The sequence below is a fragment of the Pteronotus mesoamericanus genome, unplaced genomic scaffold (genome assembly GCF_021234165.1).
Source record: "Pteronotus mesoamericanus isolate MK-2021 breed Mesoamerican mustached bat unplaced genomic scaffold, CSHL_Meso_final contig_169, whole genome shotgun sequence".
Classification (NCBI taxonomy): domain Eukaryota; kingdom Metazoa; phylum Chordata; class Mammalia; order Chiroptera; family Mormoopidae; genus Pteronotus; species Pteronotus mesoamericanus.
Genome location: NW_026555068.1, coordinates 14,748,171 through 14,820,259, shown reverse-complemented (window position 1 = coordinate 14,820,259; position 72,089 = coordinate 14,748,171). Strand labels below are relative to the sequence as shown.

The 72,089-nt window shown below is 42.1% G+C and overlaps 1 protein-coding gene across 2 annotated transcripts; it reads left to right on the top strand.

Annotated features, from left to right (window-relative positions):
• The first annotated feature begins 30,489 nt into the window (after nucleotides 1-30,489).
• On the top strand, nucleotides 30,490-56,185 carry LONRF1 (LON peptidase N-terminal domain and ring finger 1). 2 transcript variants are annotated; one of them, XM_054566089.1, is made up of 12 exons: nucleotides 30,490-31,285; nucleotides 39,717-39,835; nucleotides 40,749-40,871; nucleotides 42,818-42,967; nucleotides 43,493-43,733; nucleotides 43,829-43,925; nucleotides 45,276-45,390; nucleotides 48,406-48,527; nucleotides 50,822-50,980; nucleotides 51,094-51,256; nucleotides 52,661-52,813; nucleotides 54,964-56,185. In XM_054566089.1, exons 1-12 carry the CDS (start codon nucleotides 30,568-30,570, stop codon nucleotides 55,120-55,122), a joined length of 2,319 nt encoding a protein of 772 aa, XP_054422064.1. In that variant the 5' UTR covers nucleotides 30,490-30,567; the 3' UTR covers nucleotides 55,123-56,185. The 2 variants fall into 2 exon arrangements, with proteins under 2 accessions (XP_054422064.1, XP_054422065.1); XM_054566090.1 differs by lacking the exon at nucleotides 54,964-56,185 and adding an exon at nucleotides 52,927-52,970.
• The last annotated feature ends 15,904 nt before the right edge of the window (nucleotides 56,186-72,089 follow it).

Here is a 72,089-nt window from a genome sequence, read left to right as displayed (position 1 = left end):
CATTATTTTTGTCTTTCTCCAACAAAATACATTCTTTTTCTATATAAGGACATAAGTAACTACAGATACTCCTAAGAGCAAGAATTGAAAAGAAGATTCCTAAGCGTGCATAGGGCCTTGCTGATTTTAAATTGCTTTCATGGCCTGGTTGCCCTTTCGTGGGGCAGAACTTAGTTGGAACTTGTAAGTTCTCAGGTGTAGCAAATGGGCTCCCGGTCTAGGGGTGAGCACATCAGAGCTGGCTCCCCGAGGCCCTGGAAGTCTGGGTGTCAGAGGTTTCCAGAAAAGTCTTGAGCTCCCAGGAGTTTATAAAAATATAAATGTTGAGAAAAATATAAATACTGAGGCTTGCTTTTATCCCTTCCACATTAATAGCATTTTTATTATTTTGTTTTCTACCTACCACATGCTGTTTAAAAACAATGTTGATTTTCCATTTAGTTTTTGAAAATGATATTTTTTAAAGACCCAGCCTAAACTAGAGGTGGTTTAATTGCTGATAAACATGTTCTTGTAAGATTCTTAAATTATAACTGATGAATATAGGTACATATACATTAAACTTTTATATAAAACCATACTATGTATGAAACATTATGGTGATTGCTTTCAAGTAAATACTCTCCTCATGGATGAAATGGTTACGGGCAACAGATCCTCAGGCTGTCCTCCTTGAAACCCTTCACACAATTAGTTATTTCTGTCATTGGTGAGGAATGGACATGCTCACAGCACTTAAAGCTTAGGGGTTTGTGGGTTTTGTGGCCTTCTGTTTTTAGTGGCCGTAGCAAGATTACCCCAGAACCTTGCACTATCCCTCTCCCTTCATACCTGTGATTTTCTCACATGCTTACCCGAAGATTAAAAACAGAATGATGTCCACCTCAGGGTACATTCAGGCGAGGTAAAGCTTCTGTGATGAATGAGGCCCCAAACCTCCAGTCCCCTCCTCTCCCTGTCAGGATGGCAGTCTCTTTGCGGCTTCCCAGCTACAGCTCTTTTAATGCGAGTTTGATCTTAGCCTTCCCCTTCTGGTCCTCAGGTCATTAATATTTTATGCCCTTTTCCCAATCTCAGGCCCACCAGCCCTATTTTCTCTTTATCTGAGGTGTAAAATAAGCCAAACTATTTTTCCTTTTATAAATACTTAAAAAATATTTTGAAGAGCAAACAGTATCTTTAATACATAGCACAGATATTTTCTCAGTATATGTTTCCATACATATCACCCTGCCACATAATTTATTTGCACTCTAGGACTGAGGAAGCCAGTTTAAAAGTCTCTGTTTAAAAATCCCTGTTCATTTTTTCCCCCTGTAAACCCTATTCTTCATTGCTAGAGTGAAATGACAGCTCCCATGTCATGAAATGCATTTGTTTTGATAGTAGACATTTGGATCACATCTGTTTACAATCCTTCGTTAGGGTGAGAAGAGGGTGACGTACAAACCACACGACCCGTGTAACCGCAGTGGAGAATAGCTCTTCCCTGCATGCACGAACACGACCCAGGCATGCTGCCTTGCACGTCTACTAGGTTGTACCTCTCCACATCCGGACAAATGATTATTTTTACTTATTTACGACAGCCTATCTCCAAAAAGCATTTGAGGCAGCTTGCAAAATTAATAGCCATTGGCAAAGCAGATTTCAGGGCCAATGTCGGGTTTCTGCTGCAAGAAAGTTTCATCACATTAAGCTTAACAGTCACTGACGCCAGGAGTCAGCTAAGCATTGCACGGGAAGACTCGTCCTGCGCATCCTGCGCTTTCTGTGCCCTGGAAATACCGATACACTTCAAAAACTGCCTAACATAGATCGCGTCACCCCAGACCACTTGCAATTAGGGAAACGTTGTTGACAGCTTCAACAAAACAGGGACATTCACTTAACAAAATATACAGAGCTTGTCTTTTAATAAGAGCAGCTCCTTATTTACATAGGAAATATTTTAATTTGGTCCAGCTACAAAATTTTCCTATTAAAAAAAGTGACATTTGCTGTGTTTTCTTGCCAACCTGAAGAATTACCATGCCAGGAAGAATTTTTTTTTCTTGAACATGCACACAAATATGCAAAGATTCCCACAAATAGGACCTAGAGTGTTGGGATAATATTTTATTTCCCAATTTGGAATCTTTTATTGCAGGGATCTTGAGTTGCTTGGAATTTTTCTCTGTTTTGCTTTGTCTCGGATTTTTCGAAAGAGCATATTGTAAAATATATCCCAAATCTGGGCATTTCAGTCCAGTCCCCATTGTTTCTTGCTTGCACTCTTGCCAGAGCCTCCCAATTGGTCTCCTTTCTTCCATTCTCGTTAAACTAAGGTCCGTCCTCTACAAGGCAGCCCATGTAACCTCTGAGGATGGAAAGCGCATGATAGACTCCTCTCCTCAAACCCTTCAAAGGCTTCCCACCTCCCTCGGGGACGTGACGTTATTACGACCCATGACCTCCCACTCTTACCTGCTGCTCTGAACCCGTGTCCCGCCCCTTCCCTCTGCTCACTCTGCTCCTACTTCTTTGGTCTCTCCGCGGTACTTCCAACATACTGAGCCCACTCCTATCTCGGGTTCCTTGGACTTTTTTCTTTTTGGAACATTCTTACCCTGGTTATCATTATAGCGCCTGCTTCAAAACCTTCAGGACTCGACTCAAACAGCACCTTACCAGAGAGAACCTTCTCTAACTGGTCACATTGTAGGAAATAGCCCACCCGTTCTCTCTGTCAACCTTCATCCTTGACTTATTCTTCTCCTAATACCTTATTTGATATGATTTGATATGATACTATATGATATGATATATATTCATTTGTTTACTGTTTCCCCAGTGAGAATGTAAGCCCCCAAAAAGCAGGCCTGTTTCTAACCTTTCATAGTTCCAGCCTTTAGGGCATTGTCTGGAAAAATGCTCCCTGTTGATGAACTATTACTACCCACAAGCTGAGATATGACTTTCATGTGATTTTGACTGAAATTTTAAATGAGTGCAATTGAGTGCAATAGTATCGATAAACTTACACAGATCAAAAGTTCTGACTGGCAGCTATTTATGTGAGTGCATCTTTTTTTTTTTTTAATTATCCCCAAGGAGTCATTTTAGACATATTTTTTCCTAATAACCTGCCATGAAATTTAATACCATGGACACATTGCATATGTTTTATATACTGTATATATCTCTTTCTTTGTGTGTGTGTGTGTGTGTGTGTGTGTGTATATATATATATATGTTATATAAAAACAGTAAGATCTTGCACCCACTCCACAAGAATCAATATTTGCCCTCTTTGAGATGGCACAATCAGTATCTACATTGAGTAAAATTGGATAACCTAATTTATTACTCAGTATATGGCAGTTAGTCTAGCGAATAAAATCTTCCTAAATATGGAGTCCATAGGAGAAAGATAATGATCCTATTTGATTTTTTAAAAAAGTTGAGAACCTCGTAATTACTGTTAAGTCTCACTGTCACTTTGCTGGGCTATGTCTTCTACATACTAATTGTATATCTTCCATTCACTTAACAAAGCACAAAAAAATACAGAGAACATACTGCACATGGAGCCCCTGCCTTTATTTTCCTGGCTAGCCCGCTGGCTGTATTGCTTTTGACTAAACGTCTGCTCTGTGCGCAACAGGAGAGCCTAGGGGCTTTTGGGGACAGGTTCAGGGGATTAGCCAGGGACAAGCTGCCAGCTGCCCATTGTCTCAGAGGAGGTCTCAGGGGAGAGTTTCCGCTGAGGACTCATCATTTCTCCAGGTGTGCCCTTTCGGGCCTTTGGCCATTGCAATTGATTCTGGTGTCACCCACCTGGTTTTGCTGGTTGTTTTGGCCTGGAGCTGAAACACAACTGAGGACTAGATGTTCTTTCCAGGGAGGAGAGGCCAGGGGAGGAAAGGTCACCCTGGGGCGAGGCCCCTGTTTCCCCACTGCTAGGATCTGGGGCCTTTTGCCCTGGCGACCCCATGCACCGGACTGTAAATTGCTCAGCCATTGTGTTCAACCATCTGTCTCACTTTCCCTAGTCCTGTTTTTACTATCCTGTATTATTGGGAGATGACACACCAGGAATGAGCCCTTCCCGATAATCGATCCGTGATGTTTTCCAAAAAAGATTGTAATCAAAAAGGGGGAGATGCAGAAAATATAACATTAACAGAATCAGAGTTGCCATCCTGGAAGAACTGCCGTGTACATTTTATGCCTCAAAGCTTCGGAACGTTAAAACAAAATAACCTTCAGATTGGGCCTAAAGCAACAGTGAATCCCAAAGAACTGTTTCTAAGGAAAAACACACAGCAGATATTATAAAAATTAAAAACACTGTTGTCACCGTGTTAGGTGATCTGCACCAATAAAAGTGCCTCCCTTCTATTGGTGTAATTCTTTCCCTCTCCTGTCTCATAAAATGCCCCTTGACTTTGTCCCTTATTCAGAACACTATTTGGGTTTCTGGCCTAATCAGCACCCTCCAAATAGCTTTTCCTTTTCACTGCAAATAAGTGCTTGTTGCTTCTCTTTTTGTTTTTTTATTTTGTTTGTTTTTTATTTTTTTAAATATTTATGTTATCGGTTTAAACTGTCTATAGCCTCTAAGATACAGCAAAATCTTTTACAAATGATTAGATGTTAAATTTCCTTCTAAGGTCGACTCTCAGAGATGTGCCTATTTGATTATATAAACAAGGAGTTGGAAGTGTTTTCTTCTAAGACAAGAAACTACCCAAGGGATGACTTGTATCTGGGAGGAGTCATTTATGTGTAATTCCTATGAGATACTTCCACAGGTATGAGACTATTAATTGACTTGAAACACTTACTGTCAGACAAAATCCCGGGGGTGGTGTGTGTGTGTTCACGATGTTCATAGTATTCTGCTTGGAGTTTTGAGGCTTGGAGAAGAAGACTTATTATACCCATCCTTTAAGAAAACCACTTTCAATGTAATAAAAAAAGAGTCAAAGAAAATTAAAAGTCATACAGCAGATATGTACAGATAATCATTTATTTAAAGAGTGGACATAAATACTAATTAAAATAAGTGTTGTAGTAAGAGAGACTAAAGAAATCTGGTATAACCATGGGCAGGTTTAGTGGAAGACAGTGTGGTCATTTTTTTTTTAAGATTTTATTAATTTATAGAAAGAAGAAGGGTGGGAGAAAGAGAGGAAGAGACATATCAATATGTGAGAGAAACATCGATTGGTTGCCTCTCGCATGCCCCCAACCAGGGACCTGGCCCGGTTATTCCTGGACCAGGAATCGAACTGGCAACCTTTCTGTTTGTGGGATAACACCCAACCCACTGAGCCACAGGTTAGAAGACAGTGTCTTCAAACACAGTGATTTAATGTCAATATAAACACTTTTCTGCACTAACCCAATTAGCAAATCTGCGCTATTTTACAAGTGAATCTTTCAGACCTAACGTTAAGCTCTATAAATGCCATTATAAGTCATTATGCCTAAAATACTTCATAACAATGAATTTTACAAAAAAAGCTTTTCAGAAGGTGACTATGTACTCATCTAGGTCAGTTGTTTAACCTTTGGAGGATTTTATAATATAATTCCTTAAATAAAAGAACCTAACTAATAAATGAAAATTAAAGACAGGCTGCAATCAACCCAAAAGAAGTAATGAAAGTAAATGAAGTGACTGCACATCTCCAGGAAAAGTGTTTTCAAGGTAAGCAGTTTCTTCTGTGCTAGATACCATCGGAAGGCAGCCTGTCCTGAAGTGCTGAGCTCCGCAGTACTTCTCTGTTCCCATCAGTTAGCGTAACATCCTTTGGCTACGGCTCTGGGTATTGATGTTATGTAAACATGCTTATGTAAGGAAAAGAGAAACACACAATCAATGCAGTGCTGGCTGCTGATCAACACCTTTCAGAGCACGCATGTTTTGGATTGTGCGTTATATACAACACAAAAGACTCCTTAGGTTTGTGTGATCGGTTGCAAGCTATTTGGAAAGTGGCATCAAAATACGCAGCGTGGCTGTGCATTCTTTTCATCTTCTTTAGCTGGACTGTCTCTTCCAACCAAATGGGTCTATCTGTATCCTGATGAGTCTCTAAGGGTATATGTTTAAGGGACACCTGGTTGATTTTGTTTTCTCTAAAAAAAAAAAAAAATTTGTCCATGTTTGTTTAAAAGCCAAGACCTATTTCTTTATTAGCATTGCACTTGGAGTTGATTGTCCTAAGTAGCCCGCTCCTCTAGTCCCTTCTCCCTAAAATACCCAGACAGATTCTGATCGCTGTTAAGGACTTGACTTTTGATTTGAATTTAGGTTCCATCTCTTATTAGTTGCACAACCTTGAATAAGTTACTTAATGCATTTACTTACTATTAAAATGTGTATAATAGTACCTATCTCAAAAATGTATTAAGCAAATTAAATGACATAATGTTCTGGTGTGTGGCACATAGCAGCTAATAAATGGTAGCTAGTTTGCCAATTGAACACCCAGTTGCGTTTAATGATGTGCAAACACGGCTTTATGGTCTTGAAGGAAGCACTCTGAAGAGACTGTGACACTGGCCAGCAAAGGCAGCCACCAACCACCGTGCTGCCTTCTGGGGGTCAAAGGTCTCTTCCTTGTTGCGAGCTGGGCGTCACATCCCAGATCACCCTTTACATAATATAATCTTTAGGCAGCCTGCCTGGGCCATCATTGCCTGCCACCTGGGATAGAAGGAGGAAATCATTCTTGGGGGAACATTGTGCATGGTCCCTGCGACCCTCTGACACGGGCGGTTGGTGACATGGCCTGTCTCTTCGCTTCTTTCCCACTCACACCTTTCTCCCGGAGCTGTAATGCCAGAGGTCCTGCGTGAACCTTGGGAGCTTAACTCTCATTTTTGGTCCAGTAACAATAGGTGTTGATGGCACTCGTAATCCTCATGTAAATGCAGTTGCGGAAGGCCTTCTTCCTTGTATTTACCTGTTTGCTTTCAGAGAAATGGTGACTCCCTCCTTTGCCCATTGTTGACTAATCTCTGGGCTGTGGCCAGGATTGCCAGTGGCCATTGCAGACACTGTGCAACTGGCCAGCCACCTATATTTCTGTCACCAGTCTATCCCAAGGACAGGCTATGATAAATAGAAAATATCCAAGGAGATCGTGTTTTCTGACTGTCTTGGTATGGGTGAAAAAATACTTGATTTCTAGTGTGTTCCAAAATCACACAAGTTCATTTTATTTAAACATATAGAATTTTTATTTTAACAATACAGTCTATTTCAGTGGATGGTTAAAAACACATTTTAACCACCTCCTATTCATCCCATTCATGAGGGAAAGATTCCTGCCCTAGAGTTATGGGGATGGCACTTGACACCCGACACCGGACAGACAGCAGTTTGTCTTGTACACTCACAGCCCAGGGGCGGACGCTGCGCCTCATGCAGGGCTGCGTGGGAAGAGAGTGAGCAGACAGAGGCTGAGGGAGGCAGATTTTGTAGCCTTAGGAGAGTGAAGTGAGGTTCAGTCCTGGAGGATGAGATTGGCTTGTGTGAATGATCCCCTGGATAGCAGGGGACTGAAAGTCACCCCTTCAGGAAGAGAGGAACTTCCTTGATAAGGAGGACTGTACGGCTGAGGGAGGAGAGGCCAGGGGAGGAAAGGTCACCCTGGGGCGCGGTCCCTGTATCCCCAGTTTTGCCCCCTGCGAGGCACTCAGGGCCAACGTGCAGAGTGAGGACAAAGGGAGACTGCCTTTCAGATATTCAGAGCCATCCCGGTTCCATTGCCTGTCAGGGCGGCCCAGGACGCCTGGGCCTTAAGGTGAGGCCTCCAGCAGGCACGTCGCTATTGTCAAACTCTCGTTCTCTTGGTGTGTAAAACCAGAGCAAATGAATTTTCCAAAGGTGGCTGTCATTTGCTAAAAGACGTTTTTTTTTTTTTTTTTTTTTTTGGCCCTACAAACTACACAAGGCTGGAACATGGTAGTACAAGGAAGGGCAAAAGTAGCTTTGTTACTGGACAGTGGCCTGGCCCTGAGCAGGTCAGGCCATGTGTAGTGTGCGTGTTCTTGACTTCGTATAGGAAGGATTCCACAACACGAGTCCAAGTGACTGAGGGCGCCTTTATTGAAGCTGGGGACACGGAAACAAGGAAGGGCTTGGCCTAGAGAAGCAGCAGGAGAGCCCGGGTGGGCTGCCTTACCTCCCTGGGAAGTCAGAGAGAAGGGGGCTTTGGGAGCAGGCTCAGGGGATTAGCTGGGGACAAGCTGCCAGCTGCCTTAGGGTTTAGGGGATGCCTCCCTGCGGGGAAAGAGAAGGGAAAGGAAATGGCACAGGCTGCTCCCCCCAGGGAGAGCACACCCACCCCCTGCACTGGGCCCTTTGTCTGGAGCCTTTTCCCTCTTTCCTGCGGGCAGGAATCTTGAGGGAGGTCTCAGGGGAGGGTTCAGTCCAATGTTCACCAGCTCTCCAGGTGTGCCTTTCAGGGTCATGGTCTCCACTGATGGGTCAGGGGCAGGTCAGGGGATCTTTAGCCATTGCAGTTGGTTCTTCCTCGCCCACCTGGTTTGGCAGCTTTTCTGGGCCTGGGGCTGAAACCCGACTGAGGCCTCGGAAGTTCTCTCCGGGGAGGAGAGGCCAAGGGAGGAAAGGTCACCCTGGGGCGAGGTCCCTGTTTTCCCAGTTTTGTCCCCTGTGAGGCACTCAGGGCCTTCTGCCTGGTGACTGTCTGCACCTGGCTGTAAATTGCTCAGCTTTTGTGTTCAGCTCTGTCTTGGTTTCTCTATACCACTAACCAAAGGGTTTTCCTAGCTTCTTACTACCCTGTCTCAGGGTTGCAGTTGTGAGTACATGAGACAGAGTTTATTCTTGTATTACTATTTATTAACTATTGTATTAGTTTCTATATGAAAAACTATTAACCTAGTTTTGCTCCACTCTGTATTGTGAGAAGGAAGCAATGTGTTGGTATCTCAAGACAATAAGACATTTTATTTCCTTTCCTGACCTATGTATGCTGTTCTAGTCCTACAAACATGGGGAGAAAGACATGTTTATCTGTTTGAGAATGTAGATACCCTCTCAAAACAACAGAATAATTTGTAATTTTCTTATGTATTATATACCAGTGCTTCACAATCTCTCTCCCATTGATTGTTGAAAAACAACTTTCTTGGCATATTTCATGGCATATTTATATTATTTATATTTTTGGAAACATTATAGAGCCTAGTTACCCTATACTTTACAAAAAGTAATTATCAGAAGAATAAGAACAGAGAGGGCCATTGTCTCTCTCCTCCAACTCCTCCCTTAGAGGAATGGTTATATAGCACTCACCCATACGACGGCACAGTAGGCAGCAGCTGAAAAAATATCAGGTAGATCTGTATAGAACAGTGTGAAAAACCACCAAATCAAAAGACAGAACTGGTTCAGCAGCGGAAACAGCGTCTAGCACAGATGCTCTCATTCCAATGTTTGTTCATGAATGAATGTCAGTAGCAGGCATGATCAAAATGGACTGGTACATAGTTCAAACTGATGAGGACATTTCCCTGAAAGCCTGTAGGGCCTACTTGCTGACACTCGAGGTCAGTTCTTAAGCTGAACCGTGCGCCAGTGTGTTTTCCGGGGGCAGATCTTGAATCATCTACATCAGAATCACTCAAGTTGGTCGCAATCTAAGAGACAGAGGTTCACTTTGTCCAAGGCTAAGAATCAGTGTTTCAGAAAGCATCCTAGGTGAGTTTTAAATCCCCTACTGTTTGAGAACCACTGGGCTAGATAATGAAATGTGTGCATTTTGGGGAAAAGGGAGGTGCTTGAATGTTTTTGTCTCTCTAAAATTCATATGCTGAAATCCCAAGATGATGGTTTTAAGTGGAGACTTTAGGAGGTCATTAGGTGAATTGATTAGTGCCCTATACACGGGGCCCCAGAGAGCTTGCTTGCCCCTTCTGCCACGTGAGGTTCCAAGGAGAAGCCAGCCATCTGTGGGGAAGCAGGCTCTCCCCAGACATAATCTTTCAGCACCATGAACTTGGACTTCCCAGCCTCCAGACCTGTGAGAAATACGTGTTTGTTGTTTATAGCCATGCAGTGTGTGGTCTTTTTGTTGTAGCAGCCCAAACAGATTGTGACAGGAGGTGAGAGGCCCCACTTCTTATGGGCATAGGCCCACTGAGTCACCTCTTCGCTGCAGGTGCCAGGGCGGGCGTTCCGATTCTTCCTTCACGTACCACTCTCCTCACCAGCACATGTACACGAATTTCATGATGAAAAGAGATGTGTTTTCTCCTTGATGAGGGTTTTTAAAAATTCTTAAAATGTATTTTATTCACTTCTATTTATTTACTGGAATCTAAGGCACACTAAATGAAAACACCAAAGTCTCCACGTTTAACTCCTTCTTTTAATGGGCTTCAAAATTACTGTCTCCTCGGTCTCAGATATGGTCCCCGTCTGCTGACTGCACGCGGGCCTCCCTTGACTGCACGATGCTCCCCTCCACTGTCTTGGATTTGGCGACCACCTTTCCACTATGTGCCGTCAGGCAGGCTTGGAAGTTCATGAAAAGCTATTTCTGCTTGAAGACCCTGAACTAGTCGTAGTTCAACTCCTTCCAATTTTTGAGAGAACCTAGACTTCTTTGCGGTGGGGCTGCGGCTGGCGTTTTCATGGTGGGGGGGCGGGGAGGGGGCTGAGCCCTCCGTCCCCTGGGCTGCTGGAGCTTCCTCCTTCTCTGCGCCCCTGGCAGTGGTGGCAGGCTAAGCAGCAGAAGGATGGCCATCTTAGGCTTGACTTGTCCTTCCTAGTCCTACGGTATTGGGAACGACTCCTGGGGGGAATTCTATCCTTTTCTTGTCTCTCCCTCTGGACTTCAGCCTTGAGTTGGGACACTATAGCTTCTGTTCTCTTCACGGTGTAGCGTTCACTCTGTACGGCTGAGCTGAGGGGCCCTGCTTTGGGACCAGTAACGGTTTCCACCACGGGCTGGCTCGTCATCTCCGGTTCTGCAATCGCCACACAAGCGCTGACAAAGTATGCACTTGAGGCGAGCACTTGCTCTCACTACACAAAGACCCCCGGGGACGCCGTAGAAGTACCTGCCATGGACATGCTGGCCCCACTTCCTGCTGGATCCACGAGGGCCACCCCTGCCGGTGCCGCATGTACGTGCCGAGTCTGTAGCCTCGGTTGCCTCTGTGTCCACAGCACCTGCTGTCGTGCCTGTTATCACCACTGCTGCCCCTTTATCAGCCACCGCAGGTGCTGAGACTAAGGGAATGTGCTTCCATGAACACAGGCTCTGCAGGAGGCACGTTGGGTTTCTTCCCCATCAGCATAATGAGAAGAGGTGCCCCGAACATCTCAGGGACCACGAGAAAGCCTTTTGATACTGACTTGACAATGATCCCTTTCTCCTTGGAGCTCCATGGCAGCTGGGCCGTGCCTCCTACACAGGTAAGTCTGTTGTGGGATGGCCTGGGGACAGCTATCAGCCTCCACTGGTGGTCCTGGGTTGGACGAGTGTAAACAAGATTCTCCCTGAGCAAAAAAGATCTCTTGCATCTGCAGGGGACACAGCTGAAGGAAAAAGCTTCCCCAGTGCCAGGTTTTAGGTGGACCTGTTGTTTCCCGTGACTATGGTTGGCTGTCTTTACAAACTTCAAGGGAAGCTGCCTGGTTAGCTCCCAGGTCTTTGCAGGCCTGCGGCCTGTTGTTGGGTGCCTCGCTGCATCCGGCGTACTCCTCACAGCTTGCAGCTGTTTGGGCCAGCAGCTCAGGGGCAGGGACTGCGAGGTTGGGGCTGGTGGGTAGGAGGCTCAAGCCCACCATTTGCACAGGATGCATATACTCGTACATTGCTTCTCTTTTGCTGACCTGGACCAAGTCGTTCTCCGCGCACTCCTGACTGTAGCCGACTGTCCCTGTACAGCTGTTGCTGCGGCTCCCCGTGAAGGTATTAAATATGCTCACTGCACGCCGCTTCCCACTGTGTATTAAGATAACGCAGGCTTGCTGCTTGTGTCTGCCCCCTATCAGGACTGCCTTCGGAGCCTCCTCCACACCTCGGTCGCTGCACCGCGCAGGCCCGCGCCCTCCCAGGCCTCGCTGGCAGTGGCTGAGCCCCCGTCTTTGCAGGCCCCGTTTTTGCTCTAGAGGACCCCGGCAGGGACAGCAAGGAAGGGGCCGGGTGCTGAGTACCCACCACTCAGCCCTTTGCTGCCAGCTGGGAAGGAGCCTGGTGTGCGGACCCACCCGAAGGCAGGAAGATCAACGCGCTCAAGAGGGGCCTCCCTGGTCGCCCATGCCGTTCACTGGCGCCACCACTTGGGCCCCGCTTCTTCCCCACACAAATGCCTTCCTCTTCCTGACCCTCCTGCAAAACCACCCAGCGGATGCACAACCTTGTGCATCATTCCACCCTTTTTCCTTGTGGCCTGACAGCCGCCACCTCAGGGTAAAGACCTGATTCAACCACCCCCCTCCCAACGCTGTGGGACCCCACCCCCCACCCCGCAGAAGAGGACGCCCTGCACATGCATAGACACCATAACCTTGGGGAGCAGCCCTCTTCTGCACGGGGGGTGGGGGTTAATTACAAAATTAAAGATTTCGCATGTGGGCCGTGACTGGTTGGTTTTCTACTAGAAAATCATCAAAAGGCAAGGATGTGTTTGTTCAGAAATTACAGCCTCTGTGAGCTGAAAAGGGCTGTAGAAATTATGCATTACAATCTCCTCATCATACTCGGAGGGGAAGATAACTTGGCCCCGGTATAGAGAATCCAGGAGGCTACTCCCCGGTAAGATCATTTCCGGCCTCAGTGTAAGCAACCTCACACCATTGCGGCATTTGCAAACTTTTCTTGTGCATATCAGTGACTCTGTTTTTTCAGATAGACACAAGTTGTTTATCCTATAAACAATTTCAAAATATTCTTTGAAGCACGTTGTTTATGTAAACCGATAGAGAAGAAACCTTCGTAAAATCAGTTAGTCCCGGCTATCTAGCTATACTTGGGGCCAGATATCTTAGTTACAACAGATTCAGGGGAAACAAAAGTGGAGTTGTTTAGTTACTTAAAACGTCTCTTCTTCTCAGAAAAGTTTGATCTAAATTTGGAGAAGCCTTTTCTACACGACAGGCCTTCATTTCTTTAGGCCTGAGTTGATGTAATAGAGAAAATGAAATGATGATACTGATGAGGGAACTCAGACAAAAAAATTTAGCTTTGGCTTATAGTTGGAGGCTTAGTGAGTAATGCACACATTAGAAAGCTGTTGTTCCAGGAACTGGAATGCATGACTAGATGAGACAGACTATATAGTAGGACAGCAAGCAATCCAGATGGTATCTGAGCCATTGTGCTTCAGGGAGAGAGCACCTAGACACACATACAGAATCACTGGTCAGCTTGAGACAAGATGTTAAGACAGCTTTTAGGGCACATAACCCACTGCCTTCTCAGATCGCCAGCATCTGAATAAAGTGCCCATAAAGAGTCAATCCTTGTCTCTACTTACTGGTTCTGGTAGTGACAGGCCAGGGGATCAACAAAATTTTCATGAGCACAGAGATCTTTTGCATCAGAAGAGGACACAGCTGAAAGGAAAAGCTTCTCCAGTGGCAAACTTTTCCAGTTTCGTATTTCGGCAGCTCCGGTCAGGGCAGCTTCTGGACTCTCCGGTAAGTCTGGGTATTTGGCGGCGAGTCCCATCGGCTGCCTGGACTGGGGGGTCCTGGGGCACAGATTTGGAGACTCCCTAGCAGCTGCCAAGTGGTTTTGCTGAGGGAATCTCATTCTCCAACTCTCGGCACTCCCTGTCACTTTTCACTTTTGATTGAATTGCTGCACTTTCTGGTTCAGGATTCCAGTCTTGGGTTAGAACTTAGATTGGCCATCAGGAATTAAGGTGCTTTCTGGTTCGTGTTCTATTACAGAGCTCTGTCTGGTAGAATAATGAGGGGAAGCCTCCATTCTGGGAAACAGCCCTTTGGGATGAATTTTTTAATTATATTTTATTGTTTATGCTATTACTGTTGTCTGAGTTTTTCCTCTCTTCCTCCTCCTATCCATGGTCCCCCTGAAAACTCCCTCAGACAATCCCCACACTGTTTCCCACGTCCATGGGTCATACATATATGTTCTTTGGCTACTCTATTCCCTATGCTGTACTTTGCATCCCCATGACTATTCTGTAACTACCAATTTGTACTTCTTAATCCCTTTTTTACCCATCCCCCTGAACCCCCTTTCTATCTGGCAACCATCAAACTGTTCTCTATATCTATGACTCAGTTTCTGTTCTGCTCCTGTGTATATTTTGGTTTTTAGAAACAATTGTTGATAGATATGTATTTATTGCCATTTTATTGTTCATATTTTTTTTATTTTCTTCTTCTTTTCCTTAAAGAAGACCCTTTAGCATTTCATATAATATGGGCCTGGTGGTGGTGAACTCCCTTAGCTCTTTCTTGTCTGGGAAGCAGTTTACCTGTCTTTTGATTCTAAATGATAGCTTTGGTGGGTAGAGTAATATTGGTTGTAGGTCCTTGCTTTTTCAACACTTTGAATGTTTCTTGCCAAGCCCTTCTAGCCAGAAAAGTTTCTTATGAGAAATCAGCTGACAGTCTTATGGGAGCTCCCTTGTAGGTAACTAACTGCTTTTCTCTTGTTTTTCAGATTTTTGCCTTGTCTTTAACCTTTGGCATTTTAATTATGATGTGTCTTGGGGTGCACCTGTTTGGACCCATCTTGTTTGGGATTCTCTGCACTTTTTGGACTTGCATGTCTATTTCCTTTACCAAATTAGAGAAGTTTTCTGTCATTATTTTTCAAATAGGCATTAACTTTCTTGCTCTCTCTCTTTCTCCTACTTCCAGCACCCCTGTGATGCAAATATTAGTATGCTTGACGTTATCCCAGGGGCTCCTTACACTGTCCTCACTTTTATTCCCCTTTTTTCCTTGTTCTTCTGATTGATTGTTTTTTGCTTCCTTATATTCCAAATTGCTGATTTGATTCTTAGCTTCATCCACTCTCCTGTTGATTCCCTGAAATTGTTCTCTATTTCAGTTACTGTGTCCTTTATTTCCTTTTTTTATTTTTAAAAAAGATTTATGATTTATTTATTTATTTATTTAAATCATGTTTATTCTATTACAGTTGTCACAATTTTTCCCCCTTTGCCCCCGTCCACCCATCCCACCTGCACCCCCCGCTCCTACAGTATATTCTCACACTGTTGTCCATGTCCATGGATCATTCATACATGTTCTTTGTCTAGGCCCTTCCCCTTCTTTCCACCACTGTCCTCCTTCTCCATCCCCTCTGGTCACTTTCAGTCTGCTTCATGTTTCCTTGCCTGTGGTTTATTTTGTTCAATAGATTCCACTTATAGGTGAGATCATATGGTATTTCTCTTTCACCAATTGGCTTGCTTCACTTAGCATAATATTCTCCAGTTCCATCCATGTTGTGGCAAAAAGTAGGAGTTTCTTCTTTCTTTCTTTTCTTTTAATGCAGATTGATTTTATTTATTTATTTTTTAAATGTCAAAATCCATTATAAAATATTAAAAAATTTAAATCCATTATAAGGTCTCAGCAATTAATACAACATGACACCAGCAAATAAATAAGTAAGTAGATCAATGAAATAAAATGAGCATTCTAGAAACAAATGTATGTATCTAATGATGTAATAGAGGATTAAATTGATATTTCAAGTCAATGGGGAAAATAAGGCTTATACAATAAATAAAGTGCATGGACCACTATTACTTGAAATAAAACAAATATAGAGCCCTATTTCACACATTATACAAAAAATACTCAGGTGAGTTAAAAATCACTATGTAAAATCTAAGGAGTTTTAGGAGAAAATACATAATAATATTTTTCTTACGCTGCAGTAATATATTCAAATCCAGAAGCTATAAAGTAAAATATTGACAATATGACTATATTAAACATTTAAGACTATACAGTAAAATACAGATAAAAAAGTTAAAGGACAAGTAATAGAATAGGAGAGTATTTGCAACACATCTAAAAAAGGGTTAAGCATTTTGTTTTTTTAAGGGAAAAAATTCTACAAACATTTAATCAAAAAATGGATAAAGAATACCAAAGAGTAACTTAAAGCTTTTAAAAATAATAGAAATAGGCAAGAAATATACAAAAACAAAAAGGCACTAGGTATTCATAGACTCTTTTTCTTTGTATTCTTAAAGCAGTCCCTTTAGCATATTTTACAATGTTGGTTTGGTGGAGGTATATTTTTTTAACCTTCTTTTGGCTGGGAAACTCCTTATTTCACCTTCCATTTTAATTGAGAGTCTTGCTGGGTAGAGCAGTCTTGGTTGCAGGCCTTTGCTTCTCATGACTTGGAATATTTCTTGCCATTCCCTTCTGGCTTGTAGTGTTTCTGTTGAGAAGTCAGCTGCTAGACATATCGGGGCTCCATTATATGTTAGTACTTCTTTCTCCCCTGCTGCTTTTAGGATTCTCTGTTTATCTTTGATATTTGCCATTTGAATGATGATGTGTCTTGGAGTGGGCCTCACTGGGTTCCTCTTGAATGGGACCCTCTGTGCTTCCTGGACCTGTGGGACTTTTTCTCTCCTCAAATAAGGGAAGTTTTCCATCGTTACTTTTTCAAACAGGTTCTCTATCCCTTCCTCCTCTTCTTCTCCTTCTGGTATTCCTATTATATGGATATTATTATATTTAACGTTGTCCTGCATTTCCCTCAACACCTCTTCATTCTTTTGAGTCTTTTCTCATTTTCTTGCTCTTTCTGGGAGCTTTTTTCTACTTTGTCCTTCAGCTTGCTGATTCAGTCCTCTGTTTCATCTAGCCTGCTTTTGGTTCCTTCTACTGTGTTCTTCAAATAAGAAATTGTATTCTTCATTTCCTCTTGTCTCTTATTGATAGTTTCTATGTCCTTTTTCATGCTAATATAGTTTGCAGTAAGTTCCTCATAGTTTCCCTGTAGTTTTTTGTAATTCTCTCTGAGCTCACTGAGCTCATTGAGCTTCCTTAGAACTGATGTTTTGAACTCAGTATCTGACAGTTTACTTGCCTCTATTTTATTTATTTCTCTTTCTGGAGATTCCTCCTTTTCCTTTGACTGGGGGGTGTTTCTTTGTCTTCCCATTATATGTGAGACTCTTCTTTTTTGCTTCTGCTTCTTAAATTGATCTGTCTTGATTTCCTGACTTTGTGGTGTGAACTTCTATGGTTGGAGAACTTTGTTTTTTCTTTCTGGATCTGCCTCTGATAATGTCAGCTGTTGACCCTGTCTGACCTTAGGCAGTCTGTTGGAGACTTTTAGGAATTTACTGTCTGTGGCTGTCTCCTTTAGTTGTTAAGCTAGTTGCTCTGCACTCTGCACAGGGTGGGGCAGAGCCCCTCCTGGGGATGGGGTTATTGTGTCCTCTCACGCTGCTGCTTCTCAGGGGAGTGGCCTGCCTGAGCCAGATGGCTGCTGCTGTATGGGGGATGAGTCAGCACTGGGATCCTGCTGGCTACTCTCTCTGGTCTCTCCCCAAAGCCTCCATCTCTAGTCTCTCCTCAAGTGTCTCTAGACCACTCTGCACCCCCTTTATCCAGGGATCTACTATCTGTGGCTGCCTCTCTGTACTCAACAGTCAGGCCATAGCACCACCGGGCCAGGGCAGAGTCCCTCATGAGGGTGGGGCTATTGGTTTCTCTGATGCTGCTGCCACTCAGGAGGAGTGGTCTCTGCCTGAGCAAGGAGGGTTAAGTGAACCTCCTCTGTTAAAGTTGACCTCAAACTGGGGTTGGGTACTACCAGGAAGAGGCCATCTCTTTGGGGGAAAGAGGCCCTAGAAAGAATACACCCCAAAATTCAGACTCTTCAGGAATATGGACTTATTTGGCCCTACTACTCCCCATAAAATACACCTATATTGCCCACTAAGAAACCCCAATCAAATGAGTATTGATTTGTAGATTTAAGGGCTGTAAAGGACATTGTTCAGGACAGTCCCCCCACTGTCCTGAGTCCTTATACATTTGTGAACAGTGTACCTGGGGACAGTCTCTGGTAGTCAGTGTTGGACTTAAAAGATGCCTTCTTTTGCATTCTGGTTGATCAAAACCCTCAGCCATTGTTTGCTTCTGAATGGTAGGACCCAGAATCTTGGGTCAAGACTCAGTACCACTGGGCAGTCATACCAAAGGGTTCAAGAACTCCCCCATGAACTTTGGCAAGACCCTGAGCCAGGACTTACAGGACCTAAAACTAGAAGAAGGAACTCTGTTGCAATATATAGATGATCTTTTAACTATTGGGACATCATTTCAGCAATGTTTAACTAATACTATAGTGACCTTGAAGTATCTGGTATCTTGTGGCTATAAAGTATCAGTACAGAAGGCCCAGATTTGCTAATAAGCAGTAAGGTTTTGGGGGTTTCTGCTTGAACCTGGCAAAAGGAGTCTTATTGAAAATGGGAAGGAAACCATAATTCAAATGAATGTTCCCAATGCCAGGAAACGGTTAAGAGGATTCCTTGGAATGGTGAGCTACTGCCGCATTTGGATTCCAAACTTTGGCCTCGTTGCTAAACCATTGTATGAAGCTCTGGAGGGGCCAGGATATAGCCCTTTAGAATGGATCAAGGAGTGCACTCAGACTTTTGAGTCCCTGAAGATGCACCTGGCTTCTGCACCAGCTTTGGGGCTTCTAAAGCTACTAAAGCCCTTTCAATTGCACATTCATGAAAACTGGGAGTCCTCCCCCAAATGCTTAGTGACATTCCACAACCCATTGCATACTTGTCAAAGAAACTAGATCACGCTGTCCAAGGGTGCCCAGCTTGTTTGAAAGCTGTGGTAGCCACCTGTGAGCTCTTAGACAAGCTGAAAAGTTTTCTTTGGGACAGCCTTTCACCATTTATGTACCCCGCCAAGTGCTGAGCCTGCTGGTACAGAAAAGAAATTTGTGGCTCACTGCTGGAAGAATGTGCAGGTGATAAGGAATTCTTCTTGACAATCCCAAAGTCTCCCTCAAAGCTATAAGTAAATTAAATTCTGCCTCTCTTCTCCCCAAGCCTGACTCAGTCATGTTAATGCGTGGCTGTGCTGAAAGAACTGATAAAGTGTCTTCTAGCACCATTGATTTTCACGACCACCCTCTAGAAGAGGCAGACTGGACTCTCTATGCAGATGGAGGCAGTCATACGGACAAAGGAAACAGAAAGACTGGATATACATTTGTGACTCTTGAAAGGAGCAGTGGAGGCCAAGGCCTTGCCGCTGGGAACCTCTGCTCAGAAAGCTGAACTGTTTGCGTTGACGAGGGCACTGGGATTGTTGCGTGAAAAGAGAGTGAATGTGTGTACTGCCTCGAGGAGGTATGCTTTCCTAATTTTGCATGCACATGATTTGATCTGGAAAGAAAGAAGACTATTAGCCTCCGATAAAAAGGAAATGAAGCATGCCACGGAAATTTTAAAATTATTGGAGGCTGTCCAGGTACCATTACAGGTGGCAGTTACACACTGCCCTGGGCCTCAGAAAGAGGACACTGAAGTGATCTGGCTGATGGAGCAGTGAAATTAGGTTGCCTAAGAAACATTTATAATGGTTTTGGTACCTGTTCTAGACTTGTCACCATTTGAGCCTGGATATTCAACTGCAGATTTAGAGAAAGCTAAGAGCTGGGGTTTTGATGAAGAAGGTCCCAACGGTAGATGGAGAAAAAAATAAGAAAGGAGTTATACTGCTTCTTGAACATTTAGTAGAGCCCATCATGAAGCATTTACATGGGGCCACTCACTATGAATGGGATTCATTAAGCGCATATATTAAACCATGGCTCACAGGTCCTGGAATTTCTAAAGCCATACGACATGGAGACCTCAGGCTTCTGGGAAGGCAGAGAGGATTGTGAGATTGTACCGGGACATGGAGGACTTAAGCCACTGCCTATGCTGGAACAAAGAAGACATCTGTCACCGGCTGAATACCTGACCACAAGGTTCCCTATTATCAGAAGCAACTGAGCCGTAGCCGCTGGCACCCTGCTGGAAACTGGTTGAACCCTCACTGCCCCTCCCCTCTTCCTTGGGCTTTTCCCAGAAACAAGGCCCATAAATCTGTCCCTGAATCATCCATCCCTGACCAGAGGACATTGTCTTGCAAACACCTATACCCTGGACACCTGAGACAGGTCAGCAGGGTGACTCACACTCCTGGGGGCTCTGCTACATACCTTTGGAGACCCTTCTACCCTTTCCCTTGCTGCTGCAGTCTGCTCAGACTCAGCCCGCCTGATTGCAGTGTCCCACCTCGAATAAAAGCCCTTAATTGGACTTTTTGGCTCCTGGTCCTTTTGTAGCCACCTCGGCTGCCTAACAAAGATGAATCACACCTTGTAGGAAAACATAGCCAAACTGTGTCAAGAAACTCCTCTCCTTTGGGATCAAATTTTACCTATTGCCCTGCTCAGGGTAAGAGTGGTTCCTTGAAGTGGGATTCGATTGAAACCATATGAAATTGTGTATGGGCAAGCATTTCAGGCTATGATTGGGGTGGGAGATATGTACATAGATCAATCAGTGAAGGTAAAGAACTATGTACAATATTTAAGTAAAATATTACCTGGAATTAATGGTCTCACTTGTATTTGAGATCTCTCCCATACAGATTCGCTACATTCCTTTGATCCTGGAGATAAGGTGCTACTCAAGACCTGGAAGACATGATCCCTAGAAAGCCAACTAGAAGAAAATTGGATTGGGCCTTGGGATGTGCTCCTCACCACCCTAGTTGTGGTGAAGTTGGCAGGAATAAGACCTTAACTTCATCGCACCAGAATCCAAGTAAAGAAAACACCAGAAGGACAACGCGCCATCGAACCACAAGAAGACCTGAAAGTCATCTTTTGAAAACAATGATATATATTCTTTTCATTACTTTTTGTTTAGCCCCATGTCACGGAGAGCTTACTCCTTTCCAACGAACTGAAAATATCTGGGTATACTTAGCAAAAAATGTTCTTAACATCTCTGACTTCTGTCTTGCAGGAGGAACCCAAGTCGAACAAATTTTCACTTCATATCTTGTAGGTGTTTGTGCTCCCCTGGAAAGCCTTCGAAATTATACTTTGTTTAAGCATATCAATAAGGCTATAACCTACTCCGACATTTATAATTTTGGACCTGTGGTAATTCTAAAGGACAAGGAAATGTTTTCCTTAAAAGTCGCTAATGTAGCTCCAGCTGGAGAGTGTGCAACATTTGTCAACTGTACTATGAACTGTTTTGTGCTTTCAGCAGATGTGAAGATGAATTGCAACACCACCACTAATGTATCTTATACTATTCATCATGTCAAATTGCCTGCAGGATGGTTTCTAATATGTGGAAGGACTGTTTATTCCTATGTTCCAGCAAACAGTTTCGGGGGACCATGCTCGCTGGGAAGACTGACAGTGTTTATGCCTCAGAAGCCTCACCCCACCCAGGCTCGACAGGAACTCCCCCTTGCACCTGATTGTAAGAATGATTTGCACCTTTTTAGCTCCACTGAATATACATCTTTGACTACATTTGTAATGTCAGCTATGGCAACCACTTCGAATATAGAAACAAGTAGATTAGCCTGCACTTTGGCCAAAGCTTTGAATGCCACCTCTCAAGCTCTTTGTGCCATCAGTCAAGAACTAGGACAAGCCAGAGAAATGGTATTAGAAAATCGTGCAGCTATGGACTACCTTCTTTTAAGAAATAATCATGGATGTGAAGAATTTAAAGGACTCTGCTGCTTCAACCTGACTGATAAGCCACAGATCATAGAGCATAAAGTAAAGCAAATACATGACACAGTGTCCCGGATAAGAGAAAGAGAGGGACTCTTTGTAATTGATTTGTCTAAACTAACCTCCTGGCTACCTAGTATTACTGGTCTTAGAGAGGCATTTGTTGTCTTTATTCTTTTTATCTTTTTCAGCATCATAGCTTGCTGTTGCATACAATGTGCTCCCTTATGCGGCTCTGCAGTTAAGTGTACAAGACATGCTGAACAGCAAGATGATTACGTCCATATGAAACCAATCTCAAAACCAATCTCATGGAAATAAGATAGTTAAAAACTAGCAGTGGGGAATGATGGGGGAGCTTGAGTTAATATTTTTTAGTTTTAGCTTGTAGTTAATAAGCTTAATGATTAGTGTATGTAGACAGCTGTGGTTCTAGGAACTGGAATGCATGACTGGATGCATCCTGACTCCAGGAGGATGGCAGGCAACCAAAATGGTATATGAGCCATTGTGCTCCATGAAGAAAATGTCCAAACATGAATAAAAAAATTGCTGGTTGGCTAGATGTGAGATGTTAAGACTGTTTTTAGGGTACATAACCTGCTGTCTTCTCAGAGTGCCAACATCTGAATAAAGCGTCCATAAAGATTCAATCCTTGTCTCTATTTACTAGTTCTGGTAGTGACAGGAAGCACAAATGCTGACTTTTCCAGTGTCAATACCTGGATTAATAAATCATCTCTGGCCAAAGGCACTTGTAGCAAAGTTACCCTGGTAATAAATGTACTCGTGGGAAGCTTTGGTTCCTTTCACACCACAGAAGAAGTGTTGTCACCTAAGAAAGGAGTCAGAGTCATGTCTTAGGCCATGAATTTTCATGAAGACCCAGGTAGGAGTCAGAGTAAGTTGATTTCCAGAATTCTGGAGATTCATATGAGCTGGTCAACTAGGAGTGAGAAAGCTCATCATGAACTGAACACATGTACTGAAATATATTCCCAGGCTTCGCACCTGTTTAGAGCTCTAGTCAAGTCATTTCTGACTACAAGCCACTTTATTCAAAGTTGTTTTGTGCTTGCAACTTGGTTTCATAGGGAGTCAATGAGATTGATTAAGTAGAGACATAAGAATATGGGAACTATTTTACTGGGTTAGATCCCTGGACCATCCAATCCCACTGTTCTCTTATTGACAGAAATAGCAAAGACTGGATCATGGGAAAGCATTATTGTTTTTCTTGACTAAGTTCAGTAGAGTTTGATTTTCCTTAGTAGTATTTTAACATATCCACAATTTTTTAAACTAGTTCAAAATATTGTGTTGATTTTTGTGATAACTACTGTCCCATGCTGGATGAAAGAGTCCTTGGTATTTTTCACTTAATTCATTTCACTTAAGTTTGACAGAATATCTCTTCATCTAGCTATTTCAGTATCAGAAATGAGATCCTCCTCTCTGGTCGAAGTCCCTAAACCATCCCGGCGTGAAGCGTGCACTGGGTACTGAAGAAAGACGATCTGTAATGACTATCAACCTGATGTGTTCCATATTTTCTTCCTCCTAAGTTGTCTCTTAACTTTCTCAACCATTAATCTGCTTCCCCCCTACTCCCAACACCATTATGTCCTTTTCCTGACTCTACAATCTTTACAATTGTATCTCTTGGTTATGAACTCTTCCGCCATCTGCAGTCATTGTTTTCCTTTTTCGCACTGAACTTGTGGACCATCTTGAGACATGGATCATCTGGCTTAATCTAGTTATCGATGTCTCCCTACCTGACATGCTTGATCTCCACCAGGCCAAAGGCCCTCCCTACCCCACTAACTTACTCCAGTCTTTCAAATGACATTATTACAAGTATTCACTTTATCTATATCACTCATTACTTTATGAATTGCAATCTTGAATCCTTATGATTTAACTAATAACTCAGGTTCTTAAAAAGTCACACAGGAGCCGAAAATGAACCAAGCAATTGCATCGCTTTATCTTCCAAACCTGGTACAGCCCAACCAAGTGTATGATCTTGGGAATGTACAAATGAAACAAAACCATGTGAAAGGGAGGCAGCAGCGGGGCCTCCTCTATATCTGATGGGCATGGCGAGTTGACCAGATTGCCAGTGCATACATGAGCTTTCCAAGAGGACAAACTCACTCAGTGTTGTTCACTAGAACTAGTGATTCGTTTTCAAGTAAGTTGATACTACAATTTTACTTCTACTTATTTTTCTTTATGGTAATTATTAGATCATGCTGTATGAAGCCATCTTAGAGATTTTATTCCACATCCTTAATTCCATAGACTTCATTCTCCTCTTTAGCTGTGGCCCAAGTGACCATGACGAGCAGAAGCTGAGCATCAAAGCACACGCGTTTCTTATGTGCAGCATCAAAGCCCCTGTCTTATTCTTTCATTCGACAATGTTTTAAATTGAGGACCTATTATGTGTTCTAGGCACTGAAAATCCAACAGTGAAAAAAACCCAAAGTAGTTTTCAACATAAAGTTTCCCTTGTAGAATTTATATTCTTTGGGGGAGACAAACAGTAAATAAGATAAAACACACGGTGTATTAGGGATAAAGGATAAAAATAAATAACAGGAAAGAGAGATGGGGAGAACAGGCAAGTCACCCCACAGAGGGTGGTGTTTGCATAAAAGTCAAAAGGAAGAGAGGAAGGCAGCCCTGAAGATATCTATCACAGAGCAGCCCAGGCCAGGAGGACACAAAGGACCAAGGACCGGATGAGGCCAGTGTGCCTGGCGAGGAGTGAGAATGGAGAAACCAGCAGGAGATTAGACCAGGAAGGCTGGAGGGTGAGCTAGGTCAAGTACTGACTTCCGGGACATGGTCAGGACCTTGGATTTGTTTCTGCTGTGTTTTGAGGAACACATTGTTTATGTTTTAAGCTGATTACTCTGGTTGCTTAGCTGACAGAATGAAGGGGTGTAACGGCAAAAGCAGAGCCCAGCGAGAAGGCTGTTGCAGCAATCCAGGTGAGAGTCGCTTGGACCAGGGTGGCGGCAAGGGAGAAGTGAGACGGCGGTAGATGGAGATGGTAGAAAAAAGGATTTTCTGGCCTTGCATATGTGAAGCATGAGAGAAAGAGAGGAGTTGAGAATGACTCTTCATATTTTTTGACCCACAATGGGCCTCCCACCAAATCCTCTCAAACCTTCAAAGCCTTCCTGATACTCTCAGGAGTTTAGCAAGCATTTCTACCTAACAATTGTAATAATAATGTAGGTTCTATCCAAATTATTATCGCTTTATAATTTGCAAATTAAAAGGGTTTTGTTTGCTATGATAGACTGTTTCTTTCTTTTCTTGATTTCTATATAAAATGTACATATACGTATATTTTGCTGAATATAACTTTCTTTATATCTGTTGCCAATTGCAGAATTACTTCTCTTACCTAAGGAATGTCACAACCAGCTGTATTATTTTATGAAGAGAGATGCTGGTGGCTTGGGCCAGGGTGATGGTGGGGGCGACAGGGGGTTGAGGGGGTGGGGAAAACAATGAGAAGGGGTCAAATTCTAGATATAATTTGAAGGCTGAGCCTGAAGGATTTGCTGGTAGCCCAGATGGGAAGTATGAGAGAAAGAGGGGAGAAATGAAGAAAGTAAATTGTGCCAGTGTGATAATGACAATGTATTTTTGTCACTAACAAGAAGAAAGCCTATTAGGCAATATCATTAATTTGTGTGTGACACATTCAGCAATGACTATCCTGTGTCTTCTCAGTGCCCTACATGCCGGGGACACGTCAGGGAACAAGATGGGCAGCGGTCCCAGTTCCCGTAGAGGGCAGGGAATGTATAATACACGCCCACACGTATTTCATGTCAGATGATTAGTGCCAAGGCTGGGGGCACAAGGAAGGAGGCTAGAAATGCCAGGGGAATGCATATGTAGTTAATCCTCAGGATTCTTTAACTAAGGTATGGGGTTCATTCCCATGTCTTTTCCTTTTTAGCAGCTTCACGCGGAGAAATACCTTCATTTGATCAATTTGACTGCCAATGAAATACAATATGGGTTACATACTTAGTGTTTCTAGATTCTTCAAAGTGTTGGGAAAGAAGTAGCAAGCATGGAGCCCTTGGTAAGGGAAGTGCCCCTTGAGCACGTTAACATAGTTCCCTGCCGGAATAACTGAGAATGTTTTAATAATGCATAGTAAAATGTACTTGGTTAAACAGTAGTCATTGCAGGCAATTGGGTTTAGACATCTATTCAGCATCACCTCTATTTAACCTACTCAGGTTGTCCTCATTAGGGCTTTTCACTTAGAATACCACTCCAGCAATCATATACTGTATTTTTAGCATCTTATATAAACTTCCCCACAAATGCCCAAGTTATGTAATCTGCCCCCCCCCCCCCACCCCGGTTTTCCTCCAGCTTCTCACAGATTTACAGTAGGGGCAAGTAGGTGTGTTGGGGGGAGAGGGAGGGGAATCCTTGTCCAGCGACAAAAACATTCCCAATCCAGAGACGGTGCCCCCTCCCCTGGCCTGGGCTGGGTGTGCGCCCGCCCAGTGTGCTAGTGTGCTTCCTCCTGCCCTCCCCTTGCCGCCCCAGCCTTCACCTTCTGCTGTTACAGTCTCATCAGGTGTCATGTTGCTGTGTTCCTGAGTCTGGGAGACTCTCTGCCTCCTCTCATTGTGTTCAAACAAACCCCTGGGGCTTGGCTTCAGGGGCAGAAGCACCTGATAGTTCCAGTTCCCTCCTTTCACAGATGACAAAGGCAGTTTGGGAGGCAAGGCGGCTTCCCGACTGGTGTAGAGGCAGGGACCCCGTCAGTTCCAGGTCACTGGATTCCTGGCGTCTGCCCTGGTCTCAGTGATCTCAGGTACACAGCACGGGGCGGGGTGGGGGGGGCGCGGGGGGGTGGAGCGAGAGGTGGTCTCTGAAGCCCCTTCCATCTGCACATTATGTAGAGGTGTGCTACTGAGTATGTACTGCTTACGTTACACTTCGGAGCTTACTGTTTTCAATGCAGATGAGAATTTTACCGACTGAAATGAATCAGAAAGAGGACCTAATTTTGCTAGGCTCTTTAAAGGCTAAATTTAGTCTTTTTAAATGATAAGAATGTGAAGAAACAAATGGTAGCTCACCCACAGCAAAAAAAAAAAAAAAAAAAGTTTCAAATACACATCTTCAGCTGGCTGGTATTCAAGGAAAGCACTCCGCTACAGTAGTCTTTCCCTCTTCCGTAGGAGTTTACCTAACTCTGGAGAAGTGTCCTCCTTGTGTGGCGTGGAGGGAGGGCTACCCAGGCAAGGATGGTGATAAGCATTTTCCAAATTAGGAAACAGATATGCTTTTCTTCTTACTCTCTTACATAACTGGTCTATTTTAGAAGACAACACTAAAATTAAAACTGAAATTAAATACAAATCTCATGATTTTACTACTTTGTTAGAAAAGACACAAGCAAGTAATGCGCAAAGGAAAACAGAGTTCGTCACCCCTGTCTTCCTCCTGCCCTGGGGGCTGTTTCACAGGCTTCTGCCTTCTCCAGGGCCGCCTGTGCGCGAGTCAGAGACCAAAGTCCGAATTTTAGAAAAGGAACCAAGAGAGATACTCCTTATTCTCTCCTCTGAATTTAAAAAGCAGTCACATCTGAGCGCATGCGCTCTTCTCGTGGCACCGAATGGCAGGAGGGTGAGCCGGCTTGGGACCAGTGGTTGTTTTACCCCAGACTTCCGGATTCAGAGGGGAACTGTGTAGCACACAAAGGCCACAGAGGCAGTACAGCCTCTTACATAAATAAGTTACATAAATGAGAACCAGTTATGTAAATGCATAAGCCAGCAAACATGAATTATGACCATTCACAAACACCGAGGAGAACATGGCAAGAGGCCTCCTACAGGCCCATTATTTTCATCTCCCATTATCCTAACTGTGCCGCTTTATTTCACACCAGAATCAGAGGTGGTTGATCGATGAGGGAAGGAAACTCCAAAGGACAAAAGACACTTCACGTTATTTTTGAACTATATATTGGGAAATTCCACAATAAAACCTGATCTAAACTATATTTGATAAGAAATATGTGCGTGTTCATCAGTTTATATTTCCAGCGTGATTTATCATGAACGCACTATTTACTACTGCGCATTTTGCAAGTTGCTGTGAAGGACAGGTGCCTTAGAGTTTGGGCATCACAAGCATCAAAGAGTGTCCGGGAGCACAGGGATACTTGCTGTACCACTGATGATTTCAAGTCTCAGATGAGTATGGAGGCATCTCACCAAAGTCATTCTTCCGCTTATTGAAGGAAGGTAGTCATTTGGGAGGTAGACTTAGATTCAAAGTTATGTTCATGAATTAATTTCAATGTTCCCCTCCGCAAATGATTAGCAACTGCTCCTTGGGCTTAGCTGTAATTTGATTCGTGTTTGATGTGAATGATGTTTGTTTGCATCTGTACACTGTTGGAACAGGAGCCTCAACTTTTCCTCAGTTAACTTTTCCCTGGTTCTTATTGGGGAAATACACCTACATCTTCTCTGAAGTTACGTGATTTGCTCACTGGGTAGTAAAAACACATATAACTTAAGGCAACTTTGAGCTCAACTGCCTGTTCTGTATGAAGAGAGATGTTAAATGTTAGCCAGTTTCAGATGTAACATGCTCAGGTTAACATTCCATGTTAGTAGCTGATTTTGAAAATCTCATGCAAAATATTTCCAAGAGCTAACATAGTAACATTATAGTGCAATCAGAGTTAGGTTATCTTAAAACTTCTGCAAAATACTAGCTGTGTGATTTTGAGCAAATAACTTTCCCTCTCTGGGCCATTGTTTTTAACCATTTGAAATAGAAAAATTCTAAGTCATGTCCAGCATTAACAATTTAGTATGCTATAATCAAGTGTATAAATATTTCAACCTAGAGCTTTAAACTTGCTGCCATCAGGTTTAAAGAACTATATAAGCTATGATACAAACAAAAAATATTCATTTTTTTTCTGTCAGTAAAACGGCAGACCCTGCTTGGGTTGTAGTGATACGATGACAGCCATGTGAGAAGCATTCATCCTAGTGTTCTTGCTTTAAAAAACCCAAATATAGGCCTTAAGCAATCTGGAGAGTAGAGCAGACACCTTGGGAACCTGTGGGCTTCCTCCCTGGAAGTGGGGATGAGTTTTAAACAGTAAAGGCAGCAGTAACTTGGCATCAGATAAAACTGCCTTGCCCTCAGGGAGTCACCTCAAGAACTGGCTGGGGTACTTTGAGACAGGAAGCTAGAAACATTCCTTAGCAGTGGAATAGGGAAAATTAGCTGAACACAAAGGCTGAGCAATTTACAGCCAGGTGCAGACAGTCACCAGGCAGAAGGCCCTGAGTGCCTCACAGGGGACAAAACTGGGAAAACAGGGACCTCGCCCCAGGGTGACCTTTCCTCCCTTGGCCTCTCCTCCCCGGAGAGAACTTCCGAGGCCTCAGTCGGGTTTCAGCCCCAGGCCCAGAAAAGCTGCCAAACCAGGTGGGCGAGGAAGAACCAACTGCAATGGCTAAAGATCCCCTGACCTGCCCCTGACCCATCAGTGGAGACCATGACCCTGAAAGGCACACCTGGAGAGCTGGTGAACATTGGACTGAACCCTCCCCTGAGACCTCCCTCAAGATTCCTGCCCGCAGGAAAGAGGGAAAAGGCTCCAGACAAAGGGCCCAGTGCAGGGGGTGGGTGTGCTCTCCCTGCGGGGAGCAGCCTGTGCCATTTCCTTTCCCTTCTCTTTCCCCGCAGGGAGGCATCCCCTAAACCCTAAGGCAGCTGGCAGCTTGTCCCCAGCTAATCCCCTGAGCCTGCTCCCAAAGCCCCCTTCTCTCTGACTTCCCAGGGAGGTAAGGCAGCCCACCCGGGCTCTCCTGCTGCTTCTCTAGGCCAAGCCCTTCCTTGTTTCCGTGTCCCCAGCTTCAATAAAGGCGCCCTCAGTCACTTGGACTCGTGTTGTGGAATCCTTCCTATACGAAGTCAAGAACACGCACACTGCACGTGGCCTGACCTGCTCAGGGCCAGGCTGCTGTTCGGTAACAACGTTAAAGTTGACAGACACTAGACTTCAGGAGTCACAAAGTCATTAGACTGCCTTTGCGCCTTCCTAGGCCCTCTAACTCTGCATGTCCATCTATAACTGGGGTGTAAACTAATGAAAATGCAACCTTGCACCTGACAATTGGGACATTACAGGGGGAAGCCCCACCGGCCAGGAAGAGGGAGCAAGTCCCCACTGGGGGGTGGGGCGGGTATATGAGGGGAGGGATCGTGATTTGGGGCTCAGCCCCAGGAAGACCATCCAGCAGAGGAGCGCCCGAGAAGCAGGCCTTAGGAGACCAGCCTTGGCAGGTGGGGAGCGCAGGGTAAGGAGGCAAGGGGGATGGAGGTCTGCGCTCCTAGGAGCTTTGTTCAGTTACAAGCCATGCCCTTTTTCCGAGAGAAGCCAATTAGATCCCCGCTGCGGGATCATCTGACTTCGCGTCCCTCTCCAGGAGGGGCTTCTGCAGGGGTGGGGCCAGCCAGTCAGCCCCTGGGGGACCCGGCCCAGGGCGGTGCGGGGGAGTCCCGGGCGCCCTAGCAGAGCCCGGCCCTACCCCGCGCCCGCAGGCCCCGCCCCCGGGGCTTCCCGGGCGCGCGCCGCCCCGCCGTGTCCGCGCGCCACGCCCCCCTGCTCGCGGGCCGCGTGCGGAGCCGCGCGCCCGGGAGGCTCCGGGACCGTGGCGGCGGTTGGCGGCGGCGGAGCAGCCCTCCACGGGCCATGTCTTTTCCGGCCGTGGCGAGGAGCTCCTCGAGAGGGAGTCGGGAGATGGCCCCCAGGCCGCGGAACCGGAGCCGATTCTGGGAAGTGGACGGCGGCAGCGGAGACCGGCTGGAGCGCGCTGCCGCCGAGTCGGAGCGCTGGGAGCTGCTGCTCCGCCGCGGCGAGCTGCTGGCACTGGGCGGCCACCTGAAAGGAGCTCTGGAGGCGTACGCGGCGGCGCTGCGCCGCGGGGCCCCGGTCAGGCCCGAGTGCCTGGGCACCCTGGTGGACTGTCTGGTGCTCAACTACCGGCTCCGCCACGGGCTGGGCTGGAGCGCAGCCCGGGCAGCGGGTGCGGACACCGGCGCCGGCGGGCTGCTCAGCTGCCTAGGCTGCCGGGGCTTCCTGAGCGAGCCGGTGACCGTACCCTGTGGCCACAGCTACTGCCGCCGCTGCCTAAGGAGAGAGCTCCGCGCCCGATGCCGCCTCTGCCGGGACCGGCTGCCACCCGCTGCCGCCGCCACTGATGCTGAGGGCACCACCCCGCGGCCGCCGCCTCTGGCCGCCGCCATCGCCGCTTCGGGCTTCAGAACCAGTGTCGTCCTCAACCACCTGGCCGAGAAGTGGTTCCCGGGCCAGCTGGAGCGAGCCCGGGCGGCGGGCCGACTTGGGGAGCTGCTCCACGAGGGACGCTACCGGGAGGCCCTGGCCGCCGCCTGCGAGGCGCTTCGAGCAGGTGACCGCGCGGGGATGTGGCGCGGGCCCAGCCGAGCCCACCCTCTTTTCCCCGACGGGCAGGCTGCCCAGAGCTCGGCTGCGCCTCCGGGAGGCGTCTCGTCTCCCCGGAGGCTGCCTGACTCTCGTGTGTCGGGTCTTGGGGTCCTCGAGGGTGTGGGAGGGGGCGGCGCCCCGGGGTGCTTCGGTCACAATGGGGATGGCCCTCCGAGCTGACTGTGACGCGGCGTGGGGAGGGGCGCACGGGCGCGGGGTTCCCCCGGCCGCGGCCTGGCGGTTGGGCGTGCGCGCCCCGAGGACGGCGGGGCCCGGCCTGGGCGCCGGGATGGGTGGGAGTGGGGCGAACCCGAGCGGCTGCTCTCTTCCTGCCGCGCTCTTTCCGGTAATTGGCCGCTCGGGCCGGCGGGGTCCGCCGCAGGAAAACGACAGCCGGGGCGCGGGGAGGATCCCCCACCCGAGCGAGGCTAGGCAGGCAGGGTTTACCTTCATTTCCCACAAAAGTCACCGGGGCAATTGGAAGCCGCGGGAGGGCAGAATTGCATAAGCTGGGGGCGGGGGGGGGGGCGGCGTTGTGTAACGGGTGACGTCCGGTGGGCGTGGCGGGAGCTCGGCGCCCGCACCCATCACCCGGGGGCCCGCCGGCCACTGGGCTCCCGGCGGGTGTCCAAGCTGCCCAGGGGTGTTTAAGTCTCAGCTGAAAATGCCTGCAGGAGTGGTTCCTTTTGGTGGGTTCAACCTGCCTATTTCCAGTCATACTTATTTCATAAACACATATGTGCTTACTTTTGAATACACCTAGTTGACGGTCAAGATCAAGAGGTAGTGCCCTGGGATTCTTTGCCACGCTTCAGTGTGCTTTTCCATTCCTGATCAAGCTGTGGGGAATGGCCTTTAGGTCTTTTGTCTCCTTCTCCAAGAAGCAGCTTAGGCCTCTTTAACCTAGGTCAGTACTTTTCTTGAGTATGAGGCTCTGGAAGGGGATGTTGCCTGACTTACCTATGTAAAATGTAGGGTTGCGTTGTAAATCAGCGGTTCCTTCCCAGGGGACATTATCTGGAGACATCTTTGGTGGTCACCCTTTATGGGATTAGTGCTGGTACACTTACTAGCTAGGGATGCCGCTAAACATCCTACAATGCACAGGACTGCCTCCCACACAATTGTCAAGCCCAAAATGTCAAGAGTGTCATTGTTAAACCTCGTGTTAACTAAATAAGCCTATTTCAAGCTTAGCATCTATATTTGCAGGAAATAATACTTGGGAGGAATAATCCCCAAGAAAATTGACATCTAAAATATAAACCGATGTTAAGTATTAGGTATATTTATAAACTATGTAACTGAAAGTATTTTGTTATGGTTCTTTTACCCTACGTGCTGCTCTGTCATTTTGAACTAGTAACAATATATTGTTATTTAATGTCTTCAGACTTCAAAGTACAAGCCTGCTACGTTTTCATACACTTGGACTATATTTTTATGGGGAGTAGGCAGTTACAAAATAGAAGAGAATGTCAGATTCAGAACAAAAGAGAACTATTTGGTATACAGAATTCTGATGCAGAGCACTCCACCTCTAGGCCACAGGTCGGGTCCTGATTTTAAAAACAAAGAAGCAGACGGGGGCAGTGAAATGACGGGTCCTCACACTAGCTCCTTCTGGAGGCAGCACCTTTGTGCCCCCCAGTTCTCCTGAAGGTTGGCCCAGGGTCCCCTCTGCCCTGGTAGTTTACCTAATGAAAATGGTTACCATCAATTTCCAAGAAGTTCTGTTTCTTTCTTTCTTTTTGATCATTAGTGTAAAATAAAGGCTGAAACTTACTGACAGCTCTATTCAGTATTATGATTTTGTGACTTGACCTCTTAAATTAGGTGTTTCATAAGAATGAAGGTCCTAATCCATGGGAGAATAGTTGAGCAATGTTTACTAATTAAGGTCTAGCTTAGTGTTCTGTGACCAGTAATCCTTTAATTAAGGAAGATTGTGGCCCTTAGAGATTGAGGGTATCATTTTTTAACAGAAAAAGACTCTGAAAGATCTCCTTCTCCCCTTGACCCCTTTTCAATGTGCGTACCCTGCACATGGGAATTTTCCCCATTCAATTCTTAGTCTTACTTTTGCATGACTAGAACCCAAGTCTCCTGATTTTCACCTCATTAACCCATTTTCCCCCTCATTTTTAGGTCTTTCAGAAATGATTAATTACATACTTGAAATTATGTGACTACTAATGAGGGTGACATTTTTTTCATCCTTTGAATTTGTAGTGGTAAAATACAGGTATTATGTGCTTAAGAGTTTATGGGCATAAATTAAAATATTTAGTAGAGCTGTAAGGTTTTAACTTTTCTGAGAGCTGGCTAGTTAAGATAGGGATTTGGAATGTATTTATATAATTATGCAGTTGTAGTTACTAATGATACTGTTATTGTTGACAATGAAAAAAACTTCACTATAATTTCTTCATGTCATTCTTATAATGAAACAAATAAATACTATTAACTAGAAAAAAATAATCTAGTCTACAGTTAGCCCACGCACATTCACATTTCTCTCTGTCAACAAGAAAGGAAATCTTGAAAATCTTTGCCAAAATCAGAAATTTCCCATTCAGGTTACATAAGCTTCTGTTGAATTGAAATATATTTAGATAACACTCAATCCATTGATCTTTTGATAATAAGTCTCAGATGTTTCGTAACTTTCTGTCTTTTTAGTATTCAAGGATATTATGTAAAAGTCTTGTCTGCATTGAATCTTTATACTTGAGTCTATTGAAATGATCCCAGTTTGCTATGCCGTCTTCCTTTTAGTTTTAATGAATTTTTTCAGACTTGCCTCCTCCCTTTGTACACCCCTCTTCCCTCAAAGAAGGGAACAGAACAGAATAACAGAATAAGTTACAGTTTGGACTTTTTTTTTAAGGTCATAAAGGGGAGAACATTTTATTTAAAATACTTGGAGGAGGAAATTTTTGTCTTTAATATATTTTGCCTTTATACAGTCCTTGACTATTACCAAGTATTTTTAAATTCTTTACAGCATCCGATAGTCACAAAGAATCCTGTGGAGCACTATTGTTCTCAGAAGGAAATTAAGGCATCTCAAGCTAGAGATGCCATGGGGCCTAGGGGTTAAAGGTGTGCGTGCTGGGAGCTGGCGGCCTAGGTCTGAATGCCAGTGCCATGCCCTGTACGCCCGGACCCTGGGCCTGTGGTCTAACCTCCCTCGTTCGGTTCCTGTATCCAAAAAGTGCAAAGAGTATCTACTTCATAGATAGTTGCCAATAATTAACAACCACCTAGGTCTGTTGTGAGAATTGAGTCAAACCTGTAAAGTGCTTAAAATGCTACCTGACAGAGTAAATGCCCAGTAAATATTAAAATATAGTCCTTTTTATAAATGTGAAAGTTGTGCTGCAGCTACAGGATGATTTAGCTAAACTTAATATCTAAATCTTGCAATGTCAAGTCCTGTTGTTTTCTCTCTGCCACATTGTTAACATGACCAGAGAGAGGGTTAAATCCTGATTCTGGCTTGTACATGTTAATTAGTGGTAACATTTTAGCTTACATCAATGAAATATAGATGTTGCAAGGCTTTAGGAATACAAAGATTAGTCAAATTATGGGTAAATGCTGAGTACATTGAAAGAAAATGTAAAGCGTTTTTAATATCTTAATAAGGTTAATGTGAAAAGATTTGATTTTAGTCCGTAAATTTATACATATTATAACTTACTCTACAAAGGACTTGAAACATTGTATCAAGAGCTAGCTTCATTTTTCTTTTTTAAAGTATATTATATAGATTATGCAATTACAGTTGTACCGTTTTCCCCCCTTTGTCCCTGTCTGCCCTGCATCCCACTTCCCTCCAGCATTCCCTCTACCCCTGAGTTCATGTCCATGGGTCACACAGACACAGAAGTTCTTTGGCTTCTCCATTTCCTATACTATTCTTAACCTTGCCCGGACTATTTTGTACTTACCATTTATGCTGCTTATTCCCTGTACCTTTTCCCCCACTCTCCCCCCATCCTCTGCCCGCTTATAACCTTCCGTGTGATCTCCATTTCTGCGATTCTGTTTCTGTTCTAGTTGTTTGCTTAGCTTCTTTTTGTTTTTGTTTCTTTTAGCTTCAGTTGTTGATAGCTGTGTTTGTTGCCATTTTACTGTTCATAGTTTTGATCTTTTTCTTAGATAAAATAGATTTTAAAAGTAATGCTAGGCACATACAGTGAAGGAATGAGTCCTAATAAACACTCGCTAGTCCCTTTAACATTTCATAGAATAAGGGCTTTTTTGATGATGAACTCCTTTAACTTGACCTTATTTGGAAAGCACTTCATCTGCCCTTCCATTATAAATGATAGCTTTGCTGGATAGAGTAATCTTGGATGTAAATCCGTGTCTTTCATGACTTTGAATAATTCTTTCCAGCCCCCTTTTGCCTATAAGGTTTCTTATGAGAAATCAGCTGATAGTCTTATGGGAACTCCTTTGTAGGTAACTCTCTCCTTTTCTCTTGCTGCTTTTAAGATTCTCTCCTTATCTCTAATCTTAGGTAATTTAATTATGATGTATTTTGGTGTGTTCCTCCTTGATCCCAATTTCTTTGGGACTCTCTGAGCTTCCTGGACTTACATGTCTATTTCCTTCACCAGACGGAAAATTTTCCTTCATTATTTTTTCAAATAAGGTTTTGATTTCTTGCTCTTCCTCTTCTCCTTCCGGCACTCCATGATTCAGATGTTGGAATGTTTAAAGTTGCCCCAGAGGTTCCTAAGCTTCTCCTCATTTTTTTGAATTCTTGGTTCTTCATTCTGTTCCAGTTGAATGTTTATTTCTTCCTTTTGTCCCATATCATTGATTTGAGTCCTGGTTTCCTTCCCTTCACTGTTGGTTCCCTGTATATTTTTCTTTATTTCACTTTGTATAGCCTTCACTTCTTCCTTTATTTTGTAGCTGTACTCAGTCATTTCTGTGAGCATCCAAATTACCAGTGTTTTGAACTCTGCATCTGATAGGTTGGCTATCTCCTTGTGGCTTAGTTGCTTTACTCGAGTTTTGATCTGTTCTTTCATTTGGGCCATATTTCTTTGTCTTGGTGCACCTGTTGCATTGTAAGCAGCGGAGCTTTTGGTATTCGCCAGGGTGGGGCAACCTACTTGGCTGTGTTGTGGTGCTGTATGTGGGGAGGAGTCCGACAGGGAACAACGCCACTTGCTCAGCTCTTGGCCATCTTTCAGTCACTTCTCCTGTTACCTACAAGCAAGTTGGGCCCTTCTGGTGCTGATTCCTGGGTCAGTGGGTTTGTGTACACCTAAGACCCCTGGGTCCCTCCAACAGACTCTACTGTGAGGCTGGGAGATTTTCCGGCTGCTGCAACCCTCACAGATTTTTATAGCCAGAGGTTTCGAGGCTTTATTTGTTGGCACAGGAACCCTGGGCTGTGCAGTCTGTCTCATCCCCCAGTTATTCCTCCCTGTCTATCTGCTTGCAAATGTGGGACCACCTCTCCTTGCCTGTGCAGTCAGCAGTCTTGTTGTGCATCCTCTCCACCCCAGCTGCCCGTCTCTGCCCCTCCTCCTGGTCTGGATGAATATTTCTTCTTTAGCTCTTTGGTTGTTGGACTTCCACACGGTTTGATATTTTGGCAGTTCTGGTTGCTTTTTTTAAAGTTGGTTGTTGTCCACCTTTTGGTCAAGCGAGGAGGCAAAGGATACTTACTCTGTTCTGCCTCCATCTTGGCCCCATTAGCCATCTAGTACTACAGTAGAACACTTTGCAACCATTAAAAATCATGTGGACTTAATTACATTGACAAAAAAGCAGATGATAAACAGTATACATGGTATATTTTATAAAACTACATTAAAAAGTGCAAATTATATGCCAGTACTGGTTATTTCCTTGTGGTGGGAAGAATAATTTTGATTTTTAATTTTCCATATTTTTTCAAATTTTATAACTAAACAGTAACTTTTGTAATTGGCAAAAATGTTTCTTGAAAATGAACTAAGGACAGAACCTATTAATAATCACACATATTCCTAAGGATTGGAAAAAGATGAAGGATCACTTAGGAAAGCCAGAACTTGAGGATACAAAACCAGAAAATAATGGAGGAAGCACAGTAGATTTTAAAAGTAATGCTGTGCACATACAGTGAAGGAATGAGTCCTAATAAACACTCGCTAATGCTACATTATACACTGTTATAAGCATTTTGTATGTGTGAACTTACTCTATGCTTTGGGTACTCAAAGGGCATCGATGAGTGCATTTGGCTCTTTCTTTAGAATTAAGAAGTAGTGGTTCTAACCTCTTTTAAAAAGTATTGAGAGTTTGAACTTATCTGACTTATTTTTCCTTAACAGTCAATGTAATTATCCCACTCATATCTGAAGTTTCCAATAAAAACGTTACTTACGAGGAATTGGGGAGCAAGAGCTTTAGAGCCTGACCCTCTTGTCATCTCAACAGTCTGAGTGGGGCTTTTTTCTTGTGGGAAGAAGGGGCCCTGGCTTCTTTTTGCTTTGGTCAAAGTCACACAGTTTGATAGGTTGACTGCGTTTCCGCAAAGACAGGTCTGCTCGGGCACTCGGTGCAGCGCTGTCCCTTGTGAAGGAGCTGTATGAGGGTGACTCCTGCAGCGGAGGCGTTGAAGGAAGATGTGAAATTCATAGTTCTCAGTGTGCACTGCATCGAGGACGAGGCGATGGGGACTCGCTGGGCAAGAAAAAAGTGGGCAATTTCTAAAAAGCCCAGGAAGGGATCCAGGAGTGGACCGAGCTGCTTGTTGCGGCAGTGAAGCCGCCTCCCAGTGGGGCGGGCGCAGGCGCGGCTCGAGGACACCGTGGGAGGCGCCCCAGCCGTGGGTGCAGAGCCGTGCACCCTGGGCCTGTGGCCCTGCCTTCGCAGCGCAGGGCTTCGACGCTGATGCGTTCACGTCTCACTCTCGGACTCTTTTGGCACATGCTGTTCTCCACTTTCTGAGCTGCAGTTGTGCTTGACGAATCAGGATTACATGATGCTGTTTCACAATAAAATGAAACCTTCTAATTAGATAATACGCTCCTCAAAGACAGGGATAAAGTACAATCTGTTGAACACTGACAGCATCTAGCTTTGTGCCAGAAGTGTTCATTGTTCATTGGTTAGTCATATGAGATTTTGGTTTCTAGGTGGTTGTTGTTTTTATTTCCAGAGATAATGAATTTCAATTATATTGCTTTAGGAAACAAAAGACAAGATATTCTAGGTATGTCTTTCATTTAGGATGTAAGAAATATTTTCATGAAATGTTAATTTCATTCTTCTTTAGAGTTTTTCATTGGTATACATTTGAGGGGGACAGTATCGTTCCGATTCTCAAGCATCAGCAATTGAAAAAGACCTGTGTATTGCCATTGTTGAGTTGAGAGTTATCTGTAGAAAAAGTCTTTTAAAAACTAGAGTAAACCATGGAGCAGTTGAGGAGTTTTATAATAGTTTTTCTTTAATGGGGTGTTACAGGTCTTTATGCCCTTCTCACAACGAATACTTTATTTTATATGCATACTTTTTTGAAAGCGTCAAAGATGAATAGCTTTAAAAGAAGAGTCAAGTAAATGTAATCTGTAGGTACTGAAAACTAGTTTTCTGCTTGGACTTCCATTTTAGAATCTATATCCCTGTAGTAATTAATTATGGTATTGGGTGAACCAGCTAAGTGTCTGAAATTCTGATTACCATTGGATACTAATTTGGTTTCTCATATAGAGAGGTAGAGGATACAGAAATTAACAACAAAGTTTTTCCCTCAGGGATATTTGAAATTAAACCTGTTTTGGGGTGGCTTAATACTATTCTTGCTAATGGCAGGGATTAAAATTTTGACCTTTTAAGCAAGCTGACTCTCATCAACCCATTTTCTCCCAAATCATGACCATTATGTACTTCATAAGACTGGCGTGGTCAGTCTTTGTCACTATGAAAATTCCATGTGCAGTAGTGACACATATAGTTGTTTATAAATAAGGATTTAGAAGCTAGGGTATAAAAAAATGTAGAATTTACCATAAAAGGGCAAATCTTCTAAACATCTAAGACATATCTTTTAAGTTTGTACAGATGACCTATTTTAAGAAAACATTTATTTTCTTAGAGGTCATTATTCATATTATAAAAATGTTTCCAGTGTTCTTATGAATCATAATTTTCTCCACTAAAATAGTCTACTTATTAATAATGAGTTTAAGTAACTTCTAGATGAAATTTAAGGTGTAAGTAGATTGTACTTATACTGTGCTTGGTTCATAATATTTAGTTTGGTGGTTATTGACTCAAATAAAACTAGGTTAATTGTTAAATCTAGTATGGTGTATTTTGCAGATGGTATAATAATCTTTTAAAAACAATCAACCTTTATAAAATACTTATTGCAGAGCCTGGCAACTTGACTCTAAAAATTTACAGAGCTGAATCATATGCTGGCCTCCAAGAGTTTAAAGCAGCCGTAGAAGATTTGAATGCAGTTCTCTTTCAACTGCCAAATTGGCCTGAGGTAAAATCACTGTTTTACATTTTGCATACATTTTAAAATTTCAGCTGTAAGGAACATGCATTCAATTATGGTTATAAGTTTTAACAGAATGGTTTGGTTGACTCAGAGTCCTCAAAATTTAAGTTCAATAAATTATAAGAATTGTTTTCCTAACTAAAGAAGAATCTGAATTCAAGGCACAGGAATAAAAAAAAGAGGGAGACTTTAGTATACCAGATTTCCTCAAAGAGATACAACTGGTCACATTGTGAAGATAGATAAAAACTGGCTATTGATGCAGGGAGTTATTGATGGAAAGGGAAGAGATTCTCGAGAACTGACGGGGCTTTATGATGGGAAACAGATCATTAGGTGGTGAGGGGGGAAAGGAGGCTACCTGGCTACATAGTTTAAAAAAGACTGGTAGCGTGTACATGATCAGTTTACTAACTTTCCTATTTACCAAATCGCCAAGGCAAATCAGTCCATCTCCCATCTGTGTTTTTTTAGGCTCGAGGTTACTCTTTGTTGTGATTTTTTTCCTCCATTCAAAACTGTGCCTTTAAAGTTACAACTTAATTACAAAAATTATGTAGAATTTAATGTATGCTGCATGACTGGTTAGTACAACGCCTATGTATATTAAGAAATAAGAGGGAAAATGATCTGTATGGACAACTTAAGAATCCTCTGGACTTACCACTGAAACGATAGAATTAGAAGTGTGGTTTTGAAGTCATTTTCTCAGCCTCAGCTCCTCCTTAAGTGCCTCTCCAGGGCAGTGTATGAACACACCTTAAAAATGCTCTGAGCTCTGAAGAGTTTTTCAGTTTCAAATGAGCATTTCCAAGCAGACCTTTTTGTCTTTACTTGATACTGATTTTTTTTAAACAATTCTATCAGTAAAAGTCATGTGTATGTGCTTTTATTGGAGGTCTACTTCAGGAAGGGAAAAGTGCTCCATGACGCCGGCTTTTTAGGTGATGCCTTACAGCTATTTCTACAGTGCTTAGCCCTGGATGAAGACTTCGCACCTGCAAAGCTGGAAGTGGAAAAGGTAATCAGTTTACTAAATTTAATAGTTTAGGGCAGGACTAAAACACAGATCTTTTGAAAAATGCTAATTAAAACTGGGATCAGAACATAAGGAATCTGTAAGTCAAATTTAGTAGCAATTCAACAAGTGGTTTTCAGGTTCATCTACTTAGTGTTTTGAGTTCTTACTGAAATCAAAACATTTCATTCACAATTATGTAAATGTATCATTTTTGCTTAGTTAAATTTAGATGTCCCCTAATAGTCTGTTTAATCTGAGCCAGACTAATTATCCTTAATTAAACATCGTTGTCATGATGTTTCTGCTCAGGAATTTTTATTGGCCTGGTTTTTGCCTTTCATTTCAGGTCTCAACTTTGCTTACTTTTTATGAGTGCCAGGAATATTGCCCCAGTCAAGTTGTTTTCCTGATTTTTCTTTCTTTCTTTTTTTTCAAACATTTTTCTCAGTAGTCCATATTCCACTTTCTCAAGTTTGTTCAAGCCTTAGTAGGTGTCAATTAAAAGAAAAAAGGGAGGGGGTTCTCTGCTCAAATGACCTTGGGAAACATTAAGTTAAACCAAGTTAAACAGGTTTCTTCAAAACTTCTCAGAGGTTTTGCTATGCCTCTGACATAGCATTCGGCATTCGTCAAACTTATTCACAGAGCATCTGGCAAGACCAGAGTCTTCGAAACTGTTTTTGGGAAAATCTACCCTAGCACAGTTTGAATGCCCAGTCGTGATTCTCTCCTCAGTGTCTTCAAAACATGCCGCATTGTTTAATCACTTTTGTCATGTTTCTTAGAGTGTGGCTTTTTGTCAGAATCATCTGGGTGCATGGTAAACATAAAGATTCCTGGGTCCCCCACAGACCTTTGGAGTTAAGAGTCTCTGGAACTGGGACATAGTTTAAGAAGCACCTGGCAGAGTCTTACATACGCTGAAGTATGAGAACTTTAAAATTTTTCTCATTTCCAAAATGTCTGTGAAGCAGGGTAACATTGGTATATCCCCTCTGAGGGTTGTTTGCATATGCATTCGAGCCTACTGATTTAACAAGAATTTGTTTACTGTTGTGTGTTTTTTGACTGTCCTGTATCTGTTAGTGTTACTTCCCTAGTGAGACTGCAGACTTTTTAAGGGCTTATAATTTTGTATTTTCCATGCTAGTGGACATCCTCATATATCTATAAATATTTGTTTGTTGGTTAATATTGTCAGGTGAATGCAAAACCACAGATACTTTGAAATATTTGTTTTTCCCCAATATGCTTTTGGTAAATAGTGTATAATTTACATCTACTGAAATGCATGGATTTTATAGTTCAGTGAGTTTTGAGGAATTATAAACCCATGTAACAGCAGCCATCAAAATACAGAATATCTATAAAATGTCCTCATCTCCTTTTCAGTAAATTCCCCATCTGTCTGTTTCTAGCCGCAACTGCTGTTCAGATTTTTATCACCATGGAGTAGTTTTGCCTGTTCTAGAGCTTACTATACAGGGAATCATACAGCATATACTCTTTTGTGTCTGGCTTTTTTTCCCAACATAATATTTTTGAGATACATCCAGTAATTAAAAAATGTTTGTTGTTCACTAAGTATTCTACTGTATGAACATACCACAATTTGCGATATTCACCGCTTAAAATCCGTACGTTAAAAAGTCAGCCTTATATCTTGGGCCCCTTCTCAAGCTGCCAGTTGAACCACTCCCGTGCCTTCCTTCCGAATCATTTCTTTGAGATGACTTGACCCCACTGAGGCACACTCTGGTTTTGCAAGACTTTTAAACGTATTTGGTAGTTTTGCTTATTACTTAATCTGTTCCTCCCCTGATCATTAAAAATAATGTCTGCTATAAATTTTCTAAAAATTCTGAAATCTTAGATACCTTTTTATTAAATTATCTTTAACCAAATATTTTCTATTTTTCATTACTTTTATAATACTTCTCTTACAGATTTTATTTGATTTACTATCACCTGAAAACTTAAAAGAAGGCCTGAAGGATTCTTCCTGGAGTTCATTACCATGTACTAAAAACAAACCTTTTGGTTTTCCGTCAGTAATAGAAGAGTCTCACTCCGCCAGCGAGCTTAGCCCGCAGCAGGTAAAGCGTGAGAAAAGATTGTCATGGGCTCAGTGTATCTGTTTCTTCACACATTAAGATCTTTACTGCTCTGATTTCAGTACTGGAACCTGTTTAGGTACATTTAAGCTATTTAATAATTGTCTTAATAGGATTTTTGTTTATAACCTTTTATTTCACACTAATAATTTTTATGTAAAAAGTCTTGTTCATTTATCACAATTTTAGGTCACCTGAATGTTAGAAAACTTTTAGTCTACTGGAAAATGGAGGATATTGTAGTTATTTTATTTTCCTCAGGAGAGGAATAGCTATATTAGGATAACAGCTTAAACCTCATTGTAATAGAAGTTAGCTAGATGTCTAGGGCTATGTATAGTACTAGCAACAATCATTGACGTGCCAGGGTTTTAGAATTAAAAGTTGGTGCTGTTAAATGAGCAGTAAGTGGACATTACAAGACATTGAAATTTCATTTCAGTTTGATTCTTGGTGAGAGCAATGTAGTAAAGAAAAACAAATACCCTTGTTACTGTATTTTTGTAGAATGAAGAGATAGCAGAGGTCCCATCAGAGGCTGTCAAAGGAAGCTTAAACCGTGCTCAGTCAGCACAGGCTATAAACTCCACGGAAAGGCCCACCAGAGAAGACGGCTTAAAAAGAGTGTCCTCAGAACCTCTACTCTCTGTTCAAGAAAAAGGTGCTCTTCTGAAAAGAAAGTTGTCTCTCTTGGAACAGGACATGATTGTCAATGAAGATGGAAGGAATAAGCTTAAAAAGCAAGGGGGTAAAAATTCCACTACATTCATAGGAAACCTGTTTATTTACTTTGAATAACCTTTAAACTTTTTCCTAAGATAGCCCTCCTTCTTTGTTTAATAGAAACTCCTAGTGAAGCCTGTACGTTTTCATTAACTTACGGCGACATCCCGGAAGAATTGATAGATGTATCAGATTTTGAGTGTTCTCTCTGCATGAGGTAAGTATGTAACATTTTATAAAAGGTGAATTTTTTATGTTAATGTAAATAAAATGCAGGGTAGATAAAGGTAACCTACTCTGTAACAATAGATAATGTACATGAACAGAATACTGTACTAAATATCAAAGGATATGAATTTTACTTGTAGGTTGATATTTCACACCTTGGACAAATAACTTTAATGTATGAACCTTGGTTTTCCTTATTTAGAGATTGGGGTCAATATTTGTATACCCTCTATCACAGTGTTTATAAAAATCAAATAACTTAAATATAAAAAGTATCTGGAAAATTCCAAAGAACTATAAACGCTTTATTTATTACTATTATAATTTAGAAACCTCCATGATTGTAGATTTGGGTAAGAATTCTAATTATGTATTGTATATATCTGACTCTCCCTTGTTTATATATTTTAAACATAAAATCCTGTTAAAATACCGTTGGCTAAGGAGTTCCATTATGTAAAATGCCTAGAATTCTAAGCAGGCGATGGTTTGGAAAGAACATTTTCCTCTTGCACATACTGTGTGGAGTCCAAGGAACAGTGCGCAAAGAGCCGAGAGACCTGGTGTGGGCTCCGCAAGGCCGGTGGTGACTGGCTGCATTCCCGAGCCCGTCTCCTAACTCCCAGCCTTGGCGTCTTCATTTGTCAGGGAAGGGGGTTAGACCAGACAATTTCTAAAGGACCTGTGTGCCTGATAATCCTTCTAGGAAATTCAGAGGTGTTTCAGGAAATAATTATTTATTATTATTGATTATTAATTTTCCCATATTATTTGAGTATTGTGTTTGGTATTAAGCCTAATATGTCTTTAGGATTTAACTGTAATATTTATTGGATTATTCCTTCTAATGAATTTTGTATAGTAAACCTTGAAAGAGAGTTAAGCAATTTTAAAGAGATGAGAAAATAAGAATCTATATGAATGCTGTTTAATAATTATTAATGATATAGTTTACATTATTTATTTTTGCATGGACGGTTTGAAATCTGGTGTGTATTTTACATTTCCTGCACATCTGAGCTTAGACCAGCCACAGTTAAGTGGTTAGTGCCACATGTGGTGAGTGGTTGTCATATGAGTTAGTTGAGTTCTGGGGGCTTGTCAGGGCACCTGTGTTGGTAGAACATTTAAAATGTCCTTCAGGAGAGTGTGATTGCGTTATCACCGCCCCCTTTCCTCCTCTTCTGCCCATCAGACCCTCCTTCCTCTTCCTCTAAATAGAGATCAGTGTTCATCCCTCCTTCCTTCCCTCAGCAGAGGTTAGTGCTATGGTTCTGTTGCCAGTTTTTCCAATAAGTCATTTAATGTGAAAACTAACCTGTATTTTCATTGGTTTCAGGTTGTTTTTCGAGCCAGTAACAACCCCTTGTGGACACTCATTCTGTAAGAATTGTCTTGAGCGTTGTTTAGATCATACACCATACTGTCCCCTTTGCAAAGAAAGCTTAAAAGAGGTAAACATTTTATCTGTTTATTGGTCTCAAGTTGGACAACATCGTTTTATTCCTCTTCAGCCACAGAAGTGGTGATTATCATGTTCAGAATGAATTATATATGCCGAGTGACCGGAAAGGACAGCGTTTCATTACCGCATGTTAGTGGTGGAGAACGTGAGGTTAGAGAGGACATGGGGAAAGCAGAGGGGTCCTGGAGACCAAACGCCCTGCGCTTAATTTTTTTTATTAACAAAGCAGGTATGGTCAAGTACTTGGTCCGGAATAGGTTCAATTTTAATGAGATACAACATTGGGGAAACCCAACTGCCCTGCCTTACGCCCAGTAATAGGCTAAATTTCTGGCCTAGTTCAGGCCCCTTAACATCTGGACAATTCTGTCCAATAGACTTTCTGCATTGATGGAAGTACTCTCTGTGCTGTCCAACCTGGTAGCCGGCAGCCACTAGCCACATGTGGATATTGAGCACTTGACTGTGGTTATTGTGGCGGAGGCGCTGTATTTAAGTGGGCACGCGTGCCTAGCGGCTTCCCCACTGGACCAGGCAGCGGCAGGCTGGAGGGGAGAGGGAGGCGCGGCTTCCCACACCCCTTCCTGTGGGGTCGGTGGTCAGCGCTAACAGCCTGTGTTAGGAAAGCGGCTAGAGTCCGGTGGGCCCCTCCTGCCAGGTGGGAGGACAGTGCCCTCAGTCGGGCACGGGCCACTGGTGGTCCCCTGAGGGAGGCCAAGCCTTGTAACGCTGGGCTCTGGCTGCACTGGTGGCATCGATCAGGGAGAGCGAACCTGTCTCTGGTGGTTGATAGGACTGTTTAAAGAAAAAGCGTCTTCCAAGTGGGAATAAAAAAGTGATAAAAACCATTTTGCTGTTGAACATTCGTAGCTCTTTCCTGTGTACAAAACACAACTCTGTACAGGTGCTGTAATATTATATGTGTATTGTTATGTTTGATATGTGTCTTATATAATAAGCTGATATATAAACACAAAATCATAGACAGAATGTTTACAGTGTCAGGAAACCAGATAGGAGTTTTTAAAGACATGTCCAACTAATATACTCAGTGTTTTCAGGTGAAGTACTCTAAATATGCTATTTTTCCTGTGTTAACAGAGTTTTTAGATATTTATTTATTTATTTATTTGATTAACAATTGGATACATTGCTTTAAATTTAGAGATAGCTCACCTTAAAAAGATGTTTGGAGTTTGAAAGGAAATGAGCATAGTATTTAAAAATAGCTATATCCTGTGTCCTGACCATGAGAACTCCTTGTGTAATACAATACAATTTGTACAATCTAAATATATTTTAAAAAATTAAAATTGAAACAGTCAATTTCTATAACAGTATAGTAATCTAATAATTAACATTTTCTTATTGTTGAGTTTGTAAATTGGTTTGTTTTCTCTTTTTTTATATACTGTGTTTTATGTCTTTGAATATTTCCTTAGGATAAATTTCTGAGGGATAAATTACTAGCTTATGATTATTTATAAGACCCTTAACACCAACTACGAAATTGCTTAGGTCCCTAGAACTGTGCAAATACAGATTCCTATCAGTAATTTAAGGGAGGCCATGTTTCCCCACATTTAATGCATGCATATTAAATTTTAAAACGTCTTTTAATTTAATAGAAAAGTGATAATAAAATTGCTTTCAGAATGCCTGTAATTTGATTAATTTTATAATGCACTTGTGAGCTATCTGTATGCACATTATCTCCTCAAGAGGACCGCTCTCCAGAGGGTCTCTGCTCAGAGTGCGCTCCGCCCCCCCGCCCCGCCGCCACCCCCCGCCCCCGCCAGCAGCATCTGTGGCACCTGGGAGTTTGTTAGGAATGTCAGGCCCTGCTCCAGAGCCGCCAGGTCAGAAATTCTGGAGTGGGCACAGCAGCCTGCACTTGAACAAGCCCTCCTTCGCGCTAGAATTTGAAAATCACTACTGTTACCCATCTTCCAGCCTCTCGTATGTCCTACTTCATTTTTCATTGGATAATGACCAAACACTTACTTACGCTGGTTCTACAGATTAAAGGGCGGCTGCTGTTTATCTTCTCTTGTTGTCTCCCAAGAGTTTTTTCCTCTTTTATTAAATACATTTGTATTGGACATTTTCTTTGTCCAAAGTGCTGCGCATACCCTGTAACCTGGTCCCTGCCCCGGTACAGCTTTTAGTTCGGTTACAGAGATATGATGTATCCCTGTCCATGTAATATAGTGCAGGGTGTGGTTGGTAACTGACTTTTGTATGGCAAAAGCAGAAAAATAGGGGGTTCTTGGGAGACAGAAAAATAATTAAGGAAAACTTTATGGAAAAGGTAAAATGGAGCCAGACCTTAAAAGATAGATGAGTTTTTCATAGGCAGGAGTGAAAGAGATGGCTTTTAGCAGTTGGAATGATGACACAAAAATGCATGTGGGTGGCAATTTTTCAGAATGGTAAAATGTACCATTTTATACAGAGTCCAGGGGATCGTATGGGAAAAACAACCTTTTAATAAGGGTCTGAGTGATAGTGAAGCAACAGGGGAAGGAGAATCTGAGAGAAAAAAATATTACCTGGAAACTCTGCTACCAACATAGGGAACAAAAAAGGGGTGGGAGATAGTTTGGGTTTTCTTAAAATAAGACAAGTGCGTCCTTTTCTTTATTCCTTACCTATTTTTGTTTCTCAGTAAAAATGCTAGTTTCTGGTGCGCATGGGCTGTGGGGTTGGAATCGGCCTTCGGTGTGGGAGACGGCAGGGCTGGGCTGCTGGCCTCTAGTAAAGGGTTTGTGACCATAGCAGGACACAGGCCTCGTGCAGTGCTGGCTTCACACTGCAACGTGCGCCTTGACGCTCTCGAGCAAAGCCGCCTGTTCGCCGTTGTCCGCTGTGCCCCGCTCACAGATTCGGGACTGACTCTGTAAATATGCGCTAAAAGCTTTACCGTATCCGCTAAACTGTTTTGCCTGTTTTGTTCTGTAGGAAAAAAGTACTGGAATGTAAAATAAATAATATTGTCTTTTAGTATCTAGCAGATAGGAGGTACTGCGTCACGCAGCTGTTGGAAGAATTAATAGTGAAGTATCTGCCTGATGAGCTGTCTGAGAGAAAAAAAATATATGATGAAGAAACTGCTGAACTCTCACAGTAAGTTTCTTCTCATGAAAACACAATCAAATTACAAACTACTATCTTTTAAAATAGGAGAACCTCATGGCAAGCTGGATCCTATCCTGTCTTTAATTCAACCCATATAGGCAAAGGAATATTTCAGACGAATATTGGTCAGCTTCTCCTGTCCCAAAAAGAATTTCTAGGAAGTTCATTTGGTAACTTCCAGATGTTCTATTGGGAATTATGGACTCAGCTCTTTGTATTGAAGCAGTACTTCAGGTGGGGGAGGGGTTTCTTACTGTGACCTCTGGGAGCAGAATCCGGAATGGAATGGAAACGTGGAGCTGGTAACAGTGGTGGCTGGAGACAGCAACCCTCAGGCATCAAGGCAGGGCAGGAGGAAGACAGAGGATAAATGGTCTGGATTGGCAGGGGCTTTAGCCAATTAGAGATTTGGAAGGAGGGACCTTGAGTCCTGAGAGTGAAATTGGAAAAGGGGGCCATGACTTAGTGGCCCTCGATTGATGAAAATACTGAGTGAGTAACAGGAAAGTGAAAACCCTGGGGTAGCTTTGGGATGTAGTGGATCAGACCACTATCAAGAGCACATTTTGGCTGATTTGGGCTGGGTAGGTTGGCCCTGGGTTTGTTCCTCTGTACACCTTTCTTTCGTGTCCTTTTCTTCTTCCATGTCTTTCCCTCTTTGACCAGTCACTTGAGTCTCTTTAAATTTCTTCCATAGGTTTTTAATTTCTTAACTCTTTTCCTTATGTTCTTTTAACTGGACACACTAAAGAATAAAATTTTAATTTTTGTATGCTTTTTTTTTTTTAAATTGAGCAACTTGGTTTCCAATATTTTCCAAATTATATAAATTGAAGATTTTGTATTTTTTACTTTCTAAGAAAAATTTAATTGTGCTTATAGACTTCTTTCCCAGTAAGTGCCCACCAAGTGTCTTCACTGGGCCAGTGCCTTCAACGGAAGAAAGGCTTTTGATCTTTTCTTTATAGAAATCAATATTGATTTGTCTTCTCATGGAACCGACGTTTCATTGTATGATTTTATGATAGAGAATATGATATACAGACTCTGAAGCTTTTTCATCGACTCTGCAAAAAGCTGGCTATAAGAAAGCTGCAGACATACTTTTCAAGTCTTAAACAGTGACACAACCGGACCCCCCGCCCCCGCGAAGGGTCCAGCCCATGCATGGCCGGTGGTGGAGTAGCAACGTGAGGGGGCTGATGTCATGGCGAGAAGCTTCAGGGGCTCCTGCTGCTTACCGGCCGGGCCGTTTTGTGTAGGAATGGTACCCCCTCGAACTTACAAGGTTGGCTAATTAATAGGTCTACTGGGGCTTCCCTCCCCCCCAGTTCTTTTGTTCATAAGGAGAGTGCTCAGTGATGGTAGAATACAGTTGTAAAAGTAGAGGAACGAGCACTTGTATATTCAACATTATTTGAATATGTATAAAAATACATTTTAAACACAGATGGGGTCATTTTATTCATGTTCTATAACCTTTTTTTTTCATTGTATAGACATTTAAATGTGTCCCATTTTATGGCTGTGTCAAAAATTAGTTTACTAGTACTCTCTTTTTGCTTCTAACTTTTGGCTACTGTACACAGTAGTATATTGAATATTATTTTAGTCTAGGGGGTGGGAAGTGACCCAGTTGGTTCAGAGGATATGAGCATTTTTAAAAGTTTTTGATGAATTTAGGCAAATTCTTCTTCAGCGTGATTATACTGTTTCAATCTGCCACCTGCGCTGACAGCTTCCCTACACCCTTGTCAAAGCTGGGTGTTGCCTTTGTTCTTGTTTTCTGTTAGTCCGGCAACAGAAAATGTATCATTTTAATTATCTGCAAAGATGTTATTGAATTACCTATTTTGGATTGAAAATATTTTTAATGATTTGCTTTTTGTCTTTGGTGAGAGCTCATTTTTTCTTATTGTTATCTAAGAGTAATTAAGAGTGTTTTACAGGAAAAGATATTAACTGTCATGTTACAGATATTTTAGACAGATTTTTAATATAAAATAGTAATTATGGTCAATTGCTTTTTTGATTCATAAAGATGTCCTGAATTCAGGTTGACTTGTATACATATGAGGATCAGAAACAAATTTTTTAGTGTTAATATTGTATCTATGTGAGTGTAATGAAGGTGATGCCAATTCTTGTTCTTGCCAAGAATAAAAGTCACCTTATTTAGGGCTAATTTATTTTTGTTTCATCTTAATTTATTACTGTTGCAAGCTTTATTCATTTTGGTTGTATGTTGTAATAAATAATAATGAAACTTCTCTCTTCTTCAGCTTGACCAAGAATGTTCCAATATTTGTTTGCACTATGGCCTACCCCACTGTGCCTTGCCCTCTTCATGTATTTGAGCCAAGATACAGACTGATGATTCGAAGAAGTATACAAACTGGAACTAAGCAGTTTGGTATGTGTGTCAGTGATACACAAAATAGGTATGATTTTTGTGTACTTAGATATTTTTATTTATAATGGAACTTTCCTTGAATGTTTTGAGAACCTGCGTGCTTGTTGCTTGAACTTTGATACTCACTAGTTTTTCTTTTAGTTTTGCAGATTATGGTTGTATGTTACAAATTAGAAACGTACATTTCTTACCGGATGGAAGGTCTGTGGTTGATACAGTTGGAGGAAAGCGGTTTAGGGTTTTAAAAAGAGGAATGAAAGATGGATATTGCACTGCAGACATCGAATACCTGGAAGATGTTAAGGTATGACAGAATATTCTTTTCCAGCACACTTCGGTGTCCTAGGTCCTAGGCATCGTCCGGGTGTCCAGGCTGTCTTTTCTAGGCAGATAAAACAGTTCTTCCTGCCAGAGGCCCTCTTCAGTACTTAACACAAATTAGTTCCCACTTAACCTTTTCCTTATCTTGCTCTTAATCACTGTGAGTTGCAAGAGAACTTGGGACACCAGATCCTAAATACTCTTCATTTCTCCAGGCACAGCAGCCGGCACAGTGCTAGACTTGTATATGTGCATGTGCATGGTGGGCACTTAACAGGAGCAATCGATTGAACTTTGACCATTTTTAAGTGTAAATAGTTCGGGGGCATTAAGTGCACTTTACATTGTTACGCAAAAGTAGATGCCTTTTCAACTCTTGTTTCATTTCAAATCTTCAAAAGTAAAAAGTACTTTCTTTTGTCTCTCATGTGCTATAGATTCACCCTCTATATTTCAGAATGTTTTTAGAGTCCCCTTATTGTTTTTATACTGAGTCATCCTTGAAGTGTGAAAGGCTGAGTCAAGCCTTAGTGTTTGTTCAGATGTGTTAATATACATGGAACAGAGTGCTCCCTGGCAGGTAGTGAGTGGGATATAAATGTGTGTTAAAGAAATCACTACAAGATGGACGAGTTAATGTGACATCTTCCCACCTGTGCTCCGTGATTCCACTCTGGATCTCAGGCTGGAAGGCCGAGGCGTGTAATCTCACGTTCGCAGGGTCCCGATCCGGGAGTCTCAGGGTACGAGAGGGACGATGCAGGTAGCTACAGCGTTGGGTCTTTACAGCAGAAGTTCATTATTCCATAGTTTAGTCTCTATTTTTTTTTTATATACTGACTTATATGCTAAGTTATTTGCTACATTTTGTTTTTGATCCAGTTCCCTGGTACAAGATCTAAGTATGCTTGTCTTCCATCCTGTTACGCTTTCCTCATGTCGTCTGTACCTTAAACCTCCCTCCCTGCAATCTTTCCTTTTATGATAGCAACTGTATTCTTCTGCTTTCTTAGTTCCACTGCTCTTAAAAAGCCACTGATCCATAAAGACAAAAGGAATTTCAAATTGGAGTCAGCCTTGGTCCGAAAACTCCCTCTCAACCTTACCCCTCCTCCTAAGTGGAAAACTGTTGGTACGGTTCTGCAAGGCTGCAGTGCTGCTCAGCGAGGCCGAGGGCGGGTCAGGCCCCGCCGTCTTTCCGGGCGCGGCCTGTGGGCAGCATGTGGGACAGAGACAGATGATACATGTTGCATAACAATGCGACTTTCTGATTGAGCACTGAAATCGGTGTTCCCTGTTCTTCCATTTTTCTCTCGTTTCAGTGGGGTTGGTGACACTAGACAAGGAAGACTGGACACGCAAGTCTTACTAACTGTTGTGTTTCTAGGTTGAGAATGAAGACGAGATAGAGAACCTCAGACAGCTCCATGATTTGGTGTACTCTCAAGCCTGCAGCTGGTTTCAGAATTTAAGAGACAGATTTCGAAGCCAAATTCTTCAGCACTTTGGATCAATGCCTAGGAGGGAGGAAAACCTTCAGGTATGATGGCTTTGATGTTGTTTCCAAAAGTCTCACTTTTGTAAAAGATCCAAATGAGTAGGTTTCTTTTTTGTTGCCCTATCCACACAGCATTTCCTTTGTCCCATCTTTAGAATCTGACCCTGCCCTCTGGTGCGGTGTGAGCACGGCACTGCAGGTAGGAGCGAGGGCCAGGGGAGGAGGAAGCCTTAACTGAGGGAGCCCTCTTCCAGAAGAAGAAATAAGGAATTAAACATGGGACTTGGTACCGTCAAGTAAATTGTGACTTGGAGACAACTGTGTGCCTTTGAGCCAGTCAGCTGTTCTTCTTTGACAGTTGAGAGATGTATCATGTTCTGTACTTACAAAAATTATTTTCTCATCTCTCCTTTTACTCCCGACTTTCAGCCTGGCAATTACTTTCATTTTTGTCTCTTCATGTTTAATACCCTACTCCTCAGGCAGCTCGCTGATGGTCTGATGGCCTAGCTCAGGGACTTAGGGTCTGCATTGAAGTTTCATCTAACTGATGTGTGGCGAGCACATTTTGGACAAGCGGGTATGTGCAGCAGGCCCTGAGTGTAGGCTCATCAAAGCGCTCACTTTTAGGCATAAGCATTTTGAATTGAATTGAGTAAAAACGTGTGGAGTCAGAAGGTAATAGACTTCATGAAGTAATGACTGTAAATAAATATGAAGAGAGAGAGGTGAGCCCACTGTGGCGCTCACTGCCTCTCATTTCAGTTTTCAGGGGTTGGTCCAAGTCTGTCGGAATCCCAGCTGAAGTCTTCACCTGAACTTGAAATTTCAGCATCAGACCATTTCCTAATGTAGTGCTCCTTCTGTGTCTCGCATGTTTTTTAAAAACATCCTGTCTACCTGACTCTGATTAAACTCGATGGAAATAAGCACCAAATTGAATGAAGAAATTTTAAATGTTAGCAAACCAACATGTAGAAAAATTCAACATTACTTTCCCATTGCCTTTACCTTCCTCACCTTTCATTGCCCTCTCCTGCCCCTCTGCCTCCTGTGAGTCTGTGTAAGTCAGGATTCGGTCAGGAACACAGGAGGGCAGGCTTTAGGGTGGGGTGTAGTGTTACCACCATGGCGGGCAGATGGCCAGGGAATCTGCTGCCCCAGCGGAGCGCGCTGCTGCTCAGGAACTTGCAGGGAAGCAGCTATCATTCCTAGGAAACCAGGGAAGTCCCCACCAGCGTCTCATCTGCAGCAGTGGATGGAGCAGGTGGTTTTCAAGAGTTCTCTGGAAGCTTCTGCAAATCTCACATCTACCCACACATGGCAACAGTCCCCAGAGAATAATGGCTTCCTGTCTTCCAAGTTGTTCATCCCCCAGGAGTGCCTCTCATTGGCCAAATCTAACCTGGAACCATGTGGAGAAGGGGGTTCTGGGAAATACAGTTTTCTGATATTTCTGATCTGCAGAAGAGGCGGTCATGGTGCTGAGTCGAGCACAGATAGTCCATAACGGTGGCTTGAAAGGTCTTTTATATAAATACCTAGTCCTTTCAGCAACCAGTAGCAGCGCTTGCAACATCACAGGGACTTCTTTGCTGGACATATGTTTATGTCCCCAAAGAAATAAGAAGCTAAGACCTTTTTCTTTCATTTGTCCTAGGATTTAACAGACTTTGAAAAAATGTTTTAAATATCTGTTTTAAGAAAGCAGTTCTCAAGTAGGACAGTTTCGCCCCAGTGGGACATTTGGCACCATCTGGAGACACTTTCGATTGTCACAACTGAGGGGTGCTACTGACAGAGGGCAGAGGCATTGCTAAACAGACCGCAGTGCACAGAACAGGTCTCATCAAGGGCCCGTAGCCAGAGGCTGAGGATGCCCTGCTCGCAGGCAGTTCAGGGCTGAGAAAGGCGTTGGCTGGCTGCGGAGTCAGGTCCAGGTTTGAATCTTGGCTCTGCCACACAGGAGCTGACAGATCTCAGACAATTTGTATTACATTTCTGAGCTTCAGTTTCCCTTTTTCATATGGGCATAGTAATAGCCTTTTTTTACATTAGCGTTAAAAGAATTTGAGATAGGAGCTGATAGGGGTAAGTGCTCAGAAAAGACTAGTTTGTCGGTAGTTTGCTACTGTTTGCTATTACGTAAATATTTGTTTTATTAATTCTATAAAATGTCAAATTATTTTTAGGCGACTCCTAATGGACCTGCCTGGTGTTGGTGGCTTCTTGCGGTTCTTCCTGTGGATCCCCGATACCAGCTTTCAGTTTTATCAATGAAGTCTTTGAAAGAACGGTTGACAAAGATACAGCATATACTGACCTATTTTTCTAGAGACCAATCTAAGTAACTAACTGCTTGGATCTTCCTTTAAAGTTACCCTGATCTGGCTGTGTTGACAGCCAGGTTGTCCGCTGCCTTTGCACATCCAGTGCTGGTTTGAGAAATGTAATGAAACTTGTGGGTTTTTTTTTCCTTCAACCTCCAGAATCATGTGGTTCTGCAAATGAATACCCTCAACTAGGATTTAGACCACTAAGAACTTGCACAGAAAAACACACAGCAAATGTGTGTTAAACCTCTACATGGTGATGAAGTTGCACTATGTACCATATTCTAAAATGAAATGAGAACTCTGTGTGTGTGTGTTTGTGTGTGTGTGTGCAAGCGTGTGAGTAGTATGTGTGCATTTTCTCTGGCTTTAAGATTTAAAAAAAAAAAAAAGCCATAGAGAGCAGAACTTGCCGAGGATCACTTATTGCCCAAGTTTACAACAGTAGCAACACAAGTTTTGGCAAATTGAATTTGCCTCTGATTTCTCTGTCCTAATGCTTATATTTGCACAAGTATGTAAACTATGGTATTGAGTATCGTTCTGTTGGAAATCCTGCTCTTGCTGAACTGTCTTGACCATTGACTATGATACTTTCTTATTTATGTAAATACTTGTGACCCAGTGGCCGACAGGCATTGGGTACAGAACCTAGAGCCAGTTTTCAGGAACAATTGCAAACCTGATATGGTACTGTGCATCTATTCATAAAACACTTAAAACTGTGAAAATATGGTTTACATTTAACTGTACATAAAGGTAAATGGAGAACTCGATTCAGTACCAGTTTAGTTTGTACATTTTAGGAGCTTTTCACATGAACTGCCCATCTGTGTAATTTATAGTTTGACATGATGCGTTTGTTTAAAAAAAATTACATAGTTTAAACCCATTAAGGATCTGAGAGAAGAGAAGGAGCTTAATATAGAACTAAGCTTTTAAAGTGTGTTTTATTTCTTAATTCTGGTCTTGGTGCAAATGTTAGTTATGCCTTACTCATCGTAATTAGGTCGCCACGCTGTGACATGGTTTATACTCATGCTGCCCTAGATACTTTTGTAATATTTGTTGCAAACTTATAACTGTCCCTATTAACTTTTCTTTTATGTAATTTGTAAAAGTTTCTGAAAAATTTGCTTTTGCTTATTTAATTTTGAATAAAAGCTAAATTCATAATACTTGTTTTTTTTATATTTTATTTAGGTCATTAAAAAAAAGTCAGTGGAGGAATCAAACTACACAGTAAAAGAACAGATGCATTTTCCCTACTGTTTTGTGCCATTAGACATTTAACACTAGCTCTCAAAATAACTTTTTTTGGTTAAATTTTTACCAAACAATACAATGTCTTGGGAGGATTGAGGCCCTCGAACTAACCTCTAAGTCACTATTTTTCAACCTTTTAGAAATCCATACCTCTTCAGGATAAGTCCAACAAGAGGACATAATCCTTGTAAGCATGTTGCACACCCAACAGAGGGGGGTCCTTCAGTATATAAAGAACATCTTGGTGGACTTTAAGGGAGAGATTGAGAGCAATAGTCTCAGTAGGGGAGTTTAACACCCCATTGTCATCATTGGATAGATCTTCCAGACAAAAATATCACCAAGGCAGTGATCACTTAAAGTGACACACTGGATCAGATGGATTTAATTGATATTTACAGGACATTTTATCCCAAAGCAGCAGAATATACATTCTTCTCAAGCGCACATGGAAGATTCTCAAAGACAGACCCTGTTAAGACACAAAATTAGTCTTACCAAATTTAAGATTTGTATCATATCAAGCATCTTCTCTGACCACGATGGTATGAAACTAGAAAACAACTACAATTTCAAAAAAACCCTGAAAAACATTCAAACATGGAGGCTAAATAGCATGTTATTAAAAAATGAATGGATTAATGAGATCAAGAAAGGAATAAAAAATTACCTAGAGACAAATGAAAATGAACACAAAACAACCCAAAAATCTATGGAACACAGTGAAAGCAGTCCTGAGAGCATTACTGGTCTACTTGAAGAAGAAAACTCTCAAACAATCTAACCCTACACCTAAAAGAACTAGAAAAAGAATAACAAACAAAGACCAGAATGAGTAGAAGGAGGGAAACAATAAAGATTGGAGTGGAAATAGATGACATAAAGACTAAAAAAAAAAAAAAATCAGTGAAACCAAGAGCTGGTTCTTTGAAAAGATACACAGGATTGACGAACCTTTAACCAGACTCATCAAGAAAAAAGAGGACCCATGTCAGAAATGAAGGGACAGATAACAACCAACCAACATCATAGAAATACAAAGGATCATAAGAAAATACTATGAACGACCATATGCTAACAAACTGGAAAACCTGAGTGAAATTGATAAATTCCTAGAAACATAATCTTCCAAAACTATCAGGAAGAATCAGAAAACCTGAATAGACCAATTACAATGAATGAAATTGAAGCAGTAATCAAAGAACTTACAGCAAACAAAAGTCCTAGACCGGATGGCTTCATAGGCAAATTTTACCAAACGTTCAAAGAAGAATTAACACCTATCCTCAAACTGTTCCAGAAAATTTAAGAGGGGAAACTTCCAAGCTCTTTATACAAGGCCAGCATTATTTTAATTCCAAAACCAGATAAAGACACTACAAAGAAAGAAAACTATAGGCCAATATCTCTGGTGAATATAGATGCTAAAATCTTCAACAAAATATTAGCAAACTAGATCCAGGAATACATTAAAAAGATCATACACCATGACTGAGTGGGATTTATTCCAGGGATGAATGGTTGGTACAATATTCACAAGTCAATAAACATGATACATCACATAAGAAAATGAAGGATGAAAATCACATGATCATATTAACAGATGCAGGAAAAGCATTTGATAAAATCCAACATCGATTTATTGTAAAAACGCTCAGCAAAGTAGGAATAGAGGGATCATTACCTCAACAATCATAATAAAGACCATATATGACACACCCACAGCCAACATACTCAATGGGTAAAAATTTAAACATGTCCCTTAAGATCAGGAACAAAACAGGGATGCCCACTTTCTCAACATGGTACTGGATATCCTAGCAACAGCAATCAGACAAGAAGAAATAAAAAGTATCCAAATTGGAAAGGAGGAAGTAAAACATGACTTGCAGATGACAAGGTATTGTGTATCGAAAACCCTAAAGACACCACCAAAAAACTACTAAATCGAATAAGTGAATTTGGCAAAGTAGCAGGATACAAAATTTGTATTCAGAAATTGGTGGCATTTTTATACACCAATAACGAACTATCAGAGAAATTAAGAAAACATTCTTATTTACTATTGCGACAATAAAAGGTTCCTAGAAATAAATTTAACCAACAGTAAAAAAGACTTGTACTCAGAAAATTATAGGACATTGAAGAAATTGAGGAAGATACAAATAAGTGGAAGCATATGCCATGTTCACGGACTGAAAAAGTGAACATTATTAAATGTCCATACTATCCAAAACAATCTATAGATTCAATACGATTGCTATTAAAACATCCATGGCATATTTCATGGATCTAGGGCAAATATTCCAAAAATTTATATGGAACCCCCCCAAAAAAACCCCAAAAACCTTGAATATCCTTATCAATTTTGAGAAAGAACAAAGTTGGAGGTATCACAATAACTAATATCAAACTATACTATAAGGTCAGTGTAATCAAAACAGCCTGGTACTAGCATATGAACAGGCATATAGATCAATGGAACATAGCAGAGAGACCAGAAATAAACCCAATCTTTATGGTTGATATTTGACAAAGGAGGCAAGAACATAGGGTGGAGTAAAGACAGTCTCTTCAATAAATGGTGATGGGAAAATTGGGCAGGTACATGCAAAAAATGAAACTAGACCACTAACTTACACCATATACAAGAATAAAAATGGATAAAAGGTTTAGATGTAAGTCATGAAACCATAAAACCCTAGGAGAAAACATTAGTATTGAAATCTCAGAGATCTCTCATAGCAATATTTCTGCCAATATGTCTCCTTGGACAAGGTAAATAAAGGAAAAAAATATACAAATGGGTAAGAAAATACACAAATAGGGCTACATCGAACTAAAAAGCTTTTGCACAGCAAACAAAACCATCAACAAAATGAAAACCCACTGATTGGGAGAGAATATTTGCCAATGATACATCTGAATAGGGCTTAATTTCCAAAATAAAGAACTTATACAATGCAACACCAAAAAAAATCCAATTAAAATATGGGCAAAAGCCCTGAATAAACACTTCTCCAAAGAGGCCATGTAGATGGCTAATGTACATATGAAAATCTACTCAATGTCACTAACCATCAGAGAGATGCAAATTAAAACCACAATGAGATACCACCTTACACCTGTCAGAATGGCTGTCATCAATATGTGACAAGTGTTGGTGAATATGGGGAGAAAAGGGAGCCCTCATGCACTGTTGGGAATGCAGACTGGTACAGCCACTGTGGTAGACAGTACGGAGCTACCTCAACAAATTAAAAATGGAACTGTCTTTTGACAGCAATTCCATTTCTGGGAATACCCTAAATAACTCAAAACACTAATTCAAAAGAATACATGCATCCCTATGTTCATTGCAGCATTATTTACAATAACCAAGATCTGGAAACAGCCCAAGTGCCCATCAGTAGACAAGTGGATAAAAAAAAACAAAAAAAAACCACTGTGCTACATTTTTCACAATGGAATACTATGCAGCTGTAAAAAAGGAAATCTTACCCTTTGCGACAGTGTGGATGGACCTGGAGACTGTTATGCTAAGTGAAATAAGCCAGTCAGAGAAAGACAAACACCATATGATCTCACTTTATATGTGGACTTTAATGAACAAATAGAACGACAAAATAGAAAGAGAGGCATGGATACATGGAACAGGCTGACAGCTGTCAGGGACTGGGGGTGGGAGGCTGGGTGAAAGAGGGTAAAGAGATGAGCAAAAAAACACACATAACACATAGACACACACAGACATAATGTGCAGGCACAACAGTGGCGGCCAGAGGGAAGTGGGGCGGGGGGAGGTAGGTGGAGGTGGGCAAAGGATGGAAATAGGGGCAGGCAGAAACTTTGCTTGGATGATGAGCACACAGTGCAGGGTGCAGATGTTTTATTGAGTTGTACACTTAAAACCTGTGTGGTTTTGTAAACCAACATCATTCCCATAAGTTCAATGAAAAAAGATCTATGTTCTTTTAGGATAAGGATAAATACATGATACCCATTTCGGACTCCTCTCGATTAAACAGACTTGACCATTTCAGTCCGCAATTTCCCAGCTAGGATTTTTAAATATAAATAATTCATCTTTTAATATCAAATGTTTTTAAAAAATATGTTCAGAAATGACTGCATAGAGGACCACCCTTTGCCCCCCCCTCAATTATGTTGATTGAGAATCTAATCTGTTCATTCTGCAGAAACCATTGTCTAAAGACTGGGCCATTCCCCAAAAGTAATTTATCAATAGTTTCTGAAGTGTTAAATTAGACTTCCTTTTAATAAAAAACTATTAAATGCCTGTTAAATGGTGTCTGAGTACTGGAAGAGTTTACATGTATAGTTCTCAAAATATGTATTATATCAGGTGGCAGTAGGGGTTACCTGGTGCTGAATCTATGTCTGTAATGTGTGTGCTTGCACGTGTACACATGAATGTGTGCACACACATGGGAATTAAGTGGTCTCTAGATGCATACATACTAATAGGAATCCTTTTGTACTTGTCACCTGACCTTAATTTTGTGATTGATCTCTGATAGTTGCTCTGTCTACAGATTTTCTTTTCTTAATCTCTGGAAACTATTTCTTACTGCACTTTCTGTACAGTTTATTTTAAAAAATGAGCAAAAGAATCTGACAGACTTTTTCCCCTTATTACTTCAAGTGACTAAGTTCTGTCATGAATTCAACATTTCAAGCCACAGTAGCTAGTTGCCACTCTTGTCTTATACACCTGCCTCTACATGTCCAGTTCTTCCTGTTCTTCAAGGTCCAACTTGGAAGGCTTCACTCAGCTGGAACTCTGAACTCCTTAGCATTTTCCTCCCACTTTGCTTCTGGCCCTCCCAGGAGGTAAATAAATTAAATACAAAAACCTTTTCCTGAATATTATGGCCAGTGTCTCGCAATTTAGACAGATTTAAGCTCCAAGACACATGCTGACCACAGAACAGAAATGAAATAAATGCCAGTTAAGAAGGGAAATTGGATAAAGACAGTTAGACTGCAAATACCTTTACCTTCCTTTCTTCCGCAAATTTGTAAAAAAAAAAGGCAGTAATGGAAATGAAATCTAATGGCATTTTGAACTAAAAGTTCATCAATTGACTGGTGTTCTGGGTTACAGAAACAGGTCTGATACAGAAGACCAGAGGAAGAGCATAGCTTTATAGAAATGAAGGTCTACAGGGAAGCCCCAAGCTTGGAGAATGCCTTGGAAAGCTCCAGAATATTCTGTGGGGAGGTGACCCTTGACACAGCTGGATCATCTGGCTCTCTCCTCTGCTTAGATTGGGCTGCAGGTGGCAGCAGCAATTGCTCTTGGGCAAAAGCACTGAATGTGGGCACTGGGTCAAGGAAGACCCACGGGACCTTAATGAACTCCAGCTCCCCGACAGGAAGGAGACTCTGCACACAGACAGTGGGCTGCGGCCCTTGTCCACATGGCTTTGTGTTCCAGGGTCACCCCACAGTCAACAGGGGCTGACCAAGTGAGCAACCCCAAAGGAACAGGGATCCCGAGTGACAAAGATGAATAAATAATCAAATCCTAGAAATTTGAGGTAAAACACTCTAAGGACAACAAACTTAATGTCCTTAGGTTTCAGAATGTGCAATTCCAAATACGACCTGGGAATCTAAGAAATATTCTTCAAATAGTCACTGATATCATAGAAGCATTCAATAAAATTTTGCTGAAGCAATGAATGAGTCATAAAAATAAGCAAGTCGATGAGCTAAACAGGAGAGTGAACTAAAGAATGAATTAGTGGGGTGGAGGATTGAGTGGAGATGGTCTCCAAAACACAGTGCACAGATCGACACAGTCAAAATAATAGGAAAAAAAATGAGATATGGAAAATAAAGTCTCAATGTATAGGTAATAGAAGTTTGAGAGTAGAAGAGAAGAAGCAAATAATGCAAGTAATTTTCCCAGGGCTCAAGACTAATAAAAGAAATAGTCTGCTTTCTTAGAGACCTATTTAAAGGGAAACAGGAAGATAAACTTACACAGGCGGATCAAGAACTTACAGAATAGCAGTAACTCAGTTGACTGGTCTGCAGTGAGGTGCCTGGCTCAATCATATGAATTTTCTTCCTAAGCCAATGTTTAAATGCCAACATTAAAAAATTTTTCTTCTTCCTCTTCTTCTTCCTCCTCCTCCTCCTCCTTTTTCTTCTTTTTCATAGAGAAGACATTTATGACCTGGCTTAGGAAATGACCTCTCTTGCAGACCTGCCTCCAAATAGCATTTGGTTGTTCACCAACATTAATTGTATCCTTAAAATTTTTTCTTGTCACAACTGTGTTTAATTTCAAACTGTGGTCAGCACCACATTTAATTCTCAGAAAAAAAAATCCTACAAAGTTGAAGTTTTTGTACAGATGAGGAAACTAAAACACTAAATAGTTAAGTCATTTATGGGTTGAACTCTGTCCCCCCAAAAAACATATGCCAAAGTCCTTAACTGCTGGAACCTCAGAATGTGACCTTTGGGATCAGGGTCAATTGTACAGCTGTAATTAGTTAAGATGAGGACGTCCTGGAGCAGAATGAGCCCTTAATCCAACATGGCTGATGTTCGTGTAAGGGGAGAAAAGAGAATGTCATGTGAAGCACAAAGGCAAGAAGAAGACAGCCATGTGGCGATGGAAGAAGAGCTTTGGGTGAAATGCCTACAAGGCAGCGAATGCCTGAGGGTACCTAAGCTGGAGCAGGCAAGAAGAATCCTCTCCTAAAGGTTGTGGAGGGGCATGACCTTGGCGACATCCTGAATTTGGACTTGTGGTCTCCAAAACCGCGAGAGAATAAATTTATGTTGTTTAAAGCCACCCAGTTTATGGTATGGTGGTCTCAGAAAATCAGTGTAGCGTCCATTTCAGATTGACGCAAGTGCAAAGGCCATGCGGAAGCAGGACGGAAACTGGTTGAAAACCTTCCCTTGGCAGGTTAAAATTGATTCTAGTTACCAATCAGTCTTCATTAAATCTAGAGTTGGAGAACTTGTAAGTAGAGAGAGAGAGTTGCCAAAAACGAGAAAAGGAAGGGATTTAGGGACAAACCAGCAGATGAGACGGAAAGTGGTCATGCCTTGGGCTCCAGAAGCGTCTATTCATAAATCCGTTCAGACTAGCCGGCAAGGGCAAGACACGTAAGGAAAGCCACCATCTCATCCCAAGTCAAAAGATCTGAATGATTCCAGAGCTTTATATGTACAGTAGCTACTCAAAAAATATCTATAGCATGACTGCCTATCTGGAGATGCATATGACCAAGTGATTTCCTGTTACCACTATCTTGGGCCACTTTTCAAAATTAAGAGCTCAGTGGGGTCTACAGGGAAGCAAATTCCATGAAGTGAAAGCTATCCATGCATTTACTGGGACAGTGCAGTCTGCCCTTAAGCTATTTTCATTCTTAATTTTACATATTCTAATGCTACTTCTGCATCATATTGTTGATAATATGTGAAAATTAAGAATGTCAAGTGAAAGAACTCTAGATCTCTTTAAGACAGACAGCACTATTTTCAGAGTTAGATCTTTGCTTCTAAAAATATTTATTAGCATTTACCTTGTGCTCAACACAGGGACAAGTATACTTGCCTCAGCCCTTTAGAAACTTACAGTGTCTGATCTGTTCATAAAAATGTGTCCAGAAACATCTACACTCCATTTCTCCATGAGTTCATCTGATGATTTGTCATATATTCCAAATTTCTAAAAATTGCTAGACAATTGTTATGCAAATATTTCCCGATAGAGACACACAAGCGTCTCCTGGTGGCCAGGAAGATAAACTGCAGGCTGAAATATCAAGCTTTTAGAACGGTCTCATTCCAGCCTATTTTCCTGCAAAGCCCTGGGGCGGGGTGGGGGTGGGCGGACACGCACAACCAAAGTGGAGGAAATAGGACTTGCTTGTAAATATCTAGTCTCAGATTTCCTTCCTGTCTCCCACTGGTAACCAGAAAGACTTGCAGTCACACTGAAAAATCCTTCCCAAACACTACAAAGGGAGGGTTAAGCTGACTGCTTGCCACATGCTAATTTAGATGATTGTTTTGGTGGTTTGAATATAATTACAACAATAATACACATTTTAAAATAAAATTAAATAGTACAGACACATAAAAACAAAATATGAAATTTCCTCAGCATTCCAATGACCCTGCCACGTAAGCACTCTATTCACAGTTTGGACATGTTTTTAGACAGAGGAGGCTTCCTGTTGGTATCTTTATACTAAATTGGTAGAAAACTGTAAAAAAAAAAAAAATGCAACAGGAAGCACCATCGGCCACATTCCCTCAGTTATAAAAATAAGTCTCAATAAATCTAAAAATTCCCCCATGAGATTTCAAAGATCCAAAATTTGTAACAATGAACACATGTGAATATCACATCTCAAACTTCACGCTATTAAAACCATGCTATTTGAAGGATAAATGTAGCACATTTTCACCGTCACCACAACCTTTTACTAGTTTATTCCTCATTTGCTTGAGACTTCCTACGCCCCGAATTAATCTGTCACCCTTATAAATGGGGTTAGTTTTCCAAAGAAGAAAATCCTCAATAGGTCTTTTTTCACCACTAGATGGTGCTACCACACCTGAAGATAACATTCAGGTACGCAGAGTCCGAGCGAGTTGTCACGTGGAGCTTTGTAATAGTTCTCTGGTCCTACACACATGTGCCCCTCTGTAAGTTTGTCACTCTACACAGTTCTCCCCGTTTACTACATTGCTGCTATTGACGAGATCCTGGTTTTGGCTGAGGAAGACAATCAGTAGATACGTCACCCTGCTGTTTGTCTTTACATGTCTTACTGAGAGTGTATGTCGCTGACATTCCTGTGACCCACTCTGACTCTGTTACATCTTAAATTCAGTCCAGTCCTTGGCTCCGCAGCCTGAGAGCTGTCGCCACGGGGCATCTGTAAGCTTCTCCCCTAGGCCTGCTGGGAAGCCGCTATTACTTCTCCGTATTCACTCATGAAATAAACATCTGCTGTGTCCCACCAGATGCTTGGTAACAAAATAAATAACACCAAGTCCCTGCCCTCAGTGAGCTCTCATTTTCGTGGGGAAGATGAAAGCAGAAACAAATGATTAAGACCAGGGCCAAGAGCAGTGACTGGCGTACGCCTGGTGTATTACATTAACTCTAAAGATGGTCCCTTAATCCCTAGGAGGGCCGGGTGGAGTGGGCGTTTTGCTTGGCTTTTGGAGGGAAGCGCTCTAGGCGTTCTTAAAGAGGCATAGTGTGATTGGGGTGAAGAGGAGCGAAAATAAACTCTAGACAGCTGGAACAGCATGAACAAAAGCCTAGAATTCTCCACCAATTACAGTGACTACTTTCACACTACAGCCGTGCCCAAAAGGAAGAAGCATACCTGTCTTCAAACAGATAAGAAATGATTCAAATACTGTCTGAAATTTCATCAACTTCACCTCAGCGATAAGTACATAGTGTTTGATTTGTCTCATCAACGCAAAGAAATACGTAAACCTGGCTCTGCTTCAAACTTCATTATTGGGGAATAAATAGGAGACTGCTTATTGATAGAAGAAATGTTAGGAGTTTAACATGATCAGAATAAAAACATGAACTTTCTCTCTTCTAAGTCATCATCTTCTGCCCTCTGCTTTCCAAGTATTTGTAAGAGTCTTTGTCCCCTGAGGCTTTGTCTCCAGTTCTCTGCCTTTGTGAATTAATAACATTTTTATTTCATTAGCTCAGCTTAAGTGAAATTTTCCAAGTAAAGAAAATAAACATATTTATTCATTTCATTTTTTAATTGGAAGCTCCAAATTTGTCACGCTTGTAAAAGGGGTTAAATTGTCCAAGAAAATCGCTCAATAGGGCTGTGTCTTTTTTCTGCCACTAGATGGTGCTGCCACACCGGAAGATAAAACGGCCTGTCACAGCTGCAGAGGGAGTTTGATAGATTTCATGCTCTTCAAGACTTCGCTCATTTGAACGAAAACATGCTCTTAAATAAGGCCATAGTGTTTTTAAACCAGCTTTTCTTTGTTGTTTAGGAAAACATCCTACATACTAGAACAGTTTTATAAAGCCATAGTCTTTGAAGCTTGGGAGATAAATGAATATTTTTGCTAATAATTCCTAAATGTGAAATCTTAGATGAGTTATTTAACTTTTCCAAGTCTCAGCTCTCTCATCTATAACATAATGAAAATAATGACTATCTCATATTTTGTAGAAGTTAAATATTTATTATGTGTCTCACAGGGGCATGTAATAAATGCACAAAAAATGCTAAGAATGATGTTAGAATAAAGTAGAATTTTTAGATGACTTCAAAGGTCAATATAATTTCTGGCATCATTAGTTTAAAAATGAATTTTAATGAATTCTTCTCACTCCCATCCATATCTCATTTGAATGGTAATGGTAGGAGTGTGTTTATTTGTTTTTTTAAAATGAAGCAATGACTATTTTTTTAAATTTAAAAATGGTGAAAGTGCCCTGCATACTCTGAAGTGTTTTCTAGTCCACGACCCCCTTGAATGATCATCTCTTTAAGAAAATGGCCCCTGATCATGCGCACTCAGCAGGGCACGTCACAGGCGTTTCTGGGACTGTCTGGACAGCTCACAGGGGTTACTCCTTCTGTGGAAGTTGTCTGGGATCCTCAGAAGTGATGTGCTCTCGCTGTGAGCCACTGCCTCAAGGCCCAGTTATTCAGTTCTTCCGTGAGTTCCCTTAGAAACCACAGCATCCCTATAATAAATCCCTTAGCCTGCTTCCCTTAGTTTCCCCTGGGGTCTATTACTCATAATCAAATGTACCTTAATGAATGCATCAAGGTAAAATACATTATTTTCACAGCAGCAGCATTTCTCCTAGGGATGGAACTGTTTGGGGCCTGAAAAAATACCCTGAAAAGTAGCTTAGAGTTTATGGTAAGATTCCTAAGCCCTAACTCAGTGGGAGAAAGCTGAACGGCAGCAGAAGCAAGGTGCAGGGTTTGGGAGGTCAGAGTGCGTATAGCGCTGCAGGGAAAGGGTAGGCGAGCACCTGCAGCCCAGATACCCACAGGCTAAACCGCACGAGGAGTTCATTTCAAAGGCTATCTCTCACCTTGGAATTGCACAAATTTGAATGAATGAGTTTTCTAGTTTAAACCCATCAGTTGTTGTTTTATTGTCACACTTTAATTTCATCTTGTTACAAATCCCCCCGCCCCCAACTAGTCCTTTTAAACTGAATTCCTTAGTAATGATCTCACTTATCCACTTAATTGATCAAACTGAGGGCCCTCATTCAGCGCACGTGCTCACGGCTCTGCACACTGAGCCTTCCCGGAGTTCATTGTTTGAGCTGGACGTTGCCTGGATTCAAGGCTCTTAAAGTCTAGCTGGAGAGAGAGAATATTTCCTGCAGCAACAAAGGAGTAGTTTAAAATTGTGACCAGCACTATCAAAGAATTGAATAGGATGTAGATAAAAAGAATAGGCTGGGTGTCCTATTTTAGGTACAGTAGTCAAGGAAATCATTTTTCATGAGCATGAGAAGCAGCCAGGTGTGGAAGGGGAGTTACCGGGGGAAAGATAAAGGCATGAAGGCTCTAGGGGGAAAGACGGGTCATATTTGAGAGCCAGGAGGGTCCTTTCAGAAATGCACTTCCCCGGAGTCAAGAGGAGAGGGTCGTCTGGTACGGAGCCGGGAGAGGAAGCCCTTTCCAAAAATTTTTCTCTTCTGATAATCAAAGAGATCACCCCTTCAGGCATGGTGATGGACCTATTTCCTATCTTTAAGCCACGTCCTCCTTGTGTTTCCCATAATGCAGGGCCAGGCTTGGGGAGCTGACGTCATCCACAACGTGGTACCTACCCTTTACATCAGGTAGGCTCTCCCTTGGCTGTGCTATGAAGTGCACTGGAGAGCCGCTGTGCCTGAACCACGCACTCACTCGACTGAGGCTACTGTAGGCAAAGCCCTGTGACACGTCCTTGCTCCTCTCTGCTTCCAGAAGCCACATGTGAAAACCGACCTCCTTGTGTTTAGGCCACTCCTCATAGTTCATGGAGACTCTGCACAGGGGAATGATCACAGGGGGCAAGACTGCTGCCACGGACTCATCGTTTCCCATGAGAAAAGGAGAACTGTCCAAGAGCGAAACCCAAGTCGGCTACAAAGGGGAAATTAAAGAGACCTTCTGGCTATAACAATAACTCATTGATGGAGAGGATGTTATTTAACTTTTATCGCAATTCCACAACAGTTGGCTTGCAGAAAAGTAATGATATTAAAATTCTCAAGTTACCAAAAAGAAACCTTATTCTCCATGTTGGGAATGTTATCACCACTTCCTCAGTGCTTTACTGCAATGCCTGTTATCTGATGAGTGGTAGCGGCAAGGGGATTTTAGATGGGAATCAAGAAATGTGGGTCTTCTCTACAGAGCTACGCGATCTTGGGCAAATCTTTATTTGTGTGTGTGTGTGGGGGGGGGGGGTGGCTCATTTTCCCCAGCCATATAATTAGGACTCAGAATGAATGTTTTCTGAGATCTCCTCTAGTTCTAAATTCTGTGAGGCTATTGGATGGCAGAGAGAAATAGTAAATAAATAGGGAAGCTTGAACTCCACAGAGCTTGGTTTGAGTTTTGGCTTTATCACTTCATAGTCGCTGGAGTTAAAAAAAAAAAATTCTTAACCTATCTAATCTCAGATTTCTCATCTCTAAATGGAATTATAAAAATAATACATGACATTATTATATCCAGTTAAGGTCAAATGAGATGACTGATGTGAAAACTTCTGAGTTCTGAAGCTCAGCATAAATGTGAATTTTATCACTGTAATTATGATGAAAATAAAAATAAACAGTACCAACCAATACTTATTTTTTTAAAACACATTACTACGTGGTTTCTTCATCTTCACAACAACCCTATGGGATAGTACAATTATGATCACCGTTTACCAGAGGGGGAAACTGAGGTAGGGGACATGAATTGGCACAACTGACCAAGGGGCCAGGTTGCTAGCAGAAGGCAGAAGGCTTTAGGCCACAGCCTGGCCTCTGGATCAGTTCTAACCCTTAAAACTTGATGCAAAGGGACATTATAGACTTAATGTGACCATAAATGATGGGTAGTTCTACTCTTAAAACTTCTTTAGTCATTTCTAAATTGAAAAACCTATTTGGGGAGATAAAATTATCCCAGATGATTCATGTGTTCACCACCATGCATCAAAACGCATGTTTTTAGCCCTGGCTGGTATAGCTCAGTTGGTTGGACCATTGTCCCTTACACCAAAATGTTGGGGTTCAATTCCTGGTCAGGGCATCTGCCTCGGTTGTGGGTTCGATCCCCTCTCGAGGTGCGTGTGGAAGGCAACTAATCAATGTTTCTCTTTTACATCAATATTTCTCTTTCCCCTTTTCTCTCTCTTCCCTTTTCTCTCTCTCTCTCTCTCAAGTCAATAAACATATTTAAAACCCATGGTTTTAGAATTTTCCCTAAAATCAGCATGGTAAAAGAAATCAGGGTGATCACCAAATAACTCTCCTATTCAAAGAGAGATTCTGGAAGGAAAATGCAGCAAGTTTAAACACGCAGTTCCAATACCTCAGAAATCCAAAACAAACAAACAAACAAACAAAAAACACCAGTGCTTGTTTATGTTTAAATTTTTGTGTGCATACAACCTTACCCTCTGTGAAACCATCCCATTTCCCTATGCCCACCCCAACAAGCACTGAGGGGAAAAAGCCTGTGTCTCAATCCAACTCGGGCCTCCGGCACAAAGGCTACACAAATAACAGGCATGTTTCTGTGGTGGAATTTCAAAAGCAGCAGGCAACAATTTAATTAGCTCTAAGTCAATAAATCTCCATGAACCCCAGCAGGTCAGTAAACCATAAGCCTCTCTAGCAATTACCAGCAGAAGATTATTCATGTAGAGCCATGATGCCTAACATTTGGCGCTGCCCGACATGAAATAGTCATAATTTTCTGAGAACAACTAACAATGGAGAATAGCATTAAAGTGCATCAGACTTAATTCTGCCAGAGCCCTTAATTTAGAAAGAACTCACACAAAAGGATATAAAATACAGAAAAACCCCACATGACAAATGGTCAAAGGAGAGACAAATCACAAGATAATTTCACAGATGCTTTGTAAAGTTTTTCTGTTAAAAAGCAACTGCATGAATATTTTAAGTAGGAAAATGTTAATCCTGGTGGGAGTGGGTCACTGTGTTACTTATATATGCTTTGTATAGAACTACTCATCACATTATAATTCTCTCACTTGAATAATTCCTTACATTAAGCAGTCCCCAAAATCTGCCTCAAATCTCGTTTACGATGCTGAACACTGCTATGGGTTAAGAGGTGATTTTGGCTTCGAAGGAAGCATCCTGACTTGAGAATTTGTGACAGTTTTGATCAAAGAATCTAATAAAGTAAGACTGCTAAGCATGTTTACTAGGCACTCAGAACAATTCAATCCAGCAGAGGTACTGGGGTTTTAAATTTTGAAGAGTGGTAGGTTAGTGACATGCTATTTTTCTTGCGTTCTCATAGGATTACTCTTACTCTCTGATCTTTTTAGGGTTTTCATTGCCTAGTCCTGCTGATCTTGCTAATTGCTGTGGATTAGGTTTGGCTGTGAGTAATGGAAACTCAAGATATGATTCTCTTAAACAAGACAGAGGAGTCCAAGTAGGTGGTAAAGGACTGGTACAACGGCCCACGGTGACTCAGAGCCCTCCCATTCAGTTGCTCTGCAATACCTGCCTTGGCCTCATGGCCCAGGATGATAAAAGCTGTATTCCAGGCAGCCAGGCAGAGGAAAAATGGGAAAGAGAAAAGGAGTGGATGCACACTTGCTGCTGGTAAGGGGAGAGTCTTTGCAACAGTTCCAAACATATCCACAAACCCCCTGTCACTTGCATCAAGAGGGGGTTCACATGTGCACCCCACCCTTGAACCTGGACAAGCCTTTAGAAAGTGGTTGAAGTGATTCTGTGTGATTTCCCAAGTAGGTAAAAATGGATATGAAATGTATGCCATTTTCTCCTGGGATATTCATTCTGAGAGTCTTCAGGTGACATGGGAGAAGTCTGACTGCCACGAGGTCTCTGTGGAGGGGGGAGAAGAGGTGGGTGGTAAAGAAGCGGAGGAGAGGGGCTGAGAGCTCCTCACCTTGGGTGGGTAGAGGAGGTGCGTGTTTTCCTAAGTGGCTCCAGCACGAAGCAAATGAATGAAGGAAACCAGATTGGGATCTGGTGTAGCCGAAGCATCTTCTTCACTTAATGCTGCCAAGAAAGTGGCTATTTCTGGGAAAAAAAGCCCTTGACCAGGAACCTCTCTTTCACACACTCAGGAAGTGTTAATCAAGCCATGTCCTGGGTGTTTTGCTTTGCCTTCAGGCAAAGTTTCTGAACTTGAGTTCCTCTCAGTCTACTTCTAGGTTAAATAGAATTGCCTAGATATAGTGCATTCCAAATAGAATATAGAAATAAAGTGAATAGTGGGGATAGAAATAGAGTTGATGATATGCTTAGTTTGTCTAAATTAAAACACATTCATTGACCTCATGGATGGCATTTTTAACAAATGAAAGTAATGCCTTAAACTTAAAAAATAACTTACCAATAAAAGAGTATTTTACCAATCTTGTATACCGGGGTTCCATTGCAAAATATTTTGGGAACTACAATGTATAGG

Bases quoted from the DNA above. Each gene is read 5' to 3' on its own strand.
- LONRF1 (XM_054566089.1), top strand. From the start codon at position 30,568: ATGTCTTTTCCGGCCGTGGCGAGGAGCTCCTCGAGAGGGAGTCGGGAG. The intron at 42,968-43,492 runs GTAAAGCGTGAG...GTATTTTTGTAG, and splicing joins GCGAGCTTAGCCCGCAGCAG to AATGAAGAGATAGCAGAGGT. The intron at 50,981-51,093 runs GTATGATTTTTG...TTTTTCTTTTAG, and splicing joins GTCAGTGATACACAAAATAG to TTTTGCAGATTATGGTTGTA.